The sequence below is a fragment of the Lissotriton helveticus genome, chromosome 6 (assembly GCF_964261635.1).
Source record: "Lissotriton helveticus chromosome 6, aLisHel1.1, whole genome shotgun sequence".
In the NCBI taxonomy this organism is placed as follows: domain Eukaryota; kingdom Metazoa; phylum Chordata; class Amphibia; order Caudata; family Salamandridae; genus Lissotriton; species Lissotriton helveticus.
In genome coordinates this window covers 262,220,944-262,293,032 of record NC_136067.1, presented here as the reverse complement: position 1 = coordinate 262,293,032, position 72,089 = coordinate 262,220,944, and positions in this window count along the sequence as shown.

Below are 72,089 nucleotides of genomic sequence, written 5' to 3'. Positions count from 1 at the left end.
TCCTACCCGAACACGAGCAGGCTAGACGTGCAGAATTCCGCAATAATTCCTTTATTCAGCTCCTTCATCAGCATCAGTTAGTGGTTAACACCACTAATTGTTGGGTGTGTGGGTTGATGCCGCATACTACGGATAAGGGAATTCCATATCTAGTGTTACCATATAGTTCCCAAGGGTCTGCTCGAGCATTTCAAACAATGTTTCGAAGCGCACTGGGTTTCCACCCGATTCGAGAACCACGTTCCCCCTACTCTGGTCCTACTTCGTACCAAAAATCTTTGTCGATAGCAATAGAGGATTTAGATAGCGATATCTATGATCCTTCGCTTATCCCTGAAGAAGAAGTACAAGCCTATAGGGTTTTAAGTAGAGGCGAATATAGTGTGTTCACTAATGAAAAACAGCTTAAAAGTTCACCTCCGATATGGGTTGTACCCCACATTGGTAATTTTTGTCTAATAGGTCGTGGCCGTAGATCGAAAGCCCGACTTGGAGAGAGTGCTTGCACTGAAAATTACATTCTGCCAATGGTCTCCTCCCCTGTGTTCCTGGCTGCCAAGGGTACCTACTTTATTTGTCATGATCGTGCATATGCATGGTTGCCCTCTGACTTTATGGGCTCATGTTTTATTGCCAACTTGTTGCCTCCGACGTTCACTGTAGATGCAGATTATCACAAGACTAGAGTTGTGAGAGGCGTAATTAGCGAAGAGGATACTGCCGGTCAAGAGGCAGGAGACTTTTTCAAGGGTTTTCTCCCGTTTTGGGGACCTATGGTTAATAGTAGGAACCTGAGACAGTTGACTCGAGTGGTAGAATCGACAGCTAATATTACTGCCAGTGCCCTTGGTAATATCACCACAGAACTTCAGGCGGATAGTAGATGTGATCTTGGCAGATCGAGGTGGGGTCTGTAAGGTAATCCATTCGGCCTGCTGTATTTTCATTCCTGATAACGCTCCGACTGTCTATCAAGCCATCTCGAAGTTGCATAAAATCTCTGAATCCATACACGTGGATGTAGGGGATTGGACGCTACTTGGATGGTTTTGGGGCCTGATGTCGACTTGGGGTTGGAAAATTCTGATGATCATTGGAGTCGTTGTGACGTTCCTGTTCACGTGTTGCCTTTGTGTACAGTGTGGTCCTGCCTTATGTGGCCTCTGTGCTACAACGTGTATGAGACAGCCACCTGTTACCAAGGGGACTCGTTTGGACAGAGCTATGCTACAGCAACATCTTGAGGGTCTGATGAATATCGAATATGATTCTGATTAGTGCTTGCCTACATGAGGGCAAAAGGAGCGTCTGAGGTTCCGTGACGATTGTAGGTGATGTTTTCGACTCGCACGAATATGGTCGAGTCTGGTATCTATGAACCGCAAATGACAAGTTTAGTAAGTGTGCGCAGTTTCGCTGTGCTAACTTAAACCGTTCGTTTGTTATGTGGGTTTTTCATCTGTACCCACGGGTTCCATCTTAGATACGGCATCCATTTTGTCTCTTGCCCTCAAGTAGCCAGCGAACGGACGATGTCCGCTTCGCGACCCTGGGACTCCCAAGATATTTGCGGAAGACACATGTACTCTGTAAATGTCTTTATGATGAGGGGGACGATACTGTAAGGCAGATGGCCCCGCTCGAGGCTCATCTTGCCGTGCCAGTTTATTGTCTCAGCCGTGCATCTCATTAGGCACGTCCCTTTGATGCCGGCATCTCGTGTTTCCCGATACCTCCCCTTTTACACCCTTTCCGATTCTCCCACTGTCTCCATTTTCCTCTCCACCTGTTTTAGTTCCTATTTTCGAGCTGTTTTACTGCCGGTTGGAATTCACTAATGTTGGGAAGATGGGTTTTACAGTTGGGAACCACCAAATGTTTCCGCACTTATGTTCCGGACTTAATGTGTATTAAAGTGACCAAAGCGACCCCTCTGGGGGATAATTATGGGAACCGGGTTGTAAACTTTTGTGTACCATGGGTAAATCTTGCATAAAAGGAGCGATCCACAGAACCAATTTGAAGCAGTCTCCCCAAGTTGCACGTGTTGTACTTGTCGTGACTTCTGTGTTCCCTGCAGTAATAAACCTTGAATCTTTGACGCCAAAGGAAGTGTCCCGTGTCTCTGTAGTTTGTGCGCCGAAACAGGTATCCCATGAAGGTTATAGGTGTTGTTCCCTGGCACCGCTGGTACTGTTAAAAGTCCAGTCCTTCAACATGCGTCATTGGAGGCTATGGAGAACGAGGGCTCAAGGCTACTATGGTAAATAACAGCCAGCCCTCCCCCTTCCAGAGGGACGGTCCAGCGTATAGCACACAAAATTGGCTGGCAGGACCTTCACAATGTCAGGGCCTGAGGTGCTGTCTGTCCATACCTCCGTAATGAACGCCATCATAATTTGATGATCCTCCAGCAATAAACTACACTCCAGGCCATGTTTAACCAGTGACCTGGCGTTTAGCAATTAGCATTTTCAGGGAGGGAATGGCCGTACCAAGCTTGTGATGGCCCCTCACTTCCTTAAAAGGAAAAATGCTGGGGTAGGCCAAAATCTTAGGAAGGTAGCCACCGCAGTTAGAACATAAATCTGTCAGCTCGCCAGCCCAATCCCTCAGACCTCAGACAACACGCTTTTCCTCCTCCTGGATCCAGGCTTCTGAGCGCGCTGGGAGAATAAGTTAGCATACCTGATAACCCAAACGCCTCTTACCTAGATACCCTCCTTCCCGCAACCTCCGATCCACCCACCTCCAACTTCTGACCACCCCAGCCTTCAAGCTTAACCATCAGGGAGGCTGCAGGTTCGCTGCCCTGGCCCCCAGATTATGGAACTCCTTTCCACTAGAGATTTGATCATGTTCCAACCTGCTGAGCTTCAGGAAAATGCTCAAGATATGGTAGTTCGCAAAGGCCCACGCTTAACTCCCTCCAATGGTCCCGACACACTCTAGAGCCAGCGCCATGATACCTTCTGGTGTACGTGCGCTATACAAGAAATTGCTGATATAACATAACAGGTAAATGCCCTACCAGAAGCAGCAGCCTCACTTCTCAGCCCACTCTCTCCAACTGATACAATTCAAGACAAGGCACTCATTAACAGTCCATTACATCACACACACACACTGGCTGAGCAGCAGTGAACTGTGGTACTATTGAAAGGATGCATAATAATACTATCAGGTTACACCAGTATGAATAGAAAAAAGTACTGTCCAGTACACCACAGTGTGCAAGCACCACAGATTCAAGGAGGCCAAATGCAGATGTGCCTGAACGGCCCATCTGGTACACCACCACTGGGTGCAAGCTTCTCACTTTCAAAGAGCACAGCTGAATAGAGGCTATTAATGACCACCTGGAAAACCAATAATAGGCATGAGCTTCACGGACTCAAGGTGATGGGCTGCAGAGCCCCAGTACCACTCGCCCAGTACACCCCCACCGGGTGCAATCATAACAAATTTAAAAGGCAGTGGGGCAAATACCGCCTGCTTGGTACATCGTCAATGGCTGGAAGCTTCACATTCCCATGGCACTTGTCATTTGGCATGTCATCAGAGATATTATTGATGATGGCATTTATTATCATGAGTGATCTAATGTGTGAGGTCAGAAGCAGTGAATGATGGAGGTGCATGTTATGATTAGTTTATTTAACTATAACTGGCATTACCGTGGTTTTAAAATTGTATTTGTAATTATAACTGCACTGACTTTAGTGTTGTCTTGCTCCAAGCAAATTTGACCACTCTTCTTTAAAAGCAGGATTCTAAAAGTGATAATGTTTGACAAGAATGGTTGTGCATATTTATTGAGCAACATTTTATCATGGGGATGATGTGTTTTGTTATTTTGTTTGCTACTCTGTTTTTGGCTGCATTACTGCAATGTGATTTTGTTGTGTGGTAGTGCAGCTGTTGTGGGTGTTCTCATATGACTGTGTTGTTGAGAACTGCACTCTTATCTTTTAATTGTTTTGTACTGTTGCTTTGTGTCCGCCAATAAATTATGTTCCTTTGTTCACTACAGATAAGTCAACAAATAATGCTACGTTTCCAGTCAAAGGCAGCATGTCTTGAAAGTTCTATTTCCAAATAACCATTTACCACCATCTAAGGTGGTACAAAAGCACTTCTCCTGCTTTGCAAATACTTAAGACACCAGTCAGCCCAAAACTGTGTTTGGGAATGAGTCTAGAATCATGTTTTTTTTATAATATGGCGGTAAAAGGTGTTTGAAGGAAACACTGCTCTAATTTACCATCAAGTACATGAAATAGCACCAGTCATAAAGGTTTTGTAATCCAGCCCCTGGTGCATACAATTATTCCAAAATATCCCAATACTCCCAAATCTCTTATACAAAACACTGGTACAACAACCATCAGATTTATTGCTGATTGGTAACTTCGACGACACACATTTCCTTACGATAATAACCTCACATAGAAACCAACGTCGACCCCTACTAATAAGCAGAACATATGATCTACAAAGGTGACGAAAATGTGCATGGCTCTGCGATTTAAATAAACAAAGTATAATATGGAGAGAAAGAAAGGAAGAAGGAAATAAACAAACAAAGAAAAAAAGAAACGAAAGAAAGAAAGAAAGAAAGAAAGGATGACAGGCCTGATGAGGCGCTATTTTTAGATTCCGGTTTTCTCCAGTGTTACAATTTCTCATATGGATTTTTGCAAATCTCAGTCCACATTCCTTAATTAAAAAATTAAGTTGCAGGTCTGTCTTCAACATTTGGGTTAATGTTTTCTGATGTCAGCTGTAATATTGGTTATTATTTGCAAAGAGACAGGTTTATTAGATCGTGTTTACGGATTATTTACACACGGTTGAAGACTTCTAGCCTGCTGCAAAGACGTTGCATAATTCGGCCTGCATTTAAAAAGAGATGTAGATGAACTTTGAAAACAAGCCTTGAGGTGTTTTCCTGTTCATAACTGTGGAGTAGGACATATTTGTCCTCTGGTGAAACATTTATGAGCGTATGCAAAGAGACAAAGGGAAGAGTGTGCAGGTGCTCATTCGGGGGCTTGTGGCTCCATGTTTGTCAATGTGTGTGCTGTGTGTGTCCCAGAGAGAGAAGCTGCGTATGTACCCATGATCGTAACCGTGTGTGGTTGTATGCATCTGTCTCTGTTAGTGTGTGTGCTTGTATATGTGCTAAATAGTGTGGGTATGTGAGAGAGAATCCAAGTGTGTGTGTGTGTGTGTGTGTGTGTGTGTGTGGGTGCGTGTGTGTCCGCGCGTGCGCGCGTGTACGCGTGCGTGTGTGGGTGTGTGTGTGTGGGTGTGTGTGTGTATGTGTGTGTGTGAGGATGTGTTTAAGAGAGTGAGATGGTGTAGGTGAGTGTGTCCATGTGCATGTGAGTGTACAAATAAAATTTACCTGTTCAATTTGTTTCTTCGCAATTTTGCAATGGCCAGTGCCCTGCCATTGTCTCCACTAGTTGCGCTGCCATTTATGGCAGCAGAATAACAACTAATTCATTCCAATTATTACTCAGCCAACGACGCAAACACAGCAGCTCAGTTGCTGTAACGTGTAAATGTTTCCTAGTGATGTCAAATTTAATAGATTTTCTTTATTCCTCAGTTTGTTTCTGTTCATGTTCTGCGATGTGAAAAGTGCTAAACAATTAGATCTCATGCTAGTAATATTGTTCTATCAATATTCATATGTTGTTAGCAGGGCTTTAAGTGGGATGAAAAACTGGCAGGGGGGTCTCTCATAGGGGTGTGACTGATGTAATTAAGGGTGTGGCTTAAAAGCACCTAAGCTGAAAATCGAAATGGTTACATAGCAGTAGGAGTAGTTTTGCAGCTTGAAGAGTCTTCTGGATTCACATATTGTGCATTATTATTATCTAGTGACTTGGTCTGGAATTGTCTCTGTTTCCTCTTTTTTTTCCATCGTAGCCATTGTCGACCACCATTTGGTGCTAGGTCCGTCCCTTGTGTGATGTCAGACGGCGTCCCAGAAGTTCCTGGGCATGGTAACCATTTTCGGAATCTTTTTTTCCCTTCATGTTGTGATTAAGGGTATTTATTTACTTTTCCTGGTTTACGTATATTTTCTTTTCTTTACAAGATCTTCTTCCCACCTGATTGCTTTCCTCATCTCTGGGGAGGCGGGTGGATTGCATGTGAATTCAGAGTGATATGAGGAAGAACTCATGAACAGGTGTTGAAGTACTTTCTGTCCCACCTGTGTTTCCTTTGCCATTTGTATATCTACACAGTGATGCTTGGTAAAAGTATGTGGGGAGGCCCATGTAGCGGCTGAACAGATAGTGTCAATTGGTATATTTGGAATAAAGGCTGGGATTGCACCCTTTTTTCTTGTTGAATGTGCTCTTGGGCTTGAACTTCTCTCTGAGGAGCAGCATATTTGAATTGCCTCCAAAATCTAGCATGTAATTGTTCCTTTTGTAATGGGTGAACCTTTGCTTAAAAGACTAACAGAAATGTATTGTCTCCTGTAGATAATATAGTAACTCTCTTCTTACATCCAGGGTGTGTAGGTGTTAGCCCTGGCATCTTTCGAAGTGTTTCCCCTGTCTTTTTTTACTGACCTCCTAGTTTTGTCACTGTTTTGCTGGTTTAGTGTCTCTGTGCACTTTCTCACCGCTGATTAGTGTTAAAGTCCAAGTGCTTCTATGGTAAATTATGTTGAAGAATTGGTGTTTCCATCTTTAGCTTATGATTTACTCTCAAGTGCCTAGTACAGTGCACGGTGTGTGCCCAGGGCCTGTAAATCAAATGCTGCTAGTTGGCTTGTAGCACTGGTTGTGCCACCCATGCAACCAGACCTATAAAATGTTCTCATACCTACCACTGCACTGTCTGTGACTGCCATATCAACCTGGCAAGTACACCCACTTGCCAGGCCTCAGACCTTCCCTTTTCCTACATGTAAGGCACTCCTCAGGTAAGCCCAAGGCACCACCATGGGCTGGGTGCAGTGTATGTGAAAGGTAGGACATGTACTGGTTTGTGTGCCATGTCCTGATAGTGAATACAGTGTGAATCATTTTTCACTATTGAAAGGCTATCTAGCCCATAGCTTTCCATTGGGAACAGTGACAATGGAGTTTAGTCTGCCTAAACTCAGAATTTAAAAATACATCTTTTAGTACAAATGTTTTTAAATTGTGTGTTTGAAAATGCCACTTTTAGAAAGTAGGCTCTGTCTAGCTTAACCATTCTGTGTGCCTCTGCTGGGTTGTGGATTGACTGGCTTTGGAGTGACAGGGGCTGGGGATGGTACAAAAGGAGGTGGTGATGGACGGAGCATCTGAACCAATCAAACACTCACACCCAGTCAAAAGATCTGGGTTTAATCCATCACCGTTCTTTAGCCCAATCTGCCACCCCAGTTCAGACATGACCACATGCAAATCAGTCTGACCCTGTGCCTCATGGGAACAGTCCAGCCCGAACTGCCAAGCCATGCCTTCCCTGGACCGGAAACAAGCTTCCAAGGACCGGTTTCTGGCATTACAGCCGTCTTCAGCCCGGCTTGCTTGAATCCAGTGGCAAAGTGAGCAAGAGACTCACGTCTGAGCATACCCTGCCACAGTTATGGCGGCCAAAGCGGTACAAAAAGAGGTGGTGATGGACGGCGCATCTGATCCAATCAAACACTCACACCCAGTCAAAAGATCTGGGTTTAATCCATCACCGTTCTTTAGCCCACTCTGCCACCCCAGTTCAGGAATGGCCATATGCAAATCAGTCTGACCCTGTGCCTCATGGGAACAGTCCAGCCCGAACTGCCAGGCCATGCCTTCCCTGGACCGGAAACAAGCTTCCGAGGACCGGTTTCTGGCATTACAGCCGTCTTCAGCCCGGCTTGCTTGAATCCAGTGGCAAAGTGAGCAAGGGACTCACGTCTGAGCATACCCTGCCACACTTATGGTGGCCAAAGTGGTACAAAAGGAGGTGGTGATGGACGGAGCATCTGAACCAATCAAACACACACACTCAGTCAAATGATCTGGGTTTAATCCATCACCGTTCTTTAGCCCACTCTGCCACCCCAGTTCAGACATGGCCATATGCAAATCAGTCTGACCCTGTGCCTCATGGGAACAGTTCAGCCAGAACTGCCATGCCATGCCTTCCCTGGACCGGAAACAAGCTTCCGAGGACCGGTTTCTGGCATTACAGCCGTCTTCAGCCCGGCTTGCTTGAATCCAGTGGCAAAGTGAGCAAGGGACTCACGTCTGAGCATACCCTGCCACACTTATGGCGGCCAAAGCGGTACAAAAGGAGGTGGTGATGGACGGAGCATCTGAACCAATCAAACACTCACACCCAGTCAAAAGATCTGGGTTTAATCCATCACCGTTCTTTAGCCCACTCTGCCACCCCAGTTCAGACATGGCCATATGCAAATCAGTCTGACCCTGTGCCTCATGGGAACAGTCCAGCCGAACTGCCAAGCCATGCCTTCCCTGGACCGGAAACAAGCTTCCGAGGACCAGTTTCTGGCATTACAGCCGTCTTCAGCCCGGCTTGCTTGAATCCAGTGGCAAAGTGAGCAAGGGACTCACGTCTGAGCATACCCTGCCACACTTATGGTGGCCAAAGAGGTACAAAAGGAGGTGGTGATGGACGGAGCATCTGAACCAATCAAACACTCACACCCAGTCAAAAGATCTGGGTTTAATCCATCACCGTTCTTTAGCCCACTCTGCCACCCCAGTTCAGACATGGCTATATGCAAATCAGTCTGACCCTGTGCCTCATGGGAACAGTCCAGCCCGAACTGCCAAGCCATGCCAGGAAAGGCTATGTCTGAACTGGGGTGGCAGAGTGGGCTAAAGAACGGTGATGGATTAAACACAGATCATTTTGCAGAGTTTTATATAGTGCGAACTAGACCCGAACCGAATCAGGTATCAGAGCGCTTTACATATTTTTCCAGTTATGTTACATGAGGACACACTTTCATTTTAGGCACGGGGAGATTAAGTGATTTGCCCAGAATCACAGGAGGTTTTGGCGTCGTTACCGAGACTCGAACCCAGATCCCCAGGTCCGAGGTCGAGCGCCCTAGCCATTAGGCCAACTCCTCTCCCCAGATCTTTTGACTGGGTGTGAGTGTTTGATTGGTTCAGATGCTCCGTCCATCACCACCCCCTTTTGTACCGCAGGGGCTGGGGATGTGCATTAACTGTAGATAGCCACTGGGGGGTTGAGGTGTGTCCTGTCTTTCCTGGATGAGTCAGGGCTGGGCTGAATAGACCTGGGCTGCATTTAGAGTAGTGGGAGGAGATTTCCCTGCACCTGAATAGGCCTGGTCTGCCTCACACATTGATGTCTCCACCTCCAGCCGGGAAGCTGGACCAGAGAGGACAAAACTGGTTTGGACTAAGCACAGATACTCTCTGCCACAAGAGTACAAAGGGAAATGTGGTATAAATATTGGATCCCAGAACCCAGATACTTAGAACTCTTTTGGACTCAGAAACCTGCCAAGATGAAAAGCTGAGGAAGTACCACCTTGCTGAGTGCTTTGCTGTGTTGTCCTGCAGTATCTGCTTCTGTCTAGGGCAAAGGACTTGACGTAGAGCTTACCCCCTGTTCAAGAAGTCTCAGGAACAGCACAGACTGTGTGTTTTGTGCTGCAACAGAAGAAAAAACAACCCAATGCCGTCAACGATGCCACTACCTGCTCCATGTCCTGAAGGCACCGCAGAGGGCACCGCCTCACCGTAACCCTTGTCTCACCGACGATGCCGCCCGCCGCCACTGAGCCGATGCTTTCACTGCAACCTGTGGGCACTGCACTTCGCACACTCTTGCTTCATGCTGCTGTCCTGCTATCCCCGACAACTACGCTCCATGCCAACAACTATGCCTCCGCTTGCACTGTGGTTCCAGGGCACTGCTCATGATTTTTATAATGCACCGCCCTCATCCTCCACTGCAGCCTTGGTCTACAGACACCAGTGCCATCAACTCCAGCTCATAGGCTGACAACAGCACTCTGCCCTGCCAGCACCACGATGAGCACTACATCCCTACGCACCACAGCCCTGGTCTCACCGATGCCGCTGGATGACCGTCATGAGACGCTGCCTGCACCGCAATCTGAGGGCACTGCACACCGCACCGATTTACTTCTCCCCACAGCCCCAACACTGCCGACACTGGCGCTCCCGGTTTCAATCACGTGGAGTTCGATCTGCAGCTCATGTGACTCCTGTACCAACCTCGGATCAACGCCTGCTGACGCTGGCCCTTCGGCGCTCAATGAGAGGTCGATAATGCCCTGCATTTCTAAAAGGTACTGTTTACGGGTCTATCCGACGCCTTAGCTGGCCCAAGATGCCGAAGTCAGCCAGAACTGTTTGGATTTGCTGTTCCCAACACCGTGATAGCCCTAGGCAGAGCTATCTACTTCAAGGAATGGTATTTTAAGTCTATTTTTGATTATTGAGATTTCTAAGAACTGTATGGTGGATTTTTATCTTTTTAGGTCTTATTTGCACAGAATTTTTTAAAATATTTTTCTAAAACTGGTGTTGTCTTTTTGTAGTGTTTTCACTGTATTACTGTATGTTATGTGAAAATGCTTTACATACTGCCTCAGGGATAAACCTGACCGCTCTTGGCAAGCTACCAAGGGGTGAGCAAGGGTTATTTTAGAAACATATCCCCCTTCACCTGACTAGACCCAATGCCGCTGCTGGCACCATGGTTCAAGGTCACCACTCATAAGTTTCACGGCGCACTGCCCTCATCCTGCACCGCAGACATGACCTACCGATGCCAGTGCCATCGACTCCAGTTTGTCAGCTGACGACAGCACCTCCGCAACGACGATGCCACTGCTTACACCATGACCTGCCAACAACGTGACGAGGACTGCATCACTTTGCACAGCAGTACTGGTCTCACCGACATCACTGGATGACTGTCACCGAGCCGCTACCTGCAGCACAACCTGAGGAACTCGATCTGCAACACATGTGACTTCAAGGGCCCAACAACTTCTACACTGACCGCCGGAACCGATGCCTGCCGACACCAGCCCTTCGGAGCTCAATGAGAGGTCGGTGTTGCCTCGCATTTCTAAAAGGTACTGTTTTGCAGGTCTCCCCTACGCTGTCTGCATCCCCCGACTCACTCAACCAGAACAGTTTGGATTTGTTGTTGTGATGCTGTGACAGCCCCGGATAGAGCTATTGACTTAAATGTACTGTATATTAAGTCTATTTTTGATTACTGAGATTTCTAGGAGCTGTATGGTGGTTTTTTAAAATCATTTTTGGTCTTGTTGGCACAGATAAAATATTGGATATTTTTCAAAAACTAAAACCATGACTCCCTGGCCCTGCCTGCCCCCACACCCCAACTCCTCCAGCATACATGCCACTCCTGAAACCAGCCATATGTAATTCAGGCTTGGCTCAAGTAATTCTTAGTGGCTGAGAATAATTGAGTCATTCCAACCATCAATGTTGTGTTTTCCCCTTCATGTTTGATTCAGCATGTTTGAGGCTGGTGCAGCCCATCAAGTGGGGACCGGTCAGTAGAGTTCCATAATTCTGCTTCCATCTCTTAAATGCCATTGGGTTCAAAACATCTAAGAAACAGATCTTATTTCTAGATTTGTTTAGGTGTTAATGACACTATTTGCCATTAAAGGTCTGGCCAGCAAAAGATGTTGGGCCTCATGTAAGACGGAAACATTTTGCAAGTCCCTAATGGCTACTTTTTGAGACTCGCAATTAGGAACTTGCAATATGCAATGTACAACAGTGTCTCAGGCACTGTCTGCAAATTGACCTGCCTCATCATTATTCATGAGGCAGGTCGCAATTTGCAACCCATTGGGAATGATCCGTAATCACAGGGATGGTGGCCTGCTGGGAGCACCATGTCTGTGATTGCTTTTTAAATAAAACGTTTTTTTTTTTTAAATGCAGCCTGTTTGCCTGTTTTCCTTAAAGGAAAACCGGATGCATTTATGGTTTCAATTTCTTTATTAGATTTCCAAACATTCAGGAAAAAAATAAAATAAGGCATTTTCATGATAGCATTTCAGGACCCGAATAAACAGGGGACCATGCTCTATATTTAACGTTTCCAAAAACTCCTCCTCCCCCTACCCTCCAAACCGGATGCATTTAAAAGAAAAATAAAAAGTTTACTTTTCATTTTTTAAGTAAGCAGTGGTCTGTGGGACCTATGTCTGCTCTTAAAAATGTTTGCCACCCACATTCACAATGGGGAAGGGGTCTCTTGAAGACCCCTTCCTGGTTAATTATAGGCTATCACCTCCTTCAAGGAGTCAGTAAAATATGAATGTTTCGCAATCGGAATGGAGATGCCCCCGCACACACTATCAGGAAGGGACACTCTTGAAACGCCCCTTCCTAATACTGACTCACAAATCCTATCTTACAATTCTGCAGTAGGTTATCAATGCAGAAAATAGGGTTAGTACTTTTCAAGAGGCTCTTTAGCAGTCGCAAATGGCTCAATTCTCTTTTTGTTACTGTGTTATGTTATGTTAAAATCATTTTTACCGCGCACGGTCACCAAACGGTTTGATGACTGCTAAAACCGGTCATAAATGTGGCCTCTAGATCTTTGAAAACCTCATGGTGCAAGTTCTTCACATAAAGTACAATAGGAATTAGTGCACAGAGAGAGAGTGAGCTCTGTGCTGGTACCCTCATCCACTTGACTTTAAGGCCCCGATTATGAGTCTGGCGGTCCATGGACTGCTAGATTCATGGGAGTTCGGCCTTGGTGGTCTCTTGACCTATTAGGAGTTGCGCGGTCATAATGCCATAGTCACGCATCAGCTGCCAGGGAGCCTACATTCCATGGCGGTGTTGCTGCAGTGTAGAAGCATCAATATGCTTTATGGGACCGCTGTGGTCCCGCCAAGCATATTAGGAGTTTCCTCTCCACTATGGTTTTCATGGCAGTTTCTCCTCCATTAAAAGCTCTGGTGGAGAGGAAACAAAGTGGGCCCTACAGGGCCACATGGTGCAGCTGCGCCCTGTGGATGCACAGGGGGGCACAGTCAATGCCGTGCAGGAACTGTTTTTGGCATTTTCATTGCAGTGACCAATTTTAGAGGCACAGCCATGGGAACACCAAAAATGAGCCCGAAAAACAGGAGGAAACTCCTAATCTGGCAGGCGGTCTGACCACAGCTTTGGCGGTGCGGCAGATCCGGCTCCACATCGCCAAAGTCATAATCAGGCCCTAAATGTTTATCATGCTTTGAAATTGCTTAGATGACTGTCCATCAATCCCATTGCATTTTGAAGATGGTTACATTGCCTTTTGAGGATGGTTACATTGCCTCATTTCTGTTCACATTCTGTATTGTTGATCAAGCAGTACTTTTGTGAGACTGGTGATACAGCATGGCATGTAGCTTCTAATTAAAAGCCAGTGTGTATTCTTTACTGACATGATGACATTTTAATTGATATTTCATACCTTTTTTTGTTTAGGAAGTGGTTGCTGCTTGGATACCTTACACTGTCAGAAAGAAACAAGGCTATTCATCAAAAACCCTTGTGATTTCATTTATTTTACTTTGCTGTCATGATAACATGTTGTTAATCACTTTTTTGTCACAATGATAAGCGTGCACTTAGATGTAACAAAAATACTGGCACTCTGCTAAAAGTATCTTTTATCCAATCTTTTGCTCTATTTACCTCTTACATTCTCAGTTGCACCATTAATTTAATCTTCTAATTTCTTTTCATAACATTCGTCTTCAAGGGTACACATATTAGCTTTATTTCTGTCTGTTCCACAAACGGACTCTACTACCACCTTTGCATTGTTGTAGCCAAGATTTTATTTCATTATGCACAGAACGTTTCCTAACTATCACCAAACATACCTGCTACCAAACAAATGTATTATCTGTGCTTTTTTTCAATAGTGTAATATGTCAGTTGAGAGAGGTAACAAAATACATTTCTAGCTTTTGACATGGTCTTGTAATGCAGACATCATCCTGGTGTGGTGCCATGGATGACATTTAAGACACTGCATTGTCTATTTCTATTTGTCTTAGATGAATGTGAAAACCAGATGAGCTAAGACCATTCTAGTGGTGTTGAGAGAGGATAAGAATGCTTGCAGAATGGCACAGTTTTAAGTAAAGTGGTCATGCATTTCTTTGTGGATCTCAAGACAGGCATTCACCTTGGACGGGATTACGAGCGACCCCTGAAGAAGGCCCATACCGCGAAACGCACTGGGAAGTTCAAAAACTTCAGTTAACAAACAGACCACATCCAAATAAAATGTGTGTGTTAGTCTGATAAAGGTGTAAGATACCAATTGTTGGACAAGGCTTACATCATAAGAGCATGTTTGCTGTGCAAAGAGGACGGAGATCAATATTGGATTGTGCCATTCCAGACTATCTTTCAGCATTTCAGGCAACTAGTATTATTTCAGTATTTTCACAATATGTAAAAGCAGCTTTAAGGCAGATTTTCAAATCACTCAAAACTCAAAAGGCTTTCGAGAAACCCCATGTATTCAGTGGTTAGGGTACTGAAAGGACATCACATTCCTACAGTCCTGGATGAGCTCTGAAACCTCGGTGGGCTACTCCAAATGCTCTACTTTCTTTAGGAGTGTCCCAGATCATCACATGTCCCTCCACTGTCCCCTCAAAAGGGAATCCTCAGTGGTAACAAGGAATAAACTCAATACCAAATGACTTTGTAAAAACATGTCTACTGCTTTGTGGTAAGGCGAATTAAGCATGTATATGGGTAACAATAATTCTGATTGGCAATGCTCATCAAGCTAGTTGCATCTACGAACCGATGTCACCACCAGCCTGAAACAGAGCAAGAACCAGGCACTATGCACCTACCACCCCAAAGCATAGCAGTGGATCCATTGTGCAAAAGAAAAATAGTAAAAGACATCCAGCAGCAACAGCAAGGAGCGAACAGTTGTTTTGTCTTTCTTCTGGCGCAGCTTTGTCTCCACTGTAATATGGCATGCTTTTTTTTTTTTTTTTTAAACCACGTACTATACACACAAGGAGAGAAACAAATGCTGCCATACAAAAATGCATAAATAAATAAAAAAACAACTACACAAATACAAAAATAAGATGCTCATTTCAGCCACTAAAGCTTCAAATGCCGGGTTCACGGTGGATCAGTGTCTACCTTGCAAGCCAGATGTATTTTGCTGCTACACCAGGACTGCAATAACATTTAATTTGAATATATTAGTAACAGAAATCGTATTCCGCTCTGCGGAAAAAGCCATGACACAATATCACCATCGCAAATTGTCCAAACCAGGGAACAAGACAGCAAACGAGTTTAGTGAAGGAGTCCATAAAAGTGCACATGGTACAGATGAAAATAAGCTGACATTAAACACGCGGGATCTAATATTTGCCAAATTGAAATTTCCCGCAGGAGTGAGTGTACCCTGCTGCCTGCATGAATTTTTCCAATCGATTTGCTGACAGATGCAGGCTATCACACCTGGAAACATTTTTAATTGCTTTTTCTTTATTTGATAGCTCCTGCCTGCCTACTGGCTGGCATACTAGAGTTTATGCTGATAGATATTCCTTCATGACTCATAATAATTTTATGGGAGCCGGGTGCTGAATGTGATTATAACATGGGCAGATTGATGGCCAGTCGGACAGTGAACCCTAAAGTGCACACATGCGCCTCAGATCAACTAACTTGTACCATAACACTTGGGCATATGACCATTTTGTAACTACCTCCCCATGAAGCTGAGGTATTTATTCCTTAACTCAGGTTGTTCCATCATATTAAAGTGACCTGGAGCTTGATGTATGTTATGGCTGAGCAGTAGGGAAGAGATACATAGGCAAAGGGGAAAGGCAACAGTAGATCATAACAATGTACAAATGTATTTTGCAAAAGCAAAGCCTGTGATTCACAGATTTACAGGGTTTGCGACAGCAAAACTCGTTTTTATTATCTACAAAATCTCTTTTACGAGTTGGAAAATACTTTCCGTCTTGCCAAACGGCTTTATTGGTCACAATGTGACAGATATCTCGTTCACCTTATTATATAGAATTAGTCTATATTACACTTGTAATATGGTGGACGGCATATATGTCACATTTGTGAAAGAGTACTGTTGGAAATTAGGTTACTGGTTGAGGGGGAGAACCCTACTCAAGGAGCAACCACAATCTCTGTCCGAGTGGAACGCAAGTACACCCCAAATACATTTGTACCTAGCCCTCTGGTAGCTTGATACAAAAAAGCAGTCAGGCTTAGCTCAGAGTCAATGTGTAAAGTATTTATGCAGCACTTCAAACAGTGATAAAGTTAAAAACACAACACACAAACAATCCCACACCCATCTAGAAAAATAAAATAAAATGTAATAAAATACTTAAAAATTACAAAAAATCACATTTATAGAACAGGATATATGCAATTTTAAAGAGTTGAGGGGAAATAGTGCCTAGAAGGACAAAGTGCCAACTATGGGGTTGATTACGATGGCGGACAGAAGACCGACTGCCGGCCTGGAGTAGGCGGAAAATGCCTATTACAGTCCGCAATCCGCGGATGGTCTGTCCGCCATATTAAGATGGGAAGCACTGCCGAATTTCCGTACGCCATGGAAGAACGTGATCCGCCGCGTAAATACACCCAACCCCGCGGCGGACGTAACCAATCCAGAGACACCGCCGTATGGAACGACGTCTCAACCGTCCTCAAAATCACGATGGTGGAAACCACACAGCAAATCACTGCGGAAAAACCACCAGCCCGAACACGGCGGAACCATCACAGCTGAGAGGCAAAACATTGCAGAGAGACCCACCACAGCCAGACCACCGTCATGGACCCAGCTCTACATGCATTCCCGGTACTACTCGTGCTCCACCACTAGCAAGTCATGGACCGTCGTCAACGACGACGCAGGTACGCAAACGAACAACACACACACCACGCACGTGTCGAAGACCGTGCCCAAAACAAAACCCCAGGTCTGGACAGGAACACACATACATGCACCCCCAGCAAAACCACTTGGGCACAACTGACCCCACGCACCCAGAACATACACGCCCCGCGAACAAACAGCCACACCACGGACAATGCAACGTAGTGGAGCCTACGACATAATCCATGCCCACAATCAACTAGGCAGGCAGGAATGCCTAGGCCACACAACTCAAAGGCCCACATACACACCCCAACACACAAGGCATACCACACATAAGGAGACATGCTTGTCCACCCTCAGGCCAACCCCACACCTACCCCACTAACAGACAGGGGCCCATACACCACACACCACAAGAAACAACCCTGCTGCACTCACATCAACAACCAACACACACACGATGAGCCCTGACATGTTGACTGACAAAGTCGAGACTGAACAACCTACTGGGTAGCCACACATTTTGAGTGTGACACATGCACCATATAAAAAACATCCACATAACCTGCAGTGCATGGGAAGCCACTGTTGTCCCAAAATAAGCCTCAGAGTGCCTCCCTCACCCTTACACAGTCCACAGCCATATTGTAATGACTGTCACCCCTGCCAAACGAAAGGAAACTGTGCTGGGCAATGGTTATGTGAAAGTGGCAGACAAAGCATGTACGACAGCAGCAATATATCAGCAATGCAAGGAGACAACCAGGAATGACACAGATAAACCACAACACAGGATTAACTTGCTTCCTTGCACAGCACAGAGGTTGACTTTGTGAGTAGTCAGGAGCATGCACACTGGATAGAACAGAGCAGGTACATCTGAGGCAGCACATGAGAGGGGCAAAGTGCATCAACAGTCCATGGTACAGAACAGAGCAGGTCCATCTGAGGCAGCACATGAGAGGGCACAATGCAGCATCAGAACAGCAACAGGGCAGTGTTCACAACAGAGCAGGTCCATCTGAGGCAGCACATGAGAGGGCACAATGCAGCATCAGAACAGCAACAGGGCAGTGTTCACAACAGAGCAGGTCCATCTGAGGCAGCACATGAGAGGGGCAAAGTGCATCAACAGGGCAGTATTCACAACAGAGCAGGTCCATCTGAGGCAGCACATGAGAGGGCACAATGCAGCATCAGAACAGCAACAGGGCAGTATTCACAACAGAGCAGGTCCATCTGAGGCAGCACATGAGAGGGCACAATGCAGCATCAGACCAGCAACAGGGCAGTGTTCACAACAGAGCAGGTCCATCTGAGGCAGCACAAGGATGTGTGTCATACGGACAGTCCCATGGACAGTAATATTGCAAGGGTGGTTACAATGGACAGTCCAGACATCAAGTACAATGAGATTTGAGTGATGGGAACTGCACCTCACAGCACAGAATCAGGTGGAATGTGGGACCTCGTAGCTTCAGACACAGTGGCAGACCTGATACAGGAGTGTGAGAAACAGCCACAGCTCTAGTGACTGACACATGAGCAATAGCCCCAGACACACTGGCAGGACCTGATACAGGAGTGTGAGAAACAGCCACAGCTCTAGTGACTGACATATGAGCGGTAGACCCAGACACACTGTCAGGACCTGATACGGGAGTGTGAGAAACAGCTACAGCTCTAGTGACTGACACATGAGCGGTAGACTCAGACACCCTGGCAGGACCTGATACGGGAGTGCGAGAAGCAGCCACAGCTCTAGTGACTGACACATGAGCGATAGACTCAGACACACTGGCAGGACCTGATCCAGGAGTGTGAGAAACAGCCACAGCTCTATTGACTGACACACTGGCAGGACCTGTCCCTGGACAGTGACCAACAAATACCATGCCAGCATCTGAGACATGAGAGTGGAGGACACACAGAGTCAGTACCTGAAACAGGAGAGCGCACAACAGACACAGTGCTACTACATGAGGCAAGACAGCGAACAACAGACACAGTGCCACTATCTGACACATGAGAGTGAACTGCAGCTGACCCACTAGGACCAATGAAATGATGAGCCATAGGGCTGTATGGGCCAGGAGGCAGGGTGGCTCTGGGAGCTGGGGACAGCTGTACTGGAGCGACATTGGGGTGGTCAGGTGTTACCGGTGTGTGTTTCCGTTTCTTTGGAATTTGCAAGGGCACCCTGGACATGACTGGAATGGGAAGTGGTGCGGGCTCATCTGAAACATCACCCATCAAAGGTGGATCATGTTCTGGTGGGGGTCTGCTCTCTGGGGATGTGTTGGACCCTGCTTGACGCTTGCTCTGGCCCTGCCTTCTGCCCTCTGCATCATGTGTAATGGGGGATGCAACAACAGTGTACTCCTTCCTCTGCTTCACCGGGGTGTGGATGGGAGTAGAGGTATGGTGGGACTCTACCTCTGACACATGTGGTTTACGTTCCTTCACCAACACCAGCTTCAGGGGACGCATGGGTGATGGATGTCGGTCCTTGGTGGATGTCTTGTCCATGGGAGACGCCATGGCCCTGGGAGGTGCCTCCTCCCTGGGAGGTGCCTTGGCTGTAGGAGATGCCTTGGCCTTAGGAGGTGTCCTGTCTTTGGAATGTGCCTTATCCGTGGGCGTTGCTCTGTCCCTGGGAGGTGCCCTGTCCATTGAAGGTGCCCTGTCCTTTGTAGGGGCCCAGTCCTTGGGAGTGGCCCTGTCATTGGGGGGTGCCCTGTCCTTTGTAGGGGCCCGGTCCTTGGAAGTGGCCCTATCCTTGGGAGGTGCCCTGTCCTTGGGTGGTACCCTGTCCTTTGTAGGGGCCCGGTCCTTGGGAGTGGCCCTGTCCTTGGGAGGTGCCTGCTCCTTGAGAGGAGCCGTGTCAGTGGGTGGTGTCCTGTCCTTTGCGGATGCCCTGTCCTTGGTCTGTGCCTTGTCCATGAGATGTGCCTTGCCCTTGGGAGTACCTTTTGAGGGGGATGCCTGTGTGCCCTGTGAATCCGTGTCCCCCATCACCCTATGAGGGTCCTGTGTGTCATCTCCAGGGTAGCTGCTGATGTCATGTTCTGTGAAAGATTTCCCTTTCCCAGGGGATGGTGTCTGTGGCCTCCGTTGCCTGCCTTGCTGCCTGTGCCTGCTTCTAGTGCAATACCCTGAAAATTAGGCATGTTCAGAAATGTCACTCTCCCCTGAGACAGTAAGTCGTGTGGATGGGGGAACTGAAGTAGAACCGTGTCCATGTGACTGTTGAATGGCTGCAGACACTGTGTTGGATAAGGACTGTACTGTTCTGTGGAGACCAGCAACATCACCATGCATCCCCTCCATGAATGCTACCACCTGCCCCAACTTCCTATTGTGGTCCAGGAATGCATTTATCATGTTTGTCTGCCCTACGCACAGCTGTCGCAGCAGATCAACTGCCTCAGCACTAAGGGCAGTTTGTGTCACAGGGGCAGGGGCAGCGGTGCCTACACCAAAGGCCACTCTGCTGCCCCCTACTCCGGCAAACAAGAGCAGTACTTGTTGCAGTTGGTGGCAGTGTGGGCCCAGTGTGCTGTGTACCGATTGAAGGTGAAGATTGTCCACTCCCTGTGTCTACCAACAGTGATGACTCACCACCGCTGTCTGAAGATGAGCACAATGGTGCCTCCACATGTGAGTCCTCTGGGATAGTTCTGTCCCCCTCTCCGGGGCTGATCTCTTCCGTCTCAGTCTGCGTTTGTGTGATCTCTGATCCGGATGCATTGCCACCACTTACGTCCGTCATTTGTCTGTCAGTGCCCTCGTCCAAAGCTAAAAGAGAGAGATAAGAGGTATACCTAAGTGCCACACTCACGTACTGCAAATTACAAAATCCGAACTTCCTTGACTGCTGAACAACATGTCGCACCCATCCTGCACATGAACCACCCCTACCAGACATCCTCATGTCAAATAATTGGTGGGCCCTGTGACACATGTACATGAAACAAACAGGGCAAGTGCATGCAGACCACCACACATGTGATGCCATGGGACCACAGACCTGAATGGCATGTCCTGGGCCCCTGCACTACAATGCAACTGGTATGTCCAGCTGGCTGACATGGATGCTAACTCTCACTCCGCTAATGCCACCAACATGCACTAGCAGCACACCATATACACCACGGATGTCACTATTGGGTCTGACCAGCAATACATGCATGCACTCCAAAGTCACAAACCCATTCAGTCTGCTTACCGCTCGTTTGCTACTGCTCCCCTCTCAACCGTGCGGACAGGTCAGGATGTGTCACAGCTATGATACGTAGCATTAGAGGGGTCATAATACGTCGTGCAAGCCGGCCTGATTGGTGAATCAGCCCCAGTGTCATCTCCCCTACATTCTTGCTGAGCCTGGAGATGTCATCCCACCGCTTGTGGCAGTGTGTGTGTCGCCTGTTGCACACCCCCACTGCCCGTACATCATGCTATGGCCCTCCACACGGCCTTGCGATGGTGCAGCTTGACCTACCATAATGGGAGACAAGAGAGAGGGGGCAAGTCAGTGAACAGTTGGCCGTTCACACAGATAGAAGGTACAGGTATCTGTCAGCAGCCATGCACAGTACAACATATGTGACTGACACGTCAATATGGCATTAGTCCATCATGGAAAGCAGGTGAGGTACACACCCACAAGATAGCTGTGATCGGTCGAGACCCAGCACAGCCACAAGACTACACATGTCATGTTTGTGACCCTTCAAAGATAACACTTCGCAGCATAGAGGTCAATCAGTCAGTGATGGCATCATCCTGATCCAAGCTTCACCAAAATACCTCAAAACATTTGCGGACCTCTTACCTCTCCTTAAAAAACATGTATATGACCCCCCTGCATCCTCGCTCCCCCTGTGCCTTCCCCCGTCAAAACCTCCAAGGGAACTTGCCCTCTCTCCAGCCTCCCACAACTGGGCTCCCAACACAGACTAACAGAGCCCCCCTACTATGCATCCAGCACCAACCAATGTCGGCGAGCCTTTACCCACTACCTCCACTCCACATTCCTTTCCCTCTCCTACGGATCCTGACACCACCCCCTTGGTCCAACCCTCTAGACAGCCTAGCCCGTCTACATGCCCACCTACACAAGCTATCAGTAGCCTCCCTAAACCTTCTACCTCAAATCCACCTTTCCGTGGGGATACAGGAACTCTTGGCTCTGGTCGTCTTAGCCACACTTCTAAGCCTTATCCCTCTTCCTCAAATCCACCTAACCATGAGGATACTGGAACTCATGACTCTGGTCGACTTACCCACACTACTAAGCCTACTGACACACACCCCCGGCCAAATCCTCTAGACCTCATAGCCCATCTACCAGGCCACCTTCACAAGCCAACAGTAGCCTCCCTAAACACTCTACCCTAAACCCTCCCCTCTGCGGGGATACTGGAACCCATGACTCTGGTCGTCTTAACCTCACTATTAAGCCCACTGCACTCTCCACCAAATCAGTTCCCTCACCACCGACCCCCTGCCCACAAGAACACCCCTCTTTTAGGGATTTGGGCACTCTCCACCGCAAAGCCACTGAATTAACCTTGAGCATCCACAAGTCCTTCACGGGTCTCAAAAACCTCCTCTACCTTTCCGAGCTCACTCTCTCTAAGATCAGGCTCTCACAGAACCCTACCGCCCCCCCATCATACTCCAAGCCCCTTCTCCACCCATTCCCGTTACCCCTGAGACACCTGCACCCTCACAGGCAGCCCTGCTACCTCTCAGAGAAAGATGTACAGGCCCTCCTCCTATCCTACAAACCTACCCTTGCTACGACTAGCACTATGGAAATCTCTGAGGATGAAATCGCTGACCTCCTCATTAGCCATGAACACCCATGTCCCTCTTACCTGAAGAAAGATCAACCCATACGCACGGTTGCAATCAATCTTTACAGATCAGCCACTCTCCGCAACAGAGGAATAGTCAACAGTAACCTAGCACCAGTCTCAACCTTCGGCACTAATCACGATTCGCATACCGTCCCCTCTCTATCTGGTCTCCTTATCAACTGCCGCTCTGCGGTAAAGCATGCGGCTGATGTCGCCAATCTCATCCTGAACCTAAACACGGATGTATCGATCCTGACGGAATCCTGGCTAAATGAATCCTCTTCGCCCTGCCTAGACCTTCTAGTCCCGCCTAACTATCTCATCGTAAGGTTGGACAGGCAATCTGAAAAAAAGGGGGTGGCATTGCCTGCATCTACCGCTCCAACCTCCTTATCACTGAACATCTGGCAGAACCTACTGATTCCTGTGAATATCTTGCCCTATCTGTCTGCAACAACACCTCCCTTCAGTGCAGGCTGCACATCTTTTACCACCCCCCAGGCAAGAATGAAACCTTCATAGACTACCTCATGGAAATGATCACAGCCAAGGCCTCTCAGAATGCCAATGACATTTTTCTTGGTGACTTCAACTTGCACTGGAACGATCACAAGGACCCGCAGGTCAGCGCCATCACAAACTTCCTGGCCGACCAAGCGCTTACCCAAGCCTGCTCCCTCCCTACTCACTGAAAAGGGGCTACTTTAGACTGGATCATCTCCACGGTATCTGCGGTCAAACTCATTTCCATAGATCCTTGTGATTGGTCTGACCACCACGCTATCACCTTCTGTCTTCCTGGCTCTCACAAGACATGGACACCGCAACCGGTGATCCCCCAAAGATGGATCAGGGACACGAAGAACCTGGATCACGAGAAATTGGCTGCCCGCTGTGCAACTGACCTCCCTCTATATCACCTCATTCGACAACCTCACTGATCATTATTCCACAACGATAGCCAACATAATCGATGAACTTGCCCCGCTAAAACTAAAACGATCACAGATCAAAGACAGGAACCCCTGGTTCAACGGATCCCTTAACAATGAGAGGAGGTGCATCCGACAAACAGAACGAATCTGGAAAAAGCACCCTACCGCCGACCATCTTAAACTTCTCCGTCTGGCCAGAAATGCCTGCAACAAAAAAATCATTAATTCTAAAAAAGAATTCTTCAGAGCTGAACTGGATAACGCTAAGAATAGACCTCGCAAATTATTTGAGTTGGTCAAACACCAATCAAACAAACTTGCTAAATCATCCAAAGAAACCCCTATTTCTACAATCCCCTTTTTTAAAAAAATTTTTTTTATTGTTTACAGGCTGGCGAGGAATAAGTACATTAAAGCATAGATACATAGATTAGCGTACATACATTTTATCATATAAAGCATACACTAAGGCAAAAAAAGAAAGAGAAAGAAAGAAAAGAGGAGGATAAGCAAACAAGAAAGTAGTAGCGATTTCTTTTCAACAATGAAAAAAAAAAAAAAATAGAGTATAACATCATCGTTCTACAAAAGTTCCCCAATTTTTTTCATGCTTTTTCAATGTACATGTGCCCCTGATGTTTGCTAAAGCTAATTCCATTGAATGTATCTCGGTTACCAATGCCCACCAGTCCCAGACCTTAGGTGTTTCTGAGCTAGTCCAAGCTCTGGCCAGAGTTAGCTTAGCACAAGAAATAAGCACCGTGGCCAGAGCGGCCTGCGGGAAAGAGACAGGGTAGGTGTTTAGCAGAACAGAGGTGGCCGTGAACGTAGGCAGCTGAATCTGTTTCAATTTCAAAACATTTTCAATATCACGCCAGAAAGTCTTAAGGTTCGGACAAGAAAATAAAATATGTACCAGATCAGCTGCTTCAGTAGAGCATTTGGGGCATTTTGTGCGATCACTATAGATGTTATTAGAGGACCATTTAGAGATTCTTTCCGGGGTGTAATATAGCATACAGGTTGTTCTGAATAGTTGTAATCTTAGACTAGATGATGCTTGGGATGCTGTAATCTGACCGAGGGGTATTTGCCAGAACCTGCTCTTTGTCTGAGGGACCCACCGCTGCACTACGGAGACCAGCTGCTCGCCTGCTCCTCCCTGACGAGTTATCCCGCCGCCGCACCGGTACCACCAGCGGCCGCTGCTGGGAGAAACTCGCGTTCCCAGGGGCCTTTGCACCGGCGCTCCAGGAACGCGTCACCATCTTGCGCCTGGAGGCGCTACAAAGGCGGGGCTCGCCCGGCCAATAGCGGATGCTGTAATCTGACCGAGGGGTATTTGCCAGAACCTGCTCTTTGTCTGAGGGACCCACCGCTGCACTACGGAGACCAGCTGCTCGCCTGCTCCTCCCTGACGAGTTATCCCGCCGCCGCACCGGTACCACCAGCGGACGCTGCTGGGAGAAACTCGCTTTCCCAGGGGCCTTTGCACCGGCGCTCCAGGAACGCGTCACCATCTTGCGCCTGGAGGTGCTACAAAGGCGGGGCTCGCCCGCAACGCGGGACGCGAGCGGGACGCCCGGACGAAGCCCGGACAAAGGGCGGACAGTCTTAGACAGTCCGAGTCTGTCCGCGACTGGACTGGGCCATACCCCCTGCTAATCAAGTAAGGAAGTATCTTTTATCATATTGGAAACCCAAGAGGAAAATACTTTCTTTCACCATATGTTGCTTTTGCACTTGTGATCGGGTCCATTTTCGTCAATTGAATTTATTAGATTAATCGAGACTGATTGCCTTTCGACCTAGTCAATCCACTTACTCGTGAAGTGAGGATATTTTGACTGTTGCCATTTTTGCAATTTGTGGGTACTTTATATTTTGGTGGTTAACATGCCAAAGAAATTGCCCGCTCCTAATACCAAAGCAATGGACAACTACTTGGTTCAAGTGGTCTCGAAAATTAATAACGAGAGGAGACAGTCACTGGGGCTAAGTCAGTCTCCCAATTTGCAGCTCTTGAGTCCAACTTTAAACTCCCCATTGATTGACTCTACATTGCCGGGTGACACCATGGATCTGATAGACATCACAGAACACGCAAATCAAAACCCTGTTGAACAAAATAGTTTCCCGCTGGTAGATATAGTTACACTAGTTGCAACTGACCAAGATGATAATGATTCTGATCCCGAGACTAGTGTCTATAATTCCGACGATGCCTCCTCTTCCGAGCAGGAAATAAGACCGGTAAATACACGCAGAAAAACACAGCAAAAAAGGACTGGTCTACGCTCAGGTGTGAGGGAAAAAAGGGCAACACCTCCGGGGAAAGCCAAGGTCGGATCCATTGAATATGGGGAGGAAAATCAAAGATGCAATAGAGATGACGAATTGCTCCAAAAGATAGCTGATATTATAGACTCCAAAATTAAAAGTATCATCAAACCTCTAGTTGCCAAGATTGATAAATTAAATGCGGAGGTAAAAAAATTGAGTGGAATCCAGAGTAAGGCTGTGGACGGGGTGGACAAACTATCAACATTAGTAATAAAAGTGGCTCAGCCAATGAAGGATAATGTGGAGAGTACAATAATAAAGGGGAATGGCTTGATGCCTTCTACTTGTTCAGATCACATCTCTCCAAATAGTACTAACCAATCTCTGGCCACAGATGGTGTTCCTGTAACACTAAATATACCGCCAGTAATATGTCAGGAAACCGATCCCTTTCAATTCATAGAAGAAGCATCCCCAGTGGTACTGGTGTTGGCCAATGTTCCACCTCTAGCTAATGGACAACTGGAATCGCCATCATCTTTGTCCAGCAAAGCACTCCATTGGTTGACAGGAAATATGCAGATGGCACCAGGAGGAAAACAACAGCTTGCAGGTGAAATAAAGACAGTGAAAAGGGTAGCTTGGATTGGGAACCGGCCAAAAAAGTTTAAAGGAGATTGTGTGACAGTTACCTTTTTTCATCAGGCTGTATTACCTAATGTTTTAAATAATATCTTCCCGCCACAAAGAAGATCTGGGACTGTTGTCCCCCTTACTCTCAAATTTTTTTATGGCGAACAACAAAAAGTAACATTCACCAAGACCCCGGGACCTGGGTGGGACATTGGGAGAAATACGACAAGATTAAAGGTTCCATGTAACGAATGGGGAATGGCTTTAGGAAATTGGTATGAAGTTCTATCGGGCCTAAATGACTGTGATTGACTGGGGTGGGGATGTAACATTGCTTGCCCCATTGCTTCTGGAGAATATACAGTGGGAGATTTGAAAGTTCAGGTACATGCTGTGTCAGTAGAAACTCCCTCATCGCAGATAAAAGCAAGGAGTGGTCAGGATACTTTTATGATTCCAGAGGAAGTTCATTATTCCGCTGATCGATCTGACCAAACTGCTGATAACAGTTCAAATGTAAAGTCAGCCTTAAACTGTGTAGAAACTGAGAGCTTTGGAAATGAATATGACTTTTCACAACAATATAGGGATAGACAACTTACTAGCATGAAACCTTCCAATGACAATGTTTTTGCCCAAAATACTTTAACATCATGGAATGTGGCAGGCGTAAAAAGTAAAGCAACATCACTGGATTGGCTAACTTTCCTGGACACAAAGGATATAATCCTCTTACAGGAAACTTGGCTGATAGCCCCTGAACCTATGCAAGGATATCTACATTTTCATATCCCTGCAATACCGAGTTTAAGGGGAAGGCCTAAGGGGGGCCTGGTGACATGGGTCAAACAGATTACCTGCCATTCTGCTCTTCAACTGGATACTAATAGCCCCGATATTTTGTTGGTAAAATTACAGCGACTACATTGTAAAGATCTTTATATTTTTAATATTTACTCAAGGGGGCTGCCAGGTGGAAGATCCACTGAGGCAGTTAACCAGTTAGATTTTCTTTTAAAACAATATTCTTCGAACGCTAATGTAATTGTTGGCGGCGATTTTAATTGCTGTTTCGAACCCCTAGATAACCATGATATAGATCTCACGGTAGAAGAGGACTATATCTGGGAAATCCCGCAGTTGTCCTTAACACCTATTAAAAAATGGTCAGAGGCTGCACTACAACTTAAAGTTCTATGTATGGAGCATGGGCTAAGGGCCACAAATGGAAGAACGGCCTCGGATCAGCAGGGGGCCCTTACATTTAATAATGGTACCTCACATAGTCGTATTGATTATATCCTGATTAATAAGGAGAACTGGGTTAATATCAATGACATGTGGGTTGAGACAAGGGCCGAAAGTGACCATGACCCATTAATTTTAACATTTAAATTGTTTGACCTACTGAAAAGTGGTGAACCGAGGGATAATGTTCAAATAGCCCTCTCAAATGATAGTCGACGTATCAGATGGTCAAATTGTGCAGCTAATGAGGAAAATTTAATGGCTATGAGGGAATTGACAGTACAGGCTATTACTGAATTAAGGAGTAACTCCATTTTGGAGACTCCAACAACTAAAGTTAGTATGATCAACGATGTGTTTTTTAACAAATTGAAATCCTTTTTTGTCAAGAAAGTTACTAAAAAACAGCGTAGGCCAGTAAGAAAGGAAGACCAATGGTACGATAAAACCTGCAGGATTGCCTATAGGGCCCTGTCCGATGCAGTTAAGTCAAAAGACAAAGTTAAGATCAAGGAAGCTCGAGTCATGTATAAAAAAACACAAACTGGGGCAAAGGGGGAATGGGAGGAAGGCTTTTGGAGAGATCTGCTAAGAGCCAGCAAAGAAAGATCTATGACCTCCTTCTGGAACATCGTTAAATGGGGACGGGGCGCCAAAAGAGGAGAACCCATGAACCATGTGTCACCAGACGCGTGGGTTTCCCACTATGCAACCCAGTTTGCTCCTGAGGACAGAGAACAAGAAGGGGGTGAACTAGTTGTAAATACTGTAACGAGTTACTTATCTTTCACCAAAACTGATGTCCTAAAAGTTTTAAATAATATCCCTAAAGCTAGGGCACCAGGTTTGGATTCTGTTCCTGCAGATTTGTTTATGCATGACAAAGATCTTTGGGCTACCTACATCCAGTTATTAGCCAATGGTATTGCGAAGGGCTCGCCTATTCCTGAAACTTGGAAGGGAGCCGAGATTATCCCTATCTTTAAAAAGGGGCCATGCTCGGATCCAGGTAATTATAGGCCCATTAGCCTTATCGCTTGTATACAAAAAGTATTGGCGAGGCTTGTACTGCAGCGCATCCATGGATGGATAGATGAACAGGACATATTGTCACCCCTGCAGGCAGGATTTCGTAGTCATACCAGTACCATTGACCAAGTTTTTAGATTTGTTTTAATATACTGGCGTGTAGTGCTCCTCGGGGGAGGTACGCTTTACGCAGCCTTCGTTGATTTAAAATCAGCGTTCGACTTGGTTCCTCGTGCTAAGTTGTGGAATATCCTACAAGAACAGGGCATTCCAAATGAAATCTTGTCTCTATTAATTAGATTGCACGAGAACAATTTTGCACAAGTTCGATGGAATCAGCAGGGTAGCGTCACTGATAAATTCCCCATTTCCAGGGGAGTACGCCAAGGATGTGTCCTAGCTCCAACACTTTTCTCGCTATACATCAACAGGGTGATCAGGTACTTTGAACAACAACCAACTGATGCACCAAAGTTGGCAGGTAGACTGATCCCCCTGTTGATGTTTGCGGAAGACACCCTATTATTATCAAAGACCCAACAGGGACTCCAAAGAGCCATTGGAGTTTTTGAAACATTTTGCGCAGACCATGGTCTTGTTATCAATACAAGTAAAACAAAATTTATGGTACTGCACAAACGGAAGCATATAAGAGGGAAGGTCACCATGGACGGGGCTCAATTAGAACAGACCCAGGTTTTCAACTACCTGGGGATTACCCTGTCATATAATCTAGATTGGAAGCAGCACATTAATCAGCTAGCTACGAGGCATGCACAACTGACAGGAGCACTCATCAAGGAATTATTCTCTTCTTACACCAGACCTATCAGTCCAGTCTTAAAGATCTATAACGCAAAGGTTGGAGCAGCAGTCCTTTATGGGGCTGAACTTTGGGGGCCAAGTAATCTTACTAAGTTGACGGTAGCTCAAAATAAATTTTTCCGCAACATAACTGGCCTGCCAATATCAACCCCTCTGTTACCTCTCCACTACGATTTGGGATTCCATAGCTTTGAGGACCTGGCCAGGTACAGATCAGTAGCCTACTGGAGGAGGTTGTGGGTTACTCCAGAACTTTCTCAGTACGCTCAGGGCTTCCTTGAGGTCAGAGCCTTGGATAAAAACCGAAAATTAACATGGATGAGAGAGGTTAAAACAATCTATATGGCTATGGGTCTGTCCCAATTATGGGTCGACCCTGAAAGTAATGCCTTCCCATCCAAGAAAACACTTCGAGATATCTATTGGAACATGGTTGAGACAAAGTGTATTGGTAGTCGTATTGATCGATCTTTTACTACTGAGTTCCTAGATCTCAAGCATTCACCGGCTCTAGAATTGTATTGGGACTGGATTACCGTCCCCGGAGATCGCAAGAAGTATCATCAGTTGCGGGTGGGGACACTTCCTTTAAATGCTCTAACTGAAAGATGGTATCAGAATCAAGACTCGAGGTGCCCCTTCTGTCCTAACCAAAAAGAAAATATTGGTCATGTGTTGTTTGCCTGCCCTGAATATAATGCCCCCAGACGATCATGGCTAAAACCGATTTGTTCCCAGATGGGCTTTAAATCTGCGAATGAAGCTGTTAGGATCTTAAGATCTGATACATCGCAACCAATTGTAATAGCCATGTCTAAATTTCTCCACTGGATGTGGATCATTCGGGCGCGTAAAATGAGCCTGGAATAATCTAAGGGCAAGTTGTTATATGCTGCTATTCAAGTGTTTACATTGTATTAACTAAAGGATACATTACGCATGCTGTGAAAAGTAACTGATATATTTTGCACTGACTGATTTCGCTTCCCTTTTTTATAATTGTCTTAATCTTTTAATGTAGTATATTTTAAACTTATGTAAATAAGGATGAGTTAGGCTGCTATTTTAATAATATATGAAATGACTCATGCTGGATCTTGACTTTGTTTTCTGTTATGTGGGATGTGGGGGGTAAAATCAAACAATTTTGTAATTATGTAAATGTCTTTTATGATTGAAAAAAAAATCGAATAAAGACTTTTTTGAATTTGACTAGATGACCGTACTCGTTTATTAATGTTTGTGAAGGAGTTCTCTATCTGTTTAGATGTTATATTTGAGCCCAATATTCTACTCCATTTGTCGGCCAACTTGATACAGTTATTTGATTTATATCCAGCAAGAAGCCTGTATGCTTCACTTATTATAGACTTGTTTTTGGATGAATATAAACAGGTCCAAATATCACATTCAGTAACCTCCAATATTTGTTTTTTGTTGATCAAATAGTCATGTATCTGTAGATATTTGTACCTCATGTTTTCAGGTAGGTCATATAGTAATTTGAGGGTGTTGAAGTCGAAAAATCCTTGTATGCCATATATGTCCCCTAAAACAGCAATTCCTGATCTAAGCCAACAACGTGTAGTACTATCATTAAAAATGTTTGGAAGGCCCGGATTACCCCATAGCGGAAGCTTTGAGTGGAAAAAGCTAGTATTACAAAAAGAAAGTATATTGCCCCAGATCTTTGTTGAGTCTCTTGCTGTCTTAAATCTAACCCTTTTATAGTAGTTAGGATCGTTAGTTCTAAACAAAAACATATTCGAATCAGATTTTAACATAAAAGAGAGGAAGAACAAAGCCCTTCTTTCATTAAGTAAAGAGCGGAGGCGGATAACAAAAGCGGACCAAAAATACAGTTTGAGATCAGGAAAATTAAGCCCACCATGATTCGTGCTGTTTTTCATAAAGGCCAATGATGATCTTGCTTTTTTATACCCCCAAATAAAACTGCTAAATACTCCATTAAGTTTCTTAAAAAATTGGTTATTTAGCGCTAGTGGTATAGATCGGAATAAGTACACATAATTGGGCAATACCTTCATCTTGATTAAATTAATTCTGCCGATTAAATTCAAAGGTAGTCTATGCCATTTTTTTAATAGTAAGCTGGTAGATTTAGTTAGTTCGTTGTAATTTGTATTGTTAATTTCTTGTAATTTAGCCGTTATTTTGACCCCAAGATAAGTAGCAGTGTGACAGATCTCAAGCACGACCACAGCTGGAGTGTAATTAGCTATTACTTGCGTTTTTTGTAAATTTAATTTGTAGCCCGCCACCTTCCCATATTTTCCGGCTTCTAATGCTATTCCCTATAGTGCTTCGACGACATCTTCTGTATAAATCGCGATGTCGTCGGCATATGCAGTTATTTTTAATTCTTGTGGTCCTGATCTAAAAGGTGCAATCTGAGTTTGAGATTGAAGGGCAAACAAAAAAGGCTCCAATGAGAGGGCAAATAAAAGAGGTGAAAGGGGGCAGCCCTGATGGGTACCTCGTTGGATCAAAAAATCTGAAGATGCTAGTCCCCCATAGCTGGTATAAGCTACTGGATTATCATACAATGCTTGTATACTCTGCAAAAATTGACCCCCAAACCCTATTTTAGACAGTGCGCACCAGAGAAAGTCCCACGCCACTCGGTCGAAAGCTTTTTCAGCATCTAGTAAGATCATACCGAGTGGGGTGGATTCAGTCTCTGCTACATCGAATGCTGTAATAGCCATATTGACATGTATGGTAGTATCTCTCCCAGTTATGAAGCCATGTTGTTGTGGGTTAATGATCTGGGGCATAATAGGAGCCAATCTTAGTGCTAAAATTTTAGCAAAAATGTTTGCGTCTGTATTTATTAAAGAGATAGGGCGGTATGACCCTCTCTCTTCTTTTGGTTTGTCTTTCTTCAAAAAAAATATTATTTTTGCCCTATTCCAGGACTTAGGTGTTTTTCCATCTGAGCCTACAGATTGGATAACTTTCAGCAATAATTGTTCAAGCTCTTTTAGACATAATTTGTATATTTCTAAGGGTATGGTATCTTCCCCCGCTGCTTTTCCTATGGGTAATAGAGCTATCGCTTGATCTAGTTCAGCCATTGTTATATCATCAGATAATGAGTCTATCTCTGGGCTGTTCTGAGTATCCATAGTATGGTCTTCAATATATTTGTGTATGTCATCTAAATTAGGCTCCACTTCTGGGGTATATAAAGTTCTGTAAAAATCGGCGAATTGTTCTAGGATGTCTTGTGGTTGGGTATAGATTTTATTGCCGCCCCCCCGTATATTTGTAATTATAGAATTAGCTCTATCCTCAGCTGCTTTGTAAGCCAAAATATTCCCAATTTTGTCCCCCCCCTCATATTGTGTTATTTTAAATTTGTGTAAGCTGTGTGTACTTTTCTGAATACATTTTGTCTTAGTTTTATTTTTAAGTGAGCAAAGTTTGAGGCCAATTTCTATGCTCGTTGTTAGGTTAGACCGGATTGCTGATGATAATAGTTCTTCTTGGGCGGTTATTTTTGACATCAATAAATCATTATTTTTCTTATGTTCTAAATTTTGTCTGATCACATAAGCCTGAGTGAAACCCCTGATACTTGCCTTACAGGCATCCCATACCATAGCAGGTGAAGCTGAGTTGGTGTTTATGTCTATAAATTCAATTAGGTGTAATTTTAGTTGCATCGTATAACATGTATCTGAAATCAAATGTCTAGGAAAAGAGAATGGTCTGGGAGTAGTTCTAATATTTGTTGTTTTAAATATCAATATTATAGCATTGTGATCGGAAGAGATTCGAGGGCATAGAACCATGGAGCTATTTTTCAATAGATGATCACTTATTAATGCCATGTCTAGCCTTGAGCATAATTTGTGAGGCGCGGAATAGTAAGTATACCCCGGTTTATTAGCGTATAAATGTCGCCAAGCGTCTTTAATGTTATGTACGCGGCATAGGTCAAGAATAGATGACCTGGTTTTGTGCATCCTTTGATGGCTACCAGATCTGGTTGTATCTATTCTGTAATCCATAATACAATTAAAATCCCCCATGACAATGAGTTCTCCCTCCCAATCCAAAAGTTTAATATTCAATTGGTCAAAAAGAGTAGGCTCATCTATATTACAACCGTAAACCACACATAGAACATACTTAACATTCTCATAGCTTATCTGCGCTATTGCCCATCTGCCATCCTTACCACAAGAACTTTGTATTGTTTCGGCCCTAAATCGTCTATCCTTGAGAATAGCAACACCTCTTATAGATTGTCCAAATGTGGAGCGAGCTATAATATCGTACCCCAAATGATTAAGTAGTTTTTTATCCTTCCCCGCAATATGTGTTTCAGATAACAAAACAACATGGGGGTATGCATTTTCAATTCTTCTTTTATCAAGCACCTTTTGTTCTTGCTATTTAGCCCTGCTACATTCCAGGCTAAGCATTTTATTTCATACATCTAAAAAGTAAAAGAAAGAAAAAGATAGGAGCCTTAAATTTTGAGCTTGTCTCAGATTGTCCAAAATAATGTTCATGATATCCACATATCCTCATACATTGCCTACTTCTAGTACTGTTAATATACAAAAAAGTTCTCATTTCATTGTATAAATCCACCCCCTCAGCCTGTAAACGAGTTTTCTTTGTTTTCCCTCCCCCCCCTCAGCCCCCCATTGTGCGGAGAAACCCCCCCACCCCCTCCCCCTAGCTCTTACCCCAACCGGGGAAGAGCCGTCCCTCTGCCTCTGCTGCCGCTGTAGGGGCAGCTTGCGTGGCAGGTCACCCTGAGAGGTCCCCACCCTCCCTTTACTTATTCTTTTAACAGTTTATCAGCAGGTGCATAAAAGATAACCCAATCATTTTACTAGTGTATAATGGTATATATATCTTAAGGCTAAAGAAAAGATTAAACAGACCCCCCTTATAGCCAATGTTGCTTGGTAATAGAGATTTCTAGTAAAGGTTAGTCTACCAGTGAAACCAATGTTTTGAATTAAGCTAATTCTTAGACTTGTTCTTGCCCCCGCCAATATCAGCTAAGTACGCTTCTGCTTCTTTTACATCAGTAAAGAAATGAGTGCGTCCATCTTTGATAACCTTGAGGCGTGCAGGTTCTTGAAGAAACGCCTGACCTCCGCTAGATTTAATTGGGTCTATTAATTTACGTAGCATCCATCGTCTGTCCATTGTTTCTTTACTGAGGTCGGAGCGAGCAAAGATTGAAAGCTCTCCAATGGCTACAGGGGTGTTAGGGCGAGCTCTCTGCCAAATAGCCTGGCGTAGTAAAAAGTTTCCAAAGAAGATTAGAAAGGGGAGTGGGAATTGATTCTCCCTGTTTCTCTGTATCAAAGGGAGGCGATGAGCTTGCTGGATTTGTGAATCCCAGTCCCAGTCAGCTAAGTCAGGGAAGGCTTTCTGAAACAGACCCACTAGGTAAGCCCTCGGGTCAGATCCTTCTGCGCCCTCCGGTATGCCAAAAAGTCTTAGATTTGATCGTCTCTGACGATTCTCCAAATCTTCAATCTTTTGTTGGAGTGTAGCAAGCTGAGTCTCGTGCTTGTCAGATGCAGATGTTGTTTTTGTGCTTGTTTCTTCCAACAAAACCACCCGTTGTTGCAATTCCACAATGTCTTGTGAAAACCCCCCAAATTTAGTGGTAAGTTCTTGTAAAGATGATTGTACTTTACTATTGTCCTCCCTCAACTGTAAGTAATGTTCCTGTGCTTCCGCCCGTTGATTGCCCAATAGTTGTAGTATTATATCTAGTGAAGAGGGATCGGCTGACTCTTGGCTTTGATTTAGTCTTTCCTTAGAAATATTTATGTGTTTGTTTGTCTCCGGACTAGTATAAGGAGGTGAAGATTCGAGAGAGGGGCCTCCCAAAGAAGGGGGAGTGACGATAGTCGCTGTTGCAGCAATAGAAGTTGCATGAGATTGTAACATATCGGCTTCTTTTATAGGTGATTCTGCAATAGACTCATACGTCACCAATGGTGCTTGATTGGGCAATCTGTCCGATGGTATATTAGGTATATTAGGTGGTGGATTGAGTGAAGTATTTGAGAAACAGCTATCTAGATTAGTAGAGCTGGCGGTGTTAGGGAAGACTTCTTTGCTAGATATGGGTTCTGTGGGGCTTCCCCCTGAGAGTCTCTGTGTCATATTTTTAACTAACCCTTTTGCTTCAATCCATCTTCTTAGTGGACTTTGGTTCTGTAAAGCCTTTATCGATATTTGACTGTTGCCTGCCATGTATTTGTTTAATAAAGCACCACCCTTGCCACATTTCTTTGCTTTAGTTTTATTTTTCTGTTTTCGCCCTTTTTTAGCGCGTATTTTGGTTGCATTGCTTAAACAATCATCCTTTTCTCCCTTCTCTCCCAATTAACCCTCTGTTTCTGCATCAATGTCTTCAAAAGAGCCTTGCTCCGTCTGGTCAGTGAGCTCCACCACTAGCCCGTCACCCTCTGCCACAACCATCAGGACAGTAGTGTCTGATTCAGTGAGGGGGGTTGGGCCCGTAGTATCAGTGGAGAGGATCTGGTTTTCTGTGTTCAAGTTAGGGCATGGCCTGTCTGGCGTTTCGGCCTCTTCAGAAACAATTAGTTCCTTAATCATTGGCTGCTCAGAGTTTTTGATAACCCCTTCAGAGATCATAGGCATTATAGAGAATTTGTCATTCTGTACCCCAACATTAGCTGCAGCATTCACTTTTCCGGTGGTTATTGTGGCGGGTCCAAGATGGCGGAGTGAGGACCTGCACTGAGCAGCTCGCCTAGAGGCTTCTCTCCCTACCCTTTACGGAGCAACCCGGTGCTGTACTAACGATGCGATAGCGATAGCAATACCGAAATTGACACGTTTGCATGTAGAAAAGGGAACGGGCATTACCCGGTGAAAAGAGAAACATTTGTAAACGCTGCCTGGATGGTGATTGTATGAGGCACATTACCGATGTTACACTTCACCGCCACAGTTGAACTCTTCCGACGGACGATTCACGGTCTGTTTAGGAAATCCGGGCTCGGCTGGTCTGGCCTCAACCTTCGAACTACACACACCTGGTGGCTGAAGGGAATGTCTCCGAAAGGACCTCCACGGACTACGCGAAACAGCAGGCACCCAGCAGGAACTGCGGCACCTCTCCCTCCTCCGGCTTCACAAGCACTACAAAATATAGCACAAACGCCGTTGGCAACATCTCCGGCAACAGTAACTTCACCCGTGGCCCAAGCAGTTTCAGCTACCTCAGGGAACACCTCACGGGAGAACGCATTTGTCGCCGCTAAAGGAGGAGTGGAGAGAGAAAATGAGACGTTAAAACCCGTTTTTTCTGAAAAGACTACAACAGCCCCTGAAACGCCGGGAGGTCAGCGACAGGAGAGCGGGGACTTCGAAAAACAGGTACAGAGATCTCCTAATCTACCCCCAAGTGCGCTTTCTAAGAAATCTGGCCAGAGCGCTGTTAAGATCATAGCCAAAACTAAGTTAATGGCAGCAAAAGGGGGGGTAGTGGGGGACGATCTAACAAGTCCTATTTCTACAATCCCATGCAAGCAATTCTCCTCCTTCTTCTGTGATAAAATCTCTGCCCTAGGAAGGGAACTCATATCTGCTACCAACTCCCAATCCCCTCCTGTTCCTCATCCCCTCTCAGCTCTGCCCTCCAAGACCTCCCCCAAACACTCAATCTCAAAAACTCTTTCTTCCTTAAGCCCCAACAAACACTTCAACGACCCTCTCCCTTCAAACGGCCTTGCCGCTGTTTCTCAGGCTATCATCCCTTCTTGGACGACTATAATCAACTCCTCTCTCCTACAGGGATCAATTCCTGACTCTGACAAAGCCGGCCAGGTGGTCCCCATCCTAAAAAAACCCACCTTAGATCCTGCCTCTCCTGACAATTACAGGCCTATCTCTAGCATCCCTCTCCTAGCTAAAGTGCTGGAAAAATGTGTACAGCAACAGTTAATCCAACACATCTCCAACTTCCACCTTCTAGATGACTTGCAATCTGGTTTCAGACCTGGGCACAGCACGGAAACCACACTCCTCCACATTGTCGATGATGCCCTTCAAGCCCTTGACCAAGGCAATACCTGCCTCTTGATCCTCCTTGACCTATCCTCGGCTTTTGACACGGTTAACCACGAAATTCTCCTGAATCGCCTCAAACTTAGGATGGACCTGGATGGCACCGTTCTGGCTCGGTTCCGATCCTTCCTCCAGAACCGCTCGCAGAGAGTCTTGATCAACGGCAACCTATCCGCCTCCTCTCCGATCACAGTTGGAGTCCCCCAAGGATCAACCTTATCCCCTACCCTTTTCAATCTACCTTGAACCGCTCTCAGAGGTGCTGCGCACTGCCAATATCTCCTCCCACATGTATGCCGGCGACACACAGCTCTACATCAATATCTCTTCTCCAGAGGATATCCATTCCCTGAATGAGGCTTTGAAACTTACTGTTCACTGGCTCACATCCAACCAGCTTAAACTCAACGCCAAAAAAACGAGTTCCTCTTAATCTCGCCACCCAACGCAAATACAGACATTTAAGTTTAGTCCAAGACTATCACAGCGCTAAACTGCTCTCCTACCATTGTGGACTCTGCCAAGTCCTTGTGAATTACCTTAGACGGCAGTCACCGCCCGGTCCGTGTGGTGGGTGCCGCTATGTGTATTGATTTTACCGTGGCAAGGATGGCCATGGGCCGTTACACACCACCCGGTCCGGGCGGTGGCTGCCGCTATGTGTATTGATGTTACCGTGGCATGGATGGCCGTGGGCGGTTACACACCGCCCGGACCCGGTGGTGGGTGCCGCTATGTGAATGAATGGGTGGATACCAACTGCCATTTCCACTTCCACATTCAAATGCATCTTTTAGCCTGCCCCGCCCCTGCGGAATGCGTGCTCCGCCATTGCGATGCCAGAGAGTGATAATTTTCAAATGATGCACCATTGATAGACCTTGCCCATGCAGCCAATGGTATGCACAATTGCAGTGGAAAGGATAATTTTCTGTGATGGCGGACGGCGTGCCCTGACACGGTGTGAAGACACACTGCATGTCTCCGCACACATCTAATGATAATAGGTGTACATGTGTGTCAGGGCATGTCCGGAATGCCTCAAAACTCATCATGTTCTGTCAATGGCCCGTGTCCACGTGTCAACAATGTCCATTTGTTGCATGTGTGAGCATACTATTGACATTGCCAGTGGTTGTCAAAGGACAGTGATGTGAGCTCAAGTTGCGTCAGATGTGCATGGCAATGTGGTGACATCTTGGTTTTGAGGTCACACGTTTCAAAGTGTACACATCTACACAGTCCATTAAGGCTGTGTACCCACAGTTTGATCCAGTCGTGAGTGTGTGTTTTGTGTGTGCAAGAGGCAATGATGGAGGGATACATGCATTCTGTGTATGCGTCTGTATGTCATCTGTTGAATGTCAATGCCTGTCATGTGAGCATGCACAGCATTGTTGGTGGTGTCAAAGGTGCATGAAGACAAGGAGGGTGTGTTCCAGGTTCGTGTTGTGAGTGCACATCCATGTGTGTCTGTGGGGATGCTTGTCCACACATGGGCCCTCCGTCATGTGATGTTGGCTGTTCTTGCAACATGTGTGCATGTACCATTGTACATATTTGCACACAGGATGTTGTTCGAGGGTGAACATTGTGTGTGTAGTTGGCTGTAGTGCCTTATATTTCTGTCACATCACACATACAATCAGTGTCTGCAACATGGATTATTTGTGGTGTGATAGTGTGGTTCATCTGTGCCGTGTTATCCAATTCACATCTGCTCTCATCTACTCCCACACAGGAGGGCTCCAAATGTGCATCAACCATACACTGTGCTGGAGGGCATGGTTGGAGAGGAGGTGATCCGCAAATTCCGGCTTGACCGACTGACATTGCAGGACCTTGTAGCACAATTGGCACCGTACCTGCAGCCACGCAGGCCATATCCTGGAGCAATTACACCCACAGCAAAGGTGATGGCGGCAATTCACTTCTTTGCTGTGGGCATATTCCAGTTCACAGTTGGTCATGCCAAGGGGATGTCCCAATCCATGTTTAGCATGGTACTGCGGGATGTGCTGGAAGCCATGGTGCGTTACAAGGATGATTACATCCATTTCCCACATCAGGCAGAGTTGGCAGCAGTAAAAAGGGACTTCTATGCCCTGGCCCAGATTCCACACATAGTGGGTGCCATTAATGGCACACATATTGGTCTAGTTCCACCCCAGGCATCTATCGCAATCTGAAGCACTACCATTCAATCAATGTGCAAGTGGTGTGCCTGGCTGACAACATCATCTCCCATGTGTGTGCCAGATTTCCGGGATCCGCACATGACTCCCACATCCTGCCGAGCAGCATTGTCCCCAACTGATGGCTAATCGGCGTCAAGATCATGCGTGGCTTGTAGGTGAGTGTGCTGTGATGACTACTGTGTTGTATGCGTGCCATGCTGTTCCCACCAGTACTATGTGTCTGTCATCCCCCCCACCTAGGTGACTCTGCGTACCCAAACCGCCCGTGGCTGCTGGGCCCCCTACGGAATCCAACTACCCCAGGTGAAATGCCCTATAATGAGGCCCATGGGAAGACACGTTGGGTAGTGGAATGTACATTTGGACTGCTGAAGTCTAGGTTTCGCTGCCTGGATAAAACCAGAGGGGCCCTGCCATACTCACCCGGCAAAGTATGCAAAATCGTGGTTGCCTGCTGCATGCTCCACAACCTGGCCTTGCGCAAGAATATTGAAGTGATCCTGCACCCTGCCGACCAACAAGTTGCTCCGCCTCCTATCCCACCCATGTCCAGTGATGAGGATAGTGGGAAGGAAGAAGGTGTGGACCAGAGGCGACAGCTCATTGACCACTACTTTCCTTGAATGTGAGTAACTACGTATTGTGCTGCTGTTCAATGCGTGATGTATGTTTTCTGGTGATGGGTGGATGTGATGTGTGAATGCTGCCTGTTCTGGTATGTTCTGTTCGCAAATGGGTGTGGGACATGGTGTACATGCAATGCTCCCTGATGTGTGTCCTGTGATCCGCTTAATGTGTGATGAGTGTGGTTTGTGGGATGTTGCAGTACGGTGTGGTGTGATGGGTGTGATTCAGTTTCCTGACCTGTGCTTGTTGTTCTCTCATTATCCCTAGGTCACTCCCACAGAGGCATGATTCCGAACAACATTGATCCCTGCACCTGGTAATGACAACAACTAAGACAAACCTGTGTTTAAAACATGGAGGTCGCACAGCCTTGAGTGTTTCTGTGGTGTTTATTTACATGGGGTGGATTTGTGTTAGTACATATTTACAAAATGGTGGTGGAGGGGAAGAGTGAGTTGAAGGTCATGTCAGATGATCCCACCGTGTAGACACCACATTGTGTGGTGTAAACCTAGTCCAACAGACGTGTGCCAATGCTTGGCAATGTGGTGTAAGATAGTTCACAGAGTGAATGCCAGGCTCAATGAAGGGTGAAGTCAGTGCCTGCTCCTCTTCTGGCGGTTGGCTGGTGCATTGCCACTGCTCTGTCCTGGATCCAGCCTCGGACGGCCCCTCCGTCTTCGAGCCGGAGTGGACCCAGCTGTGGAGGCAGCTTGTTTGGGGGGACCTGCCTGTCAGTGGCCTCAGGTGATGGTGGTGGTGGTGGTGTCCTGTCCCGCTGGCCACTTGGGGAGGGGGAGGTGGTGTGTTGCGGGATAACCACTCCCTCCAAACAGATGTTTGCTACTCCATGAGGTCTACCATTTGTCCCATACGGTTGTCCATGGACCTCAACAGCTGGCGGGTCTCAAGTGAGTCTTGGTGCGCCCGATCCACCTGTTCCTGCGACCGCTCGTACGATGCATGCACTCTTGAAATGAGATTCAGGGTCTCGGTCCAAGGATTGGGTGGGTCTTGTCCCCCACCTGGCATTGCACTTGCCCTCTTGTCCGGAACCTGTGGCCTCACCTGGGCCCTCACCCGTCCACTCTCCCTGCTAGCCTGCGATGTTGATGGTCCGCCATCGTCCAATGAGTCAGGGAGGGTGGCACAGGCAGGACTGGTGATGGCAGTGGTGGTGGTGGTGGTGGTAGCTGCACAGGTCCCAATGGCAGAATTGCTGTGGTTCCACTGGCCAAGGTGGTGGGGGCAGGGATGTCCTGGGGGCCTGATGGCCCTGGGAGTGTAGGCGGACCGGCATCGCCCTCCGCATCCGAGGTGTCCAGGGAATCATCACCGGAGAGTCCATGCTGTGAGGGAGGCGACTGGTGCTGGCGGTTGCTGGGTTCTCCTGCCAGTTCTCAGTCACCTGAGGGACAAGAATTTAAGAATCAATGCTGTGGACATGACAGGTTTGCTGTTGTTACATTTCAATTTTCTAGGGATTCAGGACATGGTTGTTGGTGTCATCACATTGGTGTGGTACACAGTACTGGGCATTATGGTGGTGTGGAGGTGGGGAGACAATACTTGGATATGTGTTGTGCTGTTCTGCTATTGGATGGTACCCCTGGACTAGTTTTGTCGTCATTTTAACATTGTTGCTGTGGCTCAGCAATGTGGATTAGGGAATGTCCATGTGGACAACCTACCTTGCTACTGTACCTGGTCTAGTCATTGTCAAAAGAGGCATATGTTGGTCTTTCATGTGGATGGTCTACCTTGTGTTAGGGACAATCTTTGGACATTGCATCCATGTGCCTTGTGTCAGGAAACACATTGCACTTGCTGTTGTGGGTTTGTCAAGTCTCACATCATGCACAGACTGCCTACTACATGGATTGTGTGGACTGCCACCATGTCCAAGTTTCCCTTTGCAAGTTCTTTGATATGTGCAGATGTGACACTTCTCTTCCATGTGTCCAAGGGTCTGTTATTTGTGGGTCCTTCTGTGGACATGTGGTACTTGTTTGTTGTTCGACGAATGCAGTATGCAGGCACTGTGTACTCACCTGTCCCATGTTTAATTTCACATTTTAACCATGGAGTTACTACGAAGCCATGTGTTGTGTTGCTCCTCGCTACAATCATGAGGGTGGAGGGTGCACATTGGAATTTGGAGTACAGACTTCCCCCTCACACCCACCCCTCCCTGTGAAGATGGCTAACTACCTGTAAGTTTGAAGAGGGAGATGCGCTGGTCAGCACATGGTAGGGGGATTCCATATTGCTCTGGGGTGGGACAAGGGGGCCTGTTGGGAGTTGTAGTGCTGGCCTCTCATCCATCCCCACCCTCCCTGTAGACATGGGGACCTATTGGGAGTTGTAGTGCTGGCCTCACACCCACACCCACCCTCCCTGTAGACATGGGGGTCTGTTGGGAGTTGTAGTGCTGGCCTCTCACCCATACCCACCCTCCCTGTAGACATGGGGGCCTGTTGGGGGTTGTAGTGCTGGCCTCTAACCCACCCCCCACCCTCCCTGTAGACATGGGGGCCTGTTGGGAGTTGTAGTGCTGGCCTCTCGTCTACCCCCACCCTCCCTGTAGACATGGGGGCCTGTTGGGAGTTGTAGTGCTGGCCTCTCGCCCACCCCCACCCTCCCTGTAGACATGGGGGCCTGTTGGGAGTTGTAGTGCTGGCCTCTCACCCACCCCTACCCTCCCTGTAGACATGGGGGCCTGTTGGGAGTTGCAGTGCTGGCCTCTCACCCACCCCACCCTCCCTGTAGACATGGGGGCCTGTTGGGAGTTATAGTGCTGGCCTCTCACCCACCCCCACCCTCCCTGTAAACATGGGGGCCTGTTGGGAGTTGTAGTGCTGGCCTCTCACCCACCCGTACCCTCCCTGTAGACATGGGGGCCTGTTGGGAGTTGTAGTGCTGGCCTCTCACCCACACTCACCCTCCCTGTAGACATGGGGCCCTGTTGGGAGTTGTAGTGCTAGCTGCTTGACCACATGCAAGCCTGGGAACATTTGTGGTTGATCATGGTGGGTGCATTTGAGCCCTGGGGTTCACATTTGGGTGACTGTGTGGTCCACATGCATGGATTGGAGCCTGGGAGATGTGTCTTAGCAGTTGTGCAAGGCAGGACAAAACAGTGTGATGCTGGTCATTGGTTTGTACTTACCAGCCTCCACTCCCTCATCTATTTCTTCCAGGCTCTCAGGGTGCAGTGTGGCTAGCACCTTCTCCTCCCATTGGGTGTATGGTATTGAATCCATGGGAGGGCCACCGCCAGTGTGTTGTGCCCGCAGGTGGTTCTTGGCCCTGATGCCTTTCACCTTTGCCTTGAGGTCGTGCCACCGCCTTTGGATATCGTGTTTGGTGCGTGGCACGGTCCCTGAACCATTCATTTTGGTCACTATCCTGTCCCACATTGTGGTTTTATTTGCCAAGGTGGTCTGCTAGACTAGGATTCCGAACAGATGTGGTTCTACACGGATAATTTCATCCACCATGACCTTAAACTCACTCTCTGTGAACTTGGGAATTTCCTTGGGGGCCATGGTGTGTGATGTGCAAGGTGTTGGGGGTGTTGGATGTTGGGTGTGTGGTATGTAGGGATGGTATTGTGGGGATTGGTGTGGTGGGTGTGTTGGTGTGCAGGTTGTATGTGTGTTTGTGTGTGTCTGTTGTGTGTGATGTGTGCCTCTTTCTTGCAGCTGTGCTGTGATGCAAAGGATTGTGGTAATGGGAGGGATTCCTTTTATACTCTGTGTGGTGGTTGTGTCCCAATGTTTTTTTGCAGTCAGGTGTTCTGTGGGTGTGGAGACTTGGATGCTCTTGTTTGTACTGGGGGGTGTGTCATTGGGGCGTGTAGTTGTTGGGGGTGGGTGTTCCAGGTAGGTGTGTGACCTGTTTTTTTGGTTTGCAACCAATTCCTATGCACACACAGTAAGTTCAAACGTGTAATAGATACAATAGTGTATTTCGACAAAAACAATGAGATAAATGTCCGCTTCCTCTTGTAGAGAATTTTCTTTTTAATATTCAAGCTACACCGCGCCAGCCGACACGTGTTTCATCAAAGTGTGTGTCACTTTGATTCTTCTGGGCTTCCTTATAGTCTAGGTGTCTAATGCAGTTCCACTAAACCGGTGATAATTCCAACCCGGTTAGGGTATCCTTAGATAAATTCGTAGCTCACTTCGGCCCAAGTATTCTCAACCACTGTAAGGAAAACAGGACTCTTGTTCGGACGAGAGTAAAAAAGTATGACGGGCAGAACAGGAAACTTGGTATCTGTAAATACTTCCTCTCAGAGACTGATCAAACTGCTCCGTAGTTAGAAGCCTGTTCCAATTAAGTTCCGTCGTGATATAATGCCTCCTGTTCTGCCAGCTGGGCTGGTGCGGTGTAGCTTGAATATTAAAAAGAAAATTCTCTACAAGAGGAAGTGGACATTTATCTCATTGTTTTGGCTAAATACACTATTGTATCTATTACACGTTTGAACTTACTGTGTGTGCATAGGAATTGGTTGCAAATTTTGATATTGTGCGAGCAACATCCTTAAAGGGGTTGGGAGGGTCACCCCTTTCCTGTGGCACCACTACCCAGAATCATTAGTCATACAGACAGCATACAGAAACATAGCTGAGCGCAAGTAGTCCCTGAGAACAAGAACCCTGCCCTTTGTGTATACCTGTTTTTTTGGTTTACTATTTACTTCCGTCCGCCATTTTTGTTTCGGTTTGAAGGCAGGGGTGATGTTCGTTTGGTCCTTCCGCAGCCAAGTTCCGTTTGTCGATGCTTTTTTTCCGCGGCGGTCGTGGATGGTGGTGAGTTCCGTTAGGATGGCGGGGTTATCCTAATCGCGTGGGCGGTCCCTCCGCAGGCCTGGCGGAGGTTGGGCCTGTTTCCGCAGGCGTTGCGTCTGCGGCCGACGGTTTTTCTGTGGTACCGGCCACCTGTGCGGCGGTCTTTGGTGTGATCCGTCTGCCGCGGTCGGTGTGTGCTGGTGGAAAAATCCTAATCGCACCGGCTGTTTATCCGCGGTGCGGTCGGGAGTATATTTGCCGCGACTATGGCAGTCGGACCCGTTTCCGTCCGCCATCCTAATCGAGCTCTATGTTTGTCAGGTTGCCCCAGACCGGGACAAAGTCACAAGTTCAGGCTGACAGTGATGGAGCACAAGCCGGATACAGGGACCAATTTCGGCCTGATAAACAAAGTTCTTTAAATCCTGGTCATGGAGCATTGTGAGATCCCTCATCGAGGATCCGTCACTCAGTGGTAGCTCCAAAGAGCTGTGATGCGAGGTCCTGCGTCATTGTTAATGATGCGAATGACAAGGAGCTTATGATGTGAAAGCCTGCATTGACGATCTATCACACAGCGGCAGTTCCCAGGAGACTTAAGGCCACGATGTGAGGTTCGGCATTGGGGTTATGTTGTGCCGCGGCAGTTACAATGCAGAGGTAAGGAGATGCATTGCACTACGATGGTTCTGCTTACAGGCATACAGACAGGCTGGCAGAGCACCTTCAGGCCCACTTCCAAGAGGCAAGGACTTGAGGGCAAGACTGAAAGTAAATAGAGTCCAGCTGCTCCAGCTGCAGAGTTCAAGTTGTTTGGAGGCTTTCCTGTCCCCAACACTCTGATAAGGAGGCCAGTCAACTAGCCATTGGTGTCACTCTGGTGGTCCTGGGATCAAGATGCAGGTCCAGTCCTTTCACTCAGGCAGCAGGGCATGAGAGCAATAGGGCAACAAAGTAGCTGTTCTTCTTGTGAAGCAGCACGGCAGTCCTTCTGAGTCTTCCACAGGTCCAGAGGTGTAATGAACAGTGGAATATGAGGGTCTGTTATTTATACCTGGTGCCTACTTTGAAGTATGAGAAGGTTCAATTGGTTTTACCCCAGAGGTGTTTGGAATTGCTTGCCTCCCTGCCCTGGCCTCAGCTTGTCTGGGGTCACACTAGACAGGTGTCCAACCATTTGTGAGTGTTGTTAGTGAGTGTAGGTGACATTTTCTCCCCCTCACCAAGTCAGAGATGGACCATCCTATCCACACCTTCTTTGTCTTATTATATGGGAGCAATACACAAAGATCAACTGCCAGCAACACAGAGTCTTGTGATCCAGGAATCCGACTGCAAGTACTAATTGGTTAAGACAAGAAAATGACATATTTCTAAAAGTCAGAACACAAAACAATAAACCCCGCTCCGTACCACCGTACACTCCTACTACTCATGGAGTAATGAACAGTCAACTCTTTTATCTGTCTGAATGGAATTTTTATTAGACCATACCTGTTTCTTTAAAAGTTAATCAAAATAATTTTGGGGGGACTGAAAAAGAAGGGTTTGAGATGCTGAGTTGAGTCACAACCAGCATGGTGCAGGAGTCGAATATCCTACTCGTTTTTAAATGGAAAATAACACCTGTGAGGGAAAGCACGCCCGTATTTGAGCAAAAGGAAAGTCCATTACATCCAGAGTTTTGAATTGGTGAAGATGCGGTAAACATATAGGGGCCCATTAGGATGGCGGGCGGATTGCCCCCTGCCGGGCCGGCGGTAGCTACCACCGACCCGGCGGGGGCAATCCGCCCGCCATCCTCAACAGAATGACACCCTGCCAAATTAGGATGGCTGGGGGGTCCGCGGCGGAGGGAAAGTCCGTCGGCCGCATTTCCGCCGGGCGCAAAGTTGACTGGCAGAAAAGTGCTTGTCTATGGTGGCGGTGTCTGCGAGACACCGCCAACCATATTAGGATGTGTGCGGTCAGATGCTTCTCCACGGTGGCGTTTCCGCCGCGGAGAAGCATGCGGTCTTTACTTTGGGGGCGCGTGGCAGGCCCCCATGGTGAAGGCGAGGTGGGGGGGTGAACATGGGGGGTACCTGTGGTACCCCCCTGCATTTTCATACACAATGCGGTATGCACCGCAAGTACCTGCCGCTTTGTGTATGCAAATGCACAACATGCATTTGTCACATTGCGGCGGGAGCTGGCGTAAACACCGCCCGCCGCAATGTTACAAATGCATGATGCGCTCGCCAGTGTGGCGAGCGCATCATAATTTGCATGGCGGGACCGCCACTCAGGTCGCGGGCGGTCCCGTTTTCCATCGGGATGGTGGGCGGACAAAGTCCGCCCGCCATCCTAATGTGCCCCAAAGAGTCTTCAGGGAACTCAGTTCTTCCCATACTCTGCAGTAAAGAAATTTATACTGGCAAAGTGTTAAGGGAGCCTCGTAGGCAGTAACATAAACGAGTCGAAGTGTCAGAAAAGCCAAAAACTGTTGGAGTAAACGAGCTGGAGCGGCTGCTCCAACTCTAGAAAACAGAATATCCGGTCCATTTATATGAAGCCTTGATGATAGTCCCAGTACTATTCGCCTGGGTCTCCAAATGCGCTGGCATTTTGGGAGGCATTTAGTTAATTCTGAATGCAGCGAGTGTTGAAGGAAACTATTGGATAAAGGATTGATACACTATTCAGACACTCTTTTGACGCTGGAGCTGGAATAACACATGTGGTTCATAACATTGGATATTTTTATGTTTATTACTAAATTTTGTATAAGATTAATGTATGAATTCATTTGCTGATTTTGTCATGTTGCAAGCTGTTGCTAATACTTATTTCACAGTGTCTAAGTCCATTTTTGTCTTTAAGTGTATGTTATTGTTAATTCTATATACGTGTAAGTTCATGTGTGAATTTGATAAGTCTGTGTTTCTTTTTCAGTCTCCAAAAATAGTTTTGATTCACTTTTAAAGTAACAGGAATGGTCTAATAAAAATTCCATTCGGATAGATAAAAGAGTTGACTGTTTGTTACTCCATGAGTAGTAGGAGTGTACAGTAGTACGGAGCCGGGTTTATTGGTTTTGTGTTCTATATTTTGAATAGCCCTACCTGGTTCTTTGGGCTTAACCCCTATAGGTTATAGCAATCTTTCTAAAAGTGTAATTTTCAAAATTGTGACTTAAAATCGGACTTTCCCATTGCAGAGGGTTTTACATTTCCATTCTTTAGATGCAAACTCGACATTTCCACCTGCTCCCAATTGAAAGTTATCACTCATTACATATAACAAGTTAGCTCAATGTTATCCCATGGGAAAGGTAGGTTTTGCAGTAGTGAAAAACAAATGTAAGAGTTGTTCGCTGCCAGGACATGTAAAAGTCACATGTCCAACTTTTTAAATACACTGCACCCTGCCCTGTGGGCTGTTTTGGGCCCACCATAGGGGTGACATATTGTCAAGAATCAGTGCTTAATGATGTTGCCCCAATGAAGAGAAAACCTATTGGCGCCCTGCCATCATGTGCTCTCTCTTAGATTCTACCGATTCGATCCTTGCTGTGGTGAAAGTTAATGTGATCCATTTACAGCTGTGGCCAAAGGTAATATGTTCATGGGGGAAGGGTCCAGTGAGTAAAAAATAGGGGGGCTTCCCGCAGTGAGGGAAAGTTAATCGCTTTTATGGAGACTCAGTATTTTGCCTCATGTGGAATATTTTGAGGAATGCACTTCAGTCTGAGGCTTCCCGCTGTGAGGGAGAGGTGAACACTTTATGGGACGCACTCCCAGCCTGCTGTTTCCCACAGTAAAAGAGAAATTAATTGATTTAACGGAGCCATTTGCCGTGCAGGCTCCCGGAATGGAAATCTGTGTGGGGAACTATCTATTAACTGTCAGTCATGCAGTAGAAGACAAGCATTCCCGCGGCGGGGAAAATTTTGTGAGCTTCACTCTCGCTCCCCAAGCAACCATTATGTAGCCCTCTGTTTATCAATTCCTTTCGCTGAGGGAAAAATGCCATTCTTCAGCTCACGTAGTGCAGATATTAGTGGGCGCTCCTTCTCTATGCACTCACTGCTGCTTGCTGCCTCAGCATCCCATGCAGTTCACACTCTTGCCATTCTCTTTTCCCTGCATGCAGAGCTCCCTCAACGTTCATAGATCGCAACATATATCACCACGACACCAGTTCTGAGCCCTTCGTGCACTCTACTGTTGGTACAATGCTGTTAGCCTAACTATTTTTTCCTATCATCCTAGTAGATAAACCATTCTGGAGTTTCTCTACCCTCTCTGGCTAGGAGTTAGAGCACTGCCAGGAGAGTGCTGGCCTGTGGGCAGTGTTCTTTGCTGACATGCCTCTCTTGACATAAAAAGACAACTAAGCAGTATTGGAAGAAATAAATATATTTTCTTCAAGAATATTGTGGTTTTAACCCTTAGAAATTGATGCTTACTTGTTGCTTACTGAGAATCTTTGCCTAAATCAGCCTTTCACATTTGTTTCCTCATCTGCTCCTCTCTCATCAAGTTATTCCTTCCTTTTCCAACATGGCTGCAGCAAGTTTGTCACAGTCACTTCCATTCTTGAAAGAGGTGGGAGAGTCAAATCTTCCATGGAAGGAATGGAAGAGATTGTTTGAATCCCAACTCATTGCAATTGGGGGTGAAAAGTTTACATCTTTACATAGGCATCACATCATCTTTCATAATTTAGGTGTAGAGGGGAGGAAAATATATGATAACATTTCTGAGGCATTGCAAGAAGAGGATGTTGATGAAAGAGATGAAGAATTGGGTGTGTACCAGAGATGTTTTTACTCGTTTGCAACAGATTTACAAAGTGACGCATCTAGCGAGATGTATCACGTTGTAAAGCCCTGCGCTACATTATACCTGCATCTGGTATAATGTATGCAGGGTGGGCGTTCCGTTGCAAGGAAGCCCCGTAAAAGTGACGCGGTGAAATCTACAAGATTTCACGGAGACACTTTTACCTCCCCACTGGTCAAACCTTACCCCTGCTTGAAGCAGTCGTAAGGTGTGGCGCAGCATGTTAGGGATAGGGTGCCCCTGAGCACTGCTGGAGTTGCGTCGCTCTTGCACATCCATGCACATCCAGAAAATTAGTGGCATGTTTGTCCATAAGAGCAGTAAATTCAAGATTTAAGGAGTTGACGTCGATTTTTTCAACAAATTGTTGTACTTGTCCATGTGTCCCTCCCCAAATGACAAACACATCATCTATATATCGCCACCAGCACCAGCTGACAACATGTGAATCCCAATCAAAGCGGTGCTCCTTTATGAGGACCTGCTCCTCTCAACAGCCAACATATAAACATGCATAGCTGGGGGAGAAGCACGACCCATGTCCACACCCCTAAGTTGCTGAAATATTTCATTTCCATAGAAAAAGAAATTGTTATGAAGGCACTAATCAATCATTTTTAACAACATTTTGTTGTGATTGATCAACTCTAATGGTCTTTTGTCTGAATAGTGTTCCACCACCCTTAAACTATCCCTGTGATCAATACTTGTATACGGGGAGGTAATGTCCATGGTTATTAAAATATATTTATTTGACCAAGGTAGATTAAGCAGTTTTCTCAAAAAGTCACTGGTGTATACGATCAAACGCCTTGGCGGAGTCTAGAGCCACTGCTGCCGAGGGGAGGTCATAAGCAGTGGCCATATCTATAGAACCAATAAGCGAATATGTCAGCTCTATCAAAGCTCTTCCTCTAATAAACCACTTTTATCTTTGTGCACCAAGTGCAACATAAGCCCATTTAGCCTCCCTGCCATAACCTTTGCAAAGAGCTTGTAATCAAAGTTTAAGAGACAAATGGGTAACCCTGGGCATAGTTTGCTTAGTAGCACTACGCATAGCTACGTGAAGTGCACTTCGCACTACATAAGCTACGCGTAGCTACGCGAACTGCGTAGTGCACTGTGCAAAATGCTGTTCGCACTGATTGCACAGTGCCGGTTGCTAGTCCGCACTGTGCAATCAGTGCAAACCCTATCTTGCACAGTGCAAGCGGTCGTTTTCTGCCGCTCGAGTAGATTTCTACTCGAGCGGCAGCTTTCTCAAAGCGGACTCGTAGTTTCTCATCGCGAGTGGTCACCAGCATACGCGACCAGTCACAACGAGAAACCTGACCTCCCCGCATTGAGAATCTCGCTGGGAGGATTATTTTCCACGCTCGCGATCGGCAACTTGATGTTGCTGATCGCGAACGAGGAAAAGGTCTCACCGGGATGTCATTTTGCTGGCTCGCGGTCGCCAACTTGCTGTTGAGGACCGCAAGCAAGCAAACAATTACTGCTGCACTACGCTATGTGTGTTTGCACTGTGCTACATGCAATTCACCTAGTGAGAAGTAGCGCAAACATCGCAAATTACGCGAGTCTAGCGTAGTGCTTCGCCCAGGGTTAGAAATAGGCCTATAAGTGTCAACACTTTTTGGAGACTTCCCAGGCTTAGGAATTAAAGTTATGATGGCCTCTTTCCAGGTTTGAGGCAGAGCAGTGTCTGACAAAATTATTGTGTTAAAGAGCTGCCTCAAAAAAGGTATTAAAGTGCTAGCCAGAGCTATATAAACCTCATGCGGGAGGTCGTCTGGCCAGGAACCTTTCCCCTTTTACCTCCCCCAATTACCTCCTCTAGCTCTTTGATAGTGATCTCCTCATTCAACACCACCATTACTTCATCCGGTTAACGTTCCATATGGTCCAACCAGGTCAGCACATCATCCTCGGTAACAGCCAAATCTTCCTTATAAACTTTCCCAAAATGTCTATGAAAAGCTAATCTGATTCCCAGACAGTCACTAAGAACCGTACCTGAATCTTCACAATTAATCTCTTTAATCAGATTCCTAACTTGATCACTGTTTGCCTTCCACGCTAATAATTTACTACAGCCTTCCCCATATTCAAAATGTACCAACTAGTTAGACTCCCACTTCTCCTTAACTCTGTCACTTAAAACTCCTGATAGACTCTTCTTTAAGTTTGTTATTTCAGCCAGCTCCATTCCACATCCTACATTCTTCCTGAACTACTCAAAACCCCTTCCAACTTCTGAATCTGCTCTTCTATTTCCAAAACCTTTCTATAATATGCGCGCCTTTTCCCTGCCGCTAAAGCACCTAGTCTACCTCTCAGATAGGCCTGTATGCATCCCACACTATCCCAATCATAGCTGAGCCTTGGTTACTCTAAAAAAATTCCTTACTTTCCTCTCTTAAAATCTCAACCGTCTCCATTTCCAATAGAATTGTGCAATCTAACATCCATCTTGAACTAATTGTTCCCTTTCCTAACCTCATATGAAGGAGGATAGCCAAGTGATCTGACAGACGTTCACCTACATGTTCAACCTCCAGAACGGAATCCTTTAGAACCCTGTCTACCGGGAAATAATCAATTCATGACTTATGTTTATATATTTTGTTATAATATGTAAAACCTGTTTGCGACCCAGCCTTACATCTCCATATATCACACAGTCCCCACTGCGCCATCAACCGTCGCAACCTATCAGACATTTTGGGATTTACTATTGCTCTGCTGTTCAGGGATCTATTCAGTTTATGGTCCAAACTGTATTAAAGTCTCCTGCCATAATAATCTGATCCGGGAAGCCCAAAAGCTCGAAAGCTAGTTAACTAATTCATCCAAAGGACCTGTGTCGTCCTGGTTCAGACCATAATAGCCCACCAAAGTAAAATTCTGCCTAAAAATGTTCAACTTTGCTACGAGCCATCTTCCTGCAATATTCGAAACAATGCCTTCTACTGAGATGTTTATGCCCTGTTTAACCAATAAGGCCACCCCCTTTGTGACTACGGTCTGCTTCGTGTAGACAGCATGCGAAACCCACCTCTGTGCTTTAAAAATCTTCCTACTCTCCCCCTCCGTAAGATGTGTCTCTTGTAGAATAATAATTTATGCAGGACAGTCCTTTAAATACTGCATTAGCTTATCTCTTCTTCTCTTCACCTGGTGACCATTCACATTCCACCATAAAACTTTTATCTCATTTGTTATATTCCCAGTCATCCTCCTAACAAATCTCACACTACTCACTAGCTTCGTGAAAATCCTGACATTTGAGGAATGTTTTTTATTTTTCTCCCTTAAGCTCCCCACCCTGTGCTCCCTATGCCACTCCCCCCACCCTTGGAAAACCCTAACCAACTTCCCATGGCAAAAGCCCTGTGAGTGACCCCTAGGCGTGCAACAGAAAAACCTAAACACAATCAGTGCAAAATAAATGATAAACAAAGCGGTACTTAGCTTTGATGTTATACTAATGCTAAAGCAGAAACCCATCCACCTATCTCTAAAGGCAAGCTTTTAGTGACCCCCTGATTCAAGCTCCTCAATAAACGTATCCACCTCCTTAACAAAGAGAAAAGAGTGCATTTTGTTATTAAACATCACTTTGAGTAGAGCTGGGAATTTTCGCTGGACCATAGCACCTAATTTCCTTAGAGGCTCCATTATTTTCCCTGACTCTCATTGTCTGTTGGATGTTACTGCCGATAAGTCCGATCTTTTTTCAATTCTTGCTTCGCCCAGTTCAAATGTTTTTATCTTCAGGGCCTTAGCTAAAATCTTTTCCTACAGGGTATACCGTGAGGAAATTAACTAAAATGTTCCTATGTTTGCTTTGATTCGCATTTAACCTAAAAGGATCTCTATGGATCCTTTGGATGACTAGCAATTTCCTCCTCGGTTTCCTCCAACTGAAGCTCTCTTTTAAACATCTGGATCACTTAACTCTTAATATCTCCTCCTTCCTTGCCCTCTGGACTTTTAGAATGTTCTCCAACTCACAATCAGTGGCATGCACTGCACGTTGTGAAAGTATATCCAGAAATGGGGCCGACGCGGTTTCTCTCCTGCAAGTGCCTAAGTTCCAGTGTCAGCTGAATTTCGCTAGACCAGCATCCGGGGAGGAGACTGTGAAACAGGAGTAGCCGACTCCGTCTAAGTAATCAACAAAGAAATCCCATGATTTGCCAAAACTACTGAACAGAAGCAGGCATGTACTCCAAAAGGTTGCGGTGCAATAGTATGTGTTTAATAAAGATTAAAGTGCCGTCCGTGATGCATTTCAGCCTTACCAATTCGCCTTGATCAAATGATCGTGCTACGGCATTTCATTTCCTGTATTTAAATATAAAACCACTTGATTGTTGGTTGACCACCCGTGATAAAAACTGACTACTGTACAGTTGATAGAGCATTTTACGATGCAAATATACGTATTCCTGGTTATAAAAGAATGATTCTAAAATATTTGCATAAATACACTAAAAAATTCCTGTAAAAATTGCTGTAAGCGTAATCATTGAACATATCATTTAGATTTAAAACAATGTACATGCAATTATGTACAAAATATTTTGTACCCACAAATAAAACCACATGTGATACCATCTGCTTACATTTATAGTTACCAATACATACATTCATTTTGATAAATCAAAGAGCAGAATGTATAATGATAGACATATTAAAAGTAAATGGGAATGAAAAGTAAAAGACTTCATGATTGAGTACTAGAATACAATTGTAGGTCAGAAATGTGACTACAGGAAGGAACTACATCTGCAAACAGAGTATTTACATGTATGTGCGTGTGTGTGTGTGTGTGTGTGTGTGTGTATATATAGACCTTGATGGGGCATTCTGGGATTTGCGGTTTATTGCAACTCGATAAACCAGCCCATTAGAGCTGCACCTACCCACTGGGAGACATCGTGCAGGGGTGCAACCAATCAGCAGTGTGCGGGACTAATTTTAAATGAATACGGGACACGCCTCCTGAAACACTCACCTGGCACTGAAGAAGGCGACCATGCTGAAATGCATCTGCCGAGTGTACACAATAAAGCTGCCTCCAACCTGTTCCCCCATTGTGGCTTCTCTCTCTTTTCCTGGAAAGAGTGTCTTCTGCGTATATATATTACCTACTGGCGGTCGCCAGTAGGTATATATAGTTAGGATTTTTTCCCTATGGGATTTTTGAAAATTCTATGTCTAATAACTTTGGCGTTTGTGGACGGAATTGGCTGAAATTTTCTGGAAAATGGAACATTTTGTTTCTGAGCAGCCCTTGGAAATTTGGGGGGGTTTCGTCAAGGGGGGGCCGAGAAAAAAGGGGGGTCCCAAAATGTGTTTTTAACATTGAGTTTTCCATAGGGCGGTTGGCCTCACTTTTAGCCCGAACGGCTGAATGGATTTGCATGAAACTTGGCAAAATTGTAGGGACTGGTAGCCCGATGTGCCTTTTCTAGGTCTCAATATATGTGCTCCAGTGGATTTTGAGAAATTAACGTTTAAAAAAAGATATATATCTGTAAGCGCGCTCTGGGCAGCGCTCCGGTCCGCGGACCTTAAGCGTACCGGAACTTCGCGTAGCTAAGCTGATTGGCTCTCCGGTGTCTGTCAACATTCTAAACAGTCCGGAGCGGCCGCCATCTTGTCTCTCGGTAGGATTGAGAGACAAGAGGAGGCCAAAACAAAGGCGAAAATGACCATAAGGGGGCATACTAGATCCTCCCTGACCCCCTAGGTTTAATGTGGAGGTTTTAAAAGGGCCCCGCGGGGCAAAAAAAACAAAAAAAAATTTTTGTTTTTTTTGCGTGGGGAGCGCCCGGTCCGCGAACCGGGAAGCGTTCTGGGCAGCGTACTGCAATGAAAAATGAATGATAGACTTTTCAAATGCTGTATGTTAATTGATTGTTGTTTTTGTTGATTATTTTTTATTTTCTTTATTTTTTAAGCATTTTTTTTTATTGTGATTGTGTTTCATAATTTATTAAACTTTCTAACATTTCATTGTCAGAAATTTCATAATTATCATGGAATATACATTGTAGTCTCTGAGGGTGTAAAATGTCCTCATTTGCAAGGAGGTTATCTACTGCTTGTACACATTGCAGTAGTTCATTGTCCCAAGTTTCATCGAAAAATTCAATATCATTTTCATCAATGATTTCTTGGCTGCTCTCTTGCAGGACAATTTGAAATTCAACTTTCTGTTCGCCTTCCATTTTGCCTGAAATTTAGATTAAAAAAATATATATTAGTAGAGATAGGGCACTGTTGGGATTAATTTTAGATAGGCAGTTTTTATCAGTGAATTTATCTTTGGGCAGTGTATAGTATCAGAGTGGAAGTAGGAATATAAAAAAGTGTATGTGATTTAACGTAAGTAAATTCATAATTATACAAGAGAAGCCTAACTCCATCCATAACTATAACAGAGAAGTCTATCTAAATCTATAACTACTACAGAGGGATAGTATATAACTATCAGAAAAAGTTTACCATATTAACTTATAGTGCACAATATACTTCAGTTTTAAAAATAAAAACTTACCTTTAGATAGAAGTTGAAGGAATTAGTGAAAATCCTATTGAAATGTACACCAAGAAGTAGTAGTCAAAATGGCTGTGTTTTCTTCTCTTCCTTTATATATATTCAGGTATATAACCAATCAAATGTCAGGTAAAAAAAGTAGAAAATGAAAGTAACATTTTAATTGGTTGTCAATTCCAACACTTCAGATGTGTTTTGTGAAGTAATTTACCTCACGGTATTTAGAGAGGTCTACAGGCTAAATGGCTAAATGGAATTCCAATCAAATTTGTGAAAATGGTAGGGATTGGTATGTAGTATGAGCTAGTCTATATTTGGTGAAATTGTCTCCAGTGGCTTTTCTGTGAACTACTTTCCCACCTTTTTTGATGGTGCGCTTCCCAGGGAGCGACCCGGTACGCGAACCGTTGAGCGCCCCGGTTCGCGAACCTTAAGCGTAACGGGAGTCCACCATTTTGTGTTTCGGTCGAATTAAGATACAAGATGGAGGGCAAATAATGTTCAGAATGGGTAGAAGGGGGCACGGTAGACTTATCTTGACCCCCTAGGTTTTGTGAGGGTGGCTGAGGAGGCCCATATGTGCGAAAAAAAAACATTTTTTTTAAAAATTTCGCGAGGTTAGCTCCCGGTTCGCGTACCGGGTAGCGCCCCAGGGAGCGTACTTTGTTGAAAATTAGTGAAAAATGTTAGAGTAAAATAATAATTGTGAGTGATCAGATGTAGGGTAGCTCTGAGAAGAGCTTTTGGGTTTATGGTACATTTAGGTACTTATAAGTAGGTACCAATGCACATTCTTAAATTCAGAGTGAAAATTCTGTTGCCCTCATCTGAGAAGTGAACTCCATCTCCTCTGTAGATATCTTGCATGTAGTAACGCAAGTTATTGTTGTACAGGGAGCCCATTCCATGGTCTCTCATGTAAGCTGAAACAGATTTGTTTACATGCTTCCTCGACTTCTCAATTTGTGGACAAAATTGGTTTGACCACCTCCATTTCTGTCTTTGGCATATATTTGAATATACCAAGGCAGTCTGAGGAAAAAGTGCCATTAATTGCTCAAAGGTGTCCTTTAAAAGCATTTCCAGACCTACACCAGTCAAAGTGCCCAAGTCATTACCTCCACAGTGCACAATTAACAGGTCAGGTTTGGGCAAATGCATAAAGGTTTTCACCAATGGTATCAATTGGTGACATTTTAATCCTCTGTGGCCAAACCACTTAATTTCCACATCTTGTAAATTGAGGTTAGGTAAATTCCTGTTTTCAGTGTACCTTTGAGCCCAGTGAATATACCTATGTCCAACAATCCAGACAGAAAACATGGTGAGAGGAGGTTCTGCTGCAGTCAGATGAAGTGTGGCAATGAAATGGCAGTTGAAAAAATGAGAGTTTAAAATGAAAAAAACTGTGGAGTTTCTGTGTTCATGAAGCAGTAACAGTGATTGGTGGATTTTGATTGCTGAAAACAGAAAGTTAGGGTGCACGGATGAGTTATTTGAAAGATCTATTTTGAATGGTCAATAAAAAATCATTAAATGAAAGAATGCACTGGATATGCAGGTGCACTGAGAGTTCAGAGTTCAATTGCAACATTGTTGTGTGAACTTGCAAACACCAGAAGTCTTCCAAGAGGTGGTTGCTATGCAGAAAAGGCATGAAATGGCAGAGGGGGGAAGGGTTTTCATTTGAAAAAAAGTGAGGGAAGAGTTTTGATTGGGTGACATGAGAGATATGTGTGAAGAATTACAGCATTTCTGTGCTTTTGATAGCTGCAGACTCTGGAGTGCATACCTTTTGCTCTGCTGAAGACAAATTGGTGTGTTTCTGAGACTGTTTTCAAACTCAAAGTATTTGCTAAGGTGAGAAAATATTTCTTTAATTTAGATAGAGAATAGTGTGCTTTAAGGAGAAAATTATGAATTATGTGGCGCAAATTGCTTGTAAATATGCTCCCACCTGTGCAAGGAAAATTTAGATTTTTAATGTTTGTGTTACATAGCCATGTTAAAAGTGATACAAACATGCTGCAAAGGCAATTAAAAAACGCTTTTATGTGTCTTAAGGACATTTTAAGTAATTTTCCCATGTGCAGTGTTTTGAAATTATGATTTGAAAATCGTTTTTGGGGAAAAGGAATTGTTTTTAAATTTATGACAAGGACATAATGGTGTATGCTTCTTTATAAGGCAATTGACTGTCCCTGATGTTATTTTTCCCATTTTAATGTAAGACCTTTCTCTGTGGCGCAAATTGCTTGTAAATATGCTCCCACCTGTGCATGGCAAATTTAGATTTTAAATGTTTGTGTTACATAGCCATGTTAAAAGTGACCCAACCATGCTGGAAAGGCAATAAAAAAACACTTTCATGTGTCTTAAGGACATTTTAAGTAATTTCCCTGTGGGCAGTGTTTTCAAATTATGAATTGAAAATCGTTTTGGAGGTAAAGGAATGTTGTTAAAATTTATGTGCGCCATATGCCCCCAAATTTCTTTTTCAGGGGTGCGGCAGGGTGTTATTGAGACACCCCTACACCTTTTGGAAAAATTCCTAATTTGCGATGAGCTAATTGCTAATTGCAAATTGCACCTTCTTTCATATGGGCATCCTGGCGCATGGAAATGAATGGGTAATTTGCAATTAGCAATTTGCTCATCGCAAATTTGGAATGGTAAAGAATCGCTATTTATTCCTTAAAATTCGCTATTTTGGAAATGCAAAATAGTTATATGATACATATGGCGGTTGATGTCTAACAAGATAAGAAGCTTAGGGATAGATTTATGATGACTGGCGCAATGAAGTGGACATCACTTACTTCATTGGTAGAGCTTTACATGTATTATGTCCTCTGTATTCTTCATCAAGCGTAACTTTAATCTGCAATCCTGAGTAGGCCTCACCTTAAACAAACCTCTGGATAGGCCACATCTTATCGTCATCCTGAATTAATCATTTAAAATGCTAGGGACATATTTATGATAGGTGTATGCCTCTTTTGCGCCACTTACAAAACACTGTCCATGGGGAAATGACTTAAAATGTCCTTAAGACACATGAATGTGTTTTTTTAAAGCGTTTGCAATTTTTTTGGGTCACTTTTAACATGGCTATGTGACTCAAACAGTCAAAATCTAAATTCACCATGCACAGGTGGGAGCATATTTACAAGGAATGTGCTCCATGGGGAAAGGTCTTATAATGTAATATGGGAAAAATGACATCAGAGACACTGAAATGCCTTATAGAGAAGCATACACCATTATGTCCTTGTCATAAATTTGCAAACCATTACTTTTCCCCAAAAACGATTTTCAAATCATAATTTGAAAACACTGCACATGTGGAAATGACTTAAAATGTCCTTAATTCAAAATTTGCTATTCCTTATTTTGCGATTGCACTGAAGGATTTGCAAATTTTGCGATTTCTTAAATGCAATGTATCAAACAAAAAATATTTTAAAAAATGACATTAAGGATTTGGAAACTACCACCAACTTCTAGTTGGTGGTAATTTGTGAATTCTTTTCAAAAAGCTTTTTTTCCAAAAAACAAAAGGTGCCATATGACGCCCATACATGCCCTTAGGGCATGTATGTGCGCCATATGCCCCCAAATTTCTTTTTCAGGGGGTGCAGCAGGGTGTTCTTGAGACACCCCTGCACCCTTGGAAAAATTCCTATTTTGTGATGAGCTAATTGCTAATCGCAAATTGCACCTTCATTCCTATGAGCCTCCTAGCCCATGGAAATGAATGGGTAATTTGCAATTAGCAAATTGCTCATTGCAAATTAGGAATGGTAAAGAATTGCTATTTATTCCTTAAAATTCGCTATTTAGGAAATGCAAAATAGTTTGATGGTACATATGGTGGTTCATCTGTAACAAGATAAGAAGCTTAGGGATACATTTATGATGACTGGCGAAATAAAGTGCAAATCACTTACTTTATTGGTAGGCCTTTACATGTATTATCTCTTCTGTATTCTTCATCAAGCGTAACTTTAATCTGCAATCCTGAGTAGGCCTCACCTTAAACAAACCTCTGGATAGGCCACACCTTATCGTCATCATGAATTAATCATTTAAAATGCTAGGGACAGATTTATGATAGGTGTATGCCTCTTTTGCGCCACTGTGCGTCACTTTTATGATGCAGCGGCGGTGCAAAAGATTTGCTATGAGGCGACAAAATTACAAATTGATGCTTTTAGGCAGATATGTCATGGTGTAAAAAAAACGTACCACATGAAACCGATGCAGCAGTGATGCAAAAGATGCACCATGTTGCAAGACAGGCCTCACTTGGGGCCCTATGTATCAAGCTAATTAGCATTCACAAAGATCAAAATTCTGCGAATTTCGGCCTTTGCGAATGCTAATTAGACAAATGGTATATATCAAACAAGTTTGATGCAAAATAAGGAATAGCAAAATTTGCTATTCCTTATTTTGCGATTGCACTGAAGGATTTGCAAATTTTGCGATTACTTAAATGCAATGTATCAAACAAAAAATATGTAAAAAAATTACATTAAGGATTTGGAAACTACCACCAACTTTTAGTTGGTGGTAATTTGTGAATTCTTTTCAAAAAGCTTTTTTTCCAAAAAACGAAAGGTGCCATATGACGCCCATACATGCCCTTAGGGCATGTATGTGCGCCATATGCCCCCAAATTTCTTTTTCAGGGGGTGCAGCAGGGTGTTCTTGAGACACCCCTGCACCCTTGGAAAAATTCCTAATTTGTGATGAGCAAATTGCTAATCGCAAATTAAACCTTCATTCCTATGAGGCTCCTAGCCCATGGAAATGAATGGGTAACTTGCAATTAGCAATTTGCTCATTGCAAATTAGGAATGGTAAAGAATTGCTATTTATTCCTTAAAATTCGCTATTTAGGAAATGCAAAATAGTTTGATGGTACATATGGCGGTTCATCTGTAACAAGATAAGAAGATTAGGGATAGATTTATGATGACTGGTGCATCACCAGGGATGTGTCAGTCATCCTGTGCCGCTGTTCCGCCACCCATGGTGTGCTGCATTTACAATGCGGGGCATCATGGGGCAAAAATGGCACAGATGCGTGATGTATCTGTGATGTAAAGGTAGTGATTGCTGGAGTTGTATCGCAAGTGCGATGCAGCTCAAGCAAGGCTCAGGGGTGCCCCATCTCCACAATGTTGCGTCAAGACCTATGCCTGCTTAAAGCAGGCGCAGGGTTTTGACGCAGTTTTCTCCTATCTGATTGTAAATACGGCACACCATGGGTGGCAGAGCAGCGGTGCACGTTAACTGGTGCATGCCTGGGGATGTGCCATTTAACATAAATCTGCCCCTTTACATTTAAGTATGTGCAGGACACACAGAGTCGGTGAGGCTTATCCAAGGTTAAGAAGAGATGAGTCCTGTTCACTGAAAAATTAGACATAGTCTTCACCTGATCAGCATTGCTGGACATGGCTAAATAATAGCTGCAAAATATTACTCTTGTTAAACAATTTTACTATTATAATCTCTGAGATTTGTCTCTTACTCTGCAACATCTCATTGTTGTTATCTTTCTTTAAAGATAAAGACAACATCAACATGAGTGACAATCTGCAATCAGTTGATTTTGACCTCATCATTGAACTTGTAATTGAAACATCAGTGGATGTTGATCCATTGGATGATTTAAATCCTGAGGATGAAGAAGAGCGTGATGAGGATGCAGATTTGTCCGAATTATATGACATAGGGTGGGAAGCTGACCTGCTTGAGCCTATGGAAATATAAACATTTATTTTTAAAATGTATAATTAATAAAAAGTAAAAATGTAAACCGTTTAATTTAAAAATAAAGACACCTTCAAAAACAGGTTATGTGTAGTGTCTTCAATAAAATATTAAAATATGCTCATAAAATTAGATCAGATTCACATATAAAATAGCACAGGTAACATAAATATAAATGTCATTTCTTTTCTGCTATTTCTGTATTGTAAATTTGCCAAGGACTAAAAAATCTTCTATTTAAAATGTCAAGTAGTGTGTTAAGTTTTTGATCATTGTTATTGATTTACTGTTTGGTAATAGTGGTTAATAACATTTTTTATTATATTTTACCACAGATTCAACTGCAGATCATTTCAAGATTTCACCATGCCAACAATAGAAAGACAGAGAAAGGCTGCAAAACGTCAAAGACAGCAGGTGAAACAAAATAAGCAGCAGTCCTCTAACAAAAAGATTTGTCAAGTCACGAAGAAAGCACCGGGTAAGAGCACAAAATATTTCATAAGAAATATGTGTAGTAAAAAAAATATTACTACAGAAAATGTTTCAGTCCATAAAAAGATAAGCAAATCAAATGGAAAGGAAAGGCCAATCAAAAATGTTACTGCTAGAGCAAGAGATAACTCTGTGCATGATAGTAGAAGGAAACAACAGTTTAGGGACATTCGTAAACGAATGTTCCGCAACAGGATAATTGGCAATTTGTTAAAAAATATTAAGAAAGGTCAACAGAAACTGGTTTTTTATAAGAGAAAAAAAAAGTTGAGAAAGTTATTGATCGGGCATTTGAAATTAAACGTAAGTTATTTATTTTGATAATCAATAGAATTAGGAAGCTAAACAAGGCAATTTATGATTTCAAAAGAAATAGTAGATGGAAGAGAATAGTTAATCGTAGTAATTTTTGTGAAGTTTTTTCTGGAGAATGGATGCATAGTTCAAGCTGTGAGGCATTTTTTAATGAGGAGAGTTATTTCCAGGATAATGATTTGGTGCATGCAGTTGACACCAGTGGTCGTGCTTATGAAGTGAAAGATGGTTGTCCAGTTGAAAAAGAAAAACTTGTGACAACAGAGGCAGAAGAGGTGTTAGGTAATGAGGTTTTAGGAAGACGTGCTAAGGGTCCTGTGTACACCTGGAAGTGTAGTAGTATTTGCAGTGTGCGACAGGATTCCATCAATTTGCTTTGTGATTTTGTACGGTCATTTAATAAGAAAAGTTTGAAGCAGAAAATGAAGTTGTTGCAAGAATTAGATCCTTGCAGAGTGAGAGAAGTGACAGGTTTGCATGGTCATTCACTGGCTTGTCTTTCCAGGAGAGTATGCCAGAGTGTTTTTCATCATTTCAGGATGCTAGCAGTGCATCATAATAAAGTGAGGAAATTAGTTAGAATGTTGTATTATGCTAAGAGTCCAGCAATTATGCTTAAACAATTATGCGCTTCTCTTTTGCATGGTTCTGAAATAGATGTGAAGAACATATGTGAAGAAATTGAGTTTTGTTACTTTGGAAGTAAAGAGGAGAATGTTGAAATTGACCCAGAAGAAGAGGGTAATGTGGAAGATAGTGTACAGGTTTCCAGTACAGATAATTTCCAGAGGGAAATTGCGACGTTTCAGGTGAAATCAAGTGAGAGGCCTAATTTCACTTGTGTGTGTTGTCGACGCACTTATTATAAGAATCAGACTAAGTTAGTGGATTTATATGCAAAAAGTGAAAGGGAAAATAATAGTGAATGGAAGGATTTTGCAACATACTTGATGGTAGAAAATTGTTTTGATTTGGGATTTGATCAACGTGTGTGTACTTATTGTTGTTGCAAATTAAATCAAAACCAGATGCCTGCTAGAGCAGTTCATAATAATCTGGAATTGGTTGAGATTCCTTCTGAATTGAAGGATTTAAATACTTATGAATCTATTTTGATTCCAAGTATCCATCCCTTTCAGGTTATTGTAAGAATGGAGCCAAAGACAGGGAAATTGCCTCCATCAGATTTACAGAGAGGATTAAAGGGAAGAGTTGTTTATTTGCCTCTAGATTTGAAGAAAAACATTAACACAAATGGAGTAGAAAAAGTGGAAGAGGAACCTCTGGTTATCTTAGTTAATGGGGTTCCGACAAAGAATAAGAAAATATGGCATGATTTAGTAGATGTTAGGAAAGTTAAAAAGGCAACATTGTATTTGAAAAAAAATAATAAATACTATAAGAATGTATATGTTGCAGAAGAGGAAGTAAGTGAGGAAGAGGATAGCGATTTGTGTGCTGGTCAAATTGAGAAAGTAGAACCCTCTACTAGTGAAGAAATATATGAACATTATAGTGTTCATCCTTTGCATTCCAAGGAAGTCATGGGGAATGCTATTGAGTTGTTTCAAATGAAACAAGCCAAAGGGAGTCCCATTAGTGTTTGGGAGGAAAGTTTGGAAGCTCGGTGTTTCCCACAGCTTTTTCCAACAGGTCAGGGAGGAAGATATGATGAGCGACCTCATCAAATTCCTGCTTCTGAATACCGGACTTTGCGATTGTATGCAGGAGATGCTAGGTTTCGACAATGCATTCCCTATTTGTTTCATCTCCTGTTTGAAAGCGATCTGTCTGGACTGTCATATGCAGTGAACCACATCTTGAAAAGTGGTATACACATGCAAAACATCTCGGCAAGTGACTTTATGGATAAAGTCAATGTCCAAGACAGTATTTTGGATTCTCACCTGATTAATCTCATGGCGTGTCAGCGTGGTACTAATGAGTACTGGTACCGTCGTCATGGTGATTTAAAATGTATGCTGAGGAACTTAGGTACTCCCACATGGTTCCTCACTCTTAGCTGTGCCGAGTATGGCTGGGAAGACTTACTTGAATTTCTACGAGAGGCAAATGCTAACGTAGATAACATCGAATTCAAGACACCCGGAGAACTGTGCTCTTTGGATCCAGTCAATGTATGTAGGTACTTCAATCATAGATTTGAAGCTATGATGTCTTTCATCATGAATAAGAAGAATCCACCTCTTGGAGAGGTGTTGGATTTCTTCTGGAGAAAGGAGTACCAAGCAAGAGGTGCTCCTCATATACATATGTTGCTGTGGATCAAGGATGCACCTAAATTTGGAACGGATCCAGAAGACTCAGTGATGAGTTTCATCCAACAGTATTCTACGTGTGCTGTTCCAAACGCAAAGGAGAAGAAAAGCCTAAGAGAAAAAGTTCTGCGTTTCCAAAGCCATCGATGTGGAAAGTACTGCCGTCGTAAATTCCGAAACAAGGACAAGTTCTACACCAAATGTCGTTTCGGTTTTCCACGACCGGTGATTTCTAAAGGAAGAGTAAACAGTTTGATGTCTTCGCTGCGACATAACGTCATGAAGAAATCACCTAAAAACACATACAATTTGAAGAGGAACGAAGAGTCCAAGTACATCAACGACTACAACCCGGTGATTTTGTCCATGTGGAATGCTAACATGGATATACAGTTTGTGGCTGATAACTGTATGGCTGTGGCTCGGTATGTGAAGTCTTACATCACCAAAAAAGAGAAGACAGAATTGAAGGATATGTGGGAGGACATTTCCCATGAAAAGAGCCTCAGCAAGAAGTTGTACAGTTTCAGTCTGAAGATGTTGTCGCATCGAGAAATTGGAGCTTACGAATTCTCTGACCGGTTGTCTTCAGCAAGTCTCTATGCCAAGTCCAGGAGTATCGTTTGGGCGAGTCTTGGTCTTGCTGCAACGCGTAATCGAGTTCTGAAACGTGTGCGGGAAATTGAGTATTTGGCGGAAAAGGAGCCAAACAGTACCGACATTTTGAAGACCAACATGTTGGATACATATTATCCAAATAGAAGCAGTCACCTCGACAATGTTTGTCTGTATGAGGTTCTTCAAAATTACATATTCAAGAGGAACATCAAAGAAGATACTGAGAAAGGAGTGTATGCTGTAATAGGAAGTGAGGGATGTCTGGTCAAGCAAAGAAAATGCCACTTGGTAAACCATCGAAAATTGAGTGGCGAATCTCCTGAAAAAAAGGAGTTTTTCTATTTAGCACTTTTGCAACTTTTCAAGCCTTGGCGTGCAGAAGAGGAACTGCTTGGAGATTTCCTCTGTTACGAAGACTCTTTCAATGCCGCCAAGGAGACCATAGAATGTCCTGCTTTTCCCAAATATGTAGAAATGTTGAATGCGGAAATTGAGCAGGAAGCAACGATTGCAGCCGAGATTGCCAGAGACAGTTCTCAGGACAGTCAGAGTTCTGCTTCATTGAGTCAGGATCCACTAGGAGGACCTGTTATCGAAAATGAAGCTGCCACTGCCATGAATGAAGTGGTAAGAGCCATGGCACATGCTCAGGAGGATGCGGTTAACTTAGAAGAGTTGGAAAGACAACTCAACGTTGAGCAGAGGAAAATATATGACGAAGTTACCATGCAAATTGATCATGGATTAAGTCATGACAAGAAAGAGTGCTCATGTACGTCGTTGAAGCCTGTCCGACTGTACGTGAGTGGAGAAGCGGGAACTGGAAAAAGTTTCCTCATTAAAGCAATTTCATGCTATTTGCAGGAAAGGACAGAGTCATCGCTGTCTTGTGTTGTCACCGCTCCAACTGAACTGGCAGCACATAACATTAAAGGGATTACTTTACATCGTTTACTGATGCTGCCAGTGGAGCATGACAACAAATTACAATATCACAAGCTATCTGGAGATGCTTGTTTTGAAGTTTCAAGAATCTTGAGGAAAATGAAACTTCTTATCATTGACGAAGTAAGCATGGTTTCCAATGTCATGCTTGCCTTTGTGCATTTGAGAATGCAAGAAGTTCTCAAAACAGAGTATGATGTGTTATTTGGTGGCAAACACATCATTGTTTTCGGAGATCTTCTGCAGCTGACACCAGTGAAAGGGCAACCTGTGTTCAAAATGCTCACGCATGAAGATACCAGGAAGTGCCTAGGCAGCATTGGCAACGTCAATATATGGTTAAACTTCAATTATGCTGAACTGCATGAAAATATGCGTCAGGCGAAGGATGAAGTTTACAAGACTATTCTACAAGATGTTAGAATTGGAAAAGTGACCGAGCATGGGAAAGAAGCTTTACATGCACGATTACTGTCAAATTTATATCCAGAACAAGATGTTGTGCCTGAGAATATTTTTCAGAAAATTACTGATAAGAAATCTGGAATATGTTTGATGCCAACTCTTGCAGAATGTGCCAAATTCAACAACAAAATGTTGCATTTAGAAAAGCAAGAGATTGTGAAACTGGAAGCTATTGACAGAGTAGAGCATATGGGATCAACAATTATTTTGTCTGAGAATCTGAAAACAAAATTGGATTCATTAGAGAAGAGTATATCTAAAACTGCAGGTTTTGAAAAGACTCTGAATGTGTGCTTGAACTGCCGTATAATTCTAAGAAGGAATTTACATGTTGAAAGAGGTCTGGTAAATGGATCAATGGGTAATGTTGTTGATTTTGTAAAATACAGAAATAGAGATGGAATTGAATTTTTAAAAATTAAATTTGATGGCATTGAGGAAGTACAGCTAATTGGTCGTTGCTCTGCTAGATTTTTGCTTGTAAAAGACTTATATGTTCGCCGTAAGCAGTTTCCTGTTTGCTTGGCATATGCGGTGACAATCCATAAATCGCAAGGTTTAAGTGTAGACAGTGCATTGGTGAATATTGGCAGTTCTGTGTTCAAGGAGGGTATGGCATATGTGGCATTGTCACAAGTTAGAACTTTATCGGGATTGTACTTGATTGAGTGTGATGTCACAAACATTTGTGCTGATCTAGATTGTGTTAAGGAATACAATAGGTTAAGAAGAGAGTATGCGCCACATTTGCCTCAGTATCCTTTGTTTGAGAAACGTGTGGTAGGCCGGAAACGAAGAAATGTGACCAATACTGGGGAGGTTGTAGCAAAAAGACGAAAAGTCGATGAACCTAAAATTACAAGCAGAAACAAAAAGGATTCTGTTGAAGATGTTGTTGGTTTTCAATTTGAAAACAGTTCTGGTGTCAACTGCTATGCTAATGTAGTGGTTAATGTTTTGTTTTCTCTAGAAAATGTAAAAGAAGAGATTGTGGTCAATTCTGATCAAAGATTTTGCAGTTTGTTAAATTCTGTGTTAGAGAAATGTAGCACTGATAGAAGAAACATAGAAAGTGTGTCTGAAATTCGAAATCTGTTAGACAGATGTTCAGGCCAAACACAATTCTCTCAAAATATTCAGCAAGATTGTCAGGAGTTTTTAATGTATATGCTTGATGTATTACATGCTGAAGGTGTAGATGTAGATCAGCTGTTTGGGCTTTCTTATCAATGGCAGCATGACTGCGAGAACTGTATGGTATCAAGTACTACTAGTGTAGACTCAGAAAGATTTATATATTTAACTTTGCCAGACAGTAAATCAGTCTCCTTTAATAAGCTAGTAAAAGCAGCTGATCACAACATGGAGTGTAGCCAATGTAAATCTGAAATGATGTCCACATTATTTATACGAACATATGGCCAGTATGTCATTTTAATGTTCCAACGATGTAGGCCTGATGGAACAAAATTGACAACTTTAATTAAAAATTTTGTAGCTTCGCAGTTGTCAATATCAGGAAGGACTTTTGTAACTGCAGCAATTATATATCATGACGGCCCTTCAATAACATCAGGACATTACACAGCTTATTTAAAGTCTAGAAATGGCTGGTCATTCTGCAATGATTCTCTTTTAATTTTCAAAAAAAAATTGCCGTATGACCTTAAAAACTCTTACCTGGTGTTTTTAAAACCAACATTTTAGGGAAATAATCTCGGGATGTGCTCTGTGGAATTTCAAGAAGTTCTAATGGCTCCTACACAATTTGGCCTTGAGGATAAGTGTAGTTCAGAGACATAACTTCTAACCATAGGACTGGACGTCATGGAGAAATACGTGCACTTTGAATGAGTTCAGAAAAACTGTTTCTTTTTATAAGCTAATTGAAGCAGCCAATCAAAACATGGAGTAGAGGGAATGTAAGTCTGCAATGCTGTCTACTGTTTTACATTGCTTTGTGATTAAAAGTGATGTAGAGAATTAAATAATTGTAGTAGTCATAGAGGTAGTGTAAGTCTGCTTCATAGTAAGCAGTATCAGTGTCATAGGAAATGTAGAACATGACTGAGCAAGAAGGGGAAGATATTACTATTCCAGGATTGTGAAAATGATCTTCAACATTTTAATTCTGAAAGTTGCGGAAATGCCAAATGACGGGATTGGCTTACAAGAAATCCAAGAGTTATAAATGGCTCTGACCAGATTTGGCCTTGTGGAAACTTGTGGTAGAGAGCAAGAAGTCATTTATTGCATGTAACGTGTTTTTAAAAACGATGGAGATTTTCTTTCAGAAAGTGGCGGGCTGAAAGTAATAACAGCACAAAAGAGTGTAAGCTGTTCATAGGACATCCTTGGACGTCATGGAAAGTAAGTTAACTTTAAGGAGTTCTGAATTTTGATTTCTTATGTTGTATGGGTTTTTTAAACACAATCATTTTGATTGTGGTTTTTTTCCCCGCTGTTATATGATGAATACCTTCAAGTCACTGTTTTTAGTGAATTTTGATACATTCTGAGAACAGCAAAAATAAACCATTTAACATGTATAATTAATTCTGTACTGTTTGCATTTATAATGTATATGTAGAACTGTGTAGGAGGCATGGAGAAGGTGAGGCTTCTGTAAGTGTCAAAGTTGTTGCATGCAGTGCTGCACTTCTGCGTATTCTTTCATATGCTAGACTACATCTGCACAATGAGATACCTAAGCAAAGGAAACACAAGTGATGTGATTGTGAAATGAGCAAAATAAATTGCACGTATTTTAATTACATCACCTGTGTTTCCTATCATTACGAATCACATTGTGCAGATCAAGTTTAGGTCTGTCCAGGGAAACATAGGAGGTTTGGACTTTGTTGAAGAGTGCAGTGGACATGACTCACTTCATTGGTAGACCTTCACATGTATTATCTCCTCTGTACTCTTCAACAAGTGTAAATCTCATCTGCAACCCTGAGTAGGCCTCACCTCAAACAAACCTCTGGATAGTAGACATCTTATTGGCATCCTGAAGCAATTATTTAAAATTTTAGTGTCTTGCGACACTTTTCTGAAACAACAGCAATGCAAAAGATGCACCATGTTTTAAGATAGGCCTCACTTCATCTGCATCAAGATACTGTTAGTTTAAAATGTATATCTTTAGGACTGTGTAGGGGGCCTGGAGAAGCAGAAGCTTCTGTAAGTGTCAAAGTTGTTGAAAAACTGTTTGTCCTTCAATCTTTTCCCTTGTCTTTTCTAATTTTTAAATACATGTTTTAATATTTTTAAAATGTTTGTTCTCTCTTTCACAGATTGAAAGTATAAAAACAAAAAGTGAGTAATTTAACGACAATTATAAGGTAAATATTTTGTACTCTTTTCGTTACATTTCTATCACATTTAACTACTATTAGTTCCACTGCTTCATTTCTTTAACCCTCAGTTTCCTGCCTTTGCTACTTCCCTCATTCCTTTCTCTATTACCTACTTACTCAACTCCTTCCACTCTTTTTCTCAGTCCCTCTCTTCTCATAGTTCCTCACTCTTGTTCACTCACTCCGTCTCTATTACTCTTAGTGTCTTTGACTGATCACTCTATCACTACTTGTTCATAATGCTTTCTCTGTGTAGTTGAAGCACACTAAGGGGAATATTATGAACACAGCCAATAAAATTATTGCTCTTTTTATTGGCAGAAAACTGGTGCAAAAGTGGTTTTAGCTGCAGTTTTCTGCCACAAAAGCAGCTTTAGCGACACATTTCTGCCAATAAAAGCTGCAAAACTTTTATTGCCTATGTTGATGATATGGCTCTAAGTTACTTACATTTCTTTGCTGTTTCAATTAATCTTTTTCTGTTATTTTTTGTTTTCTGTTTTCTATTTTTTCTCTCTGTTATTCCTCATGTTTTAATCTTATTTTGAACATTCACTCACATTCTCCAAGAAACTCTTCTTTGTTAATGTTATACTCTCTTTTTTTTTCTTTCACTTCGTTATCTATTTTGTTTTTCACAATTATACCCTCTTCTGTCTTTTCTTCGGTAAATAGATCTATTAAACAGTATCTCTTCTTTACTCCCTATAGCTGTCTTTCTTTTAACATCACTCTCTTTTTACTTTCCTTATACTTACACTTTTTAAAAAAAAAAAAAATTTGGGTTAGCTCCCGGTCCGCGTACCGGGAAGCTAACCCGGGAGCGAACCAAAAGAAATAGAGCTTGCCAGAGTGCTAAACATTCTAGCAATTTTTTTTGAAAGGGAAGGTAGTTCTGAAAAGAACTTTTTTTTTATATTTTTGTTGTTTTATATATT